Source organism: Salmo salar, chromosome 08, assembly GCF_965601325.2.
Source record: "Salmo salar chromosome 08, fSalSal1, whole genome shotgun sequence".
In the NCBI taxonomy this organism is placed as follows: Eukaryota; Metazoa; Chordata; class Actinopteri; order Salmoniformes; family Salmonidae; genus Salmo; species Salmo salar.
Window position 1 is genome coordinate 28,890,695 of NC_138298.1, and position 71,392 is coordinate 28,962,086.

Here is a 71,392-nt window from a genome sequence, read left to right on the forward strand (position 1 = left end):
TGGGTACACGTGGAGTCTCCATCATTAACCAACCCTGTCATTGTTGTAATCAGAGTTTCTATATTTCAACAATGATGTTGTCACGCCCTGACCGTAGAGAGCCCTTTTATTTCTCTATTTTGGTTAGGTCAGGGTGTGATTTGGGTGGGCATTCTAGATTATGTATTTCTATGATTTTGTATTTCTATGTTGGCCTGATATGGTTCCCAATCAGAGGCAGCTGTCTTTCGTTGTCTCTGATTGGGGATCATATTTAGGCAGCCTTTTCCCACTGGGGTTTTGTGGGATCTTGTTTTTGTATAGCTGTTAGAAGCCTGCAATACTTTAAATATGATGAACCCAACACACGCTGCGCCTTGGTCTACCCTTAACAACGAACGTTACAGATGTTAAGTAAATTGGTAGTTTAATGAGTAAGGCTTTATAAACAAAAACAGAATAATGAAGTGACCTACAGTTGAAGTCGGAAGTTTACATACACCTTAGCCAAATACATTTAAACTCAGTTTTTCACAATTCCTGACATTTAATCCTAGTCCTAAAAATGCCCTGTCTTAGGTCAGTTAGTATCACCACTTTATTTTAAGAATGTGAAATGTCAGAATAATAGTAGAAAGAATGAATTATTTCAGCTTTTATTTCTTTCATCACATTCCCAGTGGGTCAGAAGTTTACATACACTCAATTACTATTTGGTAGCATTGCCTTTAAATTGTTTAACTTGGGTCAAACGTTTCGGGTAGCCTTCCACAAGCTTCCCACAATAAGTTGGGTGAATTTGGCCCATTCCTCCTGACAGAGCTGGTGTAAATGAGTCAGGTTTGTAGTCTTCTTCACAAGGTCCTTTGCTGTTGTTCTGGGATTGATTTGTACTTTTCGCACCAAAGTACGTTCATCTCTAGGAGACAGAATGAGTCTGTCGGTATGACGGCTGCGTGGTCCCATGGTGTTTATACTTGCGTACTATTGTTTGTACAGATGAACGTGGTACCTTCAGGCATTTGTAAATTGCTCCTAAGAATGAACCACACTTGTGGAGGTGTACTTTTTTTTCTGATGTCTTGGCTGATTTCTTTTGATTTTTCCATGATGTCAAGCAAAGAGGCACTGAGTTTGAAGGTAGGCCTTGAAATACAGCCACAGATACACCTCCAATTGACTCAAAGTGTGTCAATTAGCCTATCAGAAGCTTCTAAAGCCATGACATCATTTTCTGGAATTTTCCAAGCTATTTAAAGGCACAGTCAACTTAGTGTATGTAAACTTCTGACCCACTGGAATTGTGTTACAGTGAATTATAAGTGAAATAATCTGTCTGTAAACAATTGTTGGGAAATTTACTTGTGTCATGCACAAAGTACATGTCCTAAACGACTTGCCAAAACTATAGTTTGTTAACAAGAAATTTGTGGAGTGGTTGAAAAATGAGTTTTAATGACTTCAACCTAAGAGTATGTAAACTTCCGACTTCAACCGTATGTGTTTATAGCGAGGTCCAACCAACTTTATGATAAAGGATGCAGTGGTGAGTGTCTGTCAGATGTTATACAATGAAGTGCACTATCATAAATTGTGTCCAAGGGCTTCATAACACTGTTAGCTGCATTCATGTTTATAATATCACCATCATCTATAACAGGAATGAATGTAGACTGAATGATCTGTTTTCTACTATTTAATGAAAGGCAAGCCCTATTCCTACAGAAGAAGCCCAACTTAATTCATAATTTCTTGACTAACTCGTCAACATGCTTTTTAAAAGATACCTTTTCATTAATCCAGATGACCAGATATTTATAGGCGGGGACACGATCAATAAGGGCACCATCTGACGTACTTATGCACAAATCATCAGTTACATTATTACGTGATTAGGAAAACAACATGTACTTGGATTTACCAGCATTTAGTACCAACTTCAGGTCAACTAAGGCTTTCTGCAAGGTAGTAAAAGCAGACTGAAGAGTCAGAGCCTGAGCTGCCGTAGGGGCAGTAGCATATACAACAGTGTCAACAGTGTTAATATTGGGTCTGCAGTTTATGTACACACATAGAGTGTAAACCAGCCAAATAGCTTCTCAAATTGTCCATATTTTGCAAGAAACTTGTGATATAGGCCGGGACTCAAACCAGTCGCGCTTCTAGACAATGCAGCTTTTAAAGGTAATGGTACCACGTTCGCGGAGATGGTATTCAAGGTAAATGCTGCACATGTCAGCGCAATTGGAAATTACCTTTAAATGTCAAGCGTGGTAAAGCATATAATGTATTGGATCCCGGCCATAATGTACTTGTTTGTAAATAGACCTAGTGTCATTCTGTTTAAACTTTAGCGTGATATTTTATTGGCAGAGAGACCGACAATTTAGCTGGTTAATGAAGAAACGTTTGCATGTGTTTCTCTTGAAATTATTATTTTGCTTGAAAGTTACTATTAAGATATCGTTGGGTTGATGAGATTAAATACATACTTAATAATGATCTTCCTGTCTCTCTGTCTTCTTTAAAGAGGATAATTAAAGGATATGTCTGTATATTTGTAATAAATAATAACAATAATTATAATAACAAATACAAGTATGTATATATTATATTTTCCCATGAAATCAATGGTCAGTTCCAGCTATAATGGTGTCATGAAATTTACATTGAATACTTTTGCACTGACCACCATGTTGTGTAACTAGGGCCTGGAGTTTATCCTGACTTTTTGACCTGACCTGGTTTGGACAAACTCAGGGCCTATCCATCCATAACACATTCTTTACAGCACTGCATATTCTCTTCAACCGTATTAAACATCCCTTAGTGTTGTCATAACCAATGGAAAACATTAGCATATCAGGTGTGGTCCATTAAGTGGGGTGATGTGCAGCATCAGTGTACAGACGGGAGCAACATAAGTGACTTGGTGGGGGTGGCTGAGGGTGTGGTTGTAGGGGAGGGAGGGAGGGAGGGAGGGAGAGAGAGAGAGAAGGAGAGAGAGAGGGAGGGAGGGAGGTAGGAAGGAAGGGTCGGACATGTGTCCTCTCTGTTGGGCCAAAAACATGACCTTACTGGATGCAAGATTTTCACCTTTACCTCCATGTTTTTATCATCCACAGAGTCAGTCATTCCAATCCAGTACTCATCATCATAGCTGCAAACTAGAACACATTAAATCTGCCAGGAACCAGCAGCTTCCATCACTTTGTTACACTCTTCAAAAGCCTCATAGGTGCAAAGAGAGTTTGCAGTGGCACAGATTATGCCATTAAGTTTGACATGGTCCTTGGGAAACCCATCTGATTTTCTAGTTTGCCGCTATGATGATGAGTGCTGGATTGGAATTGCCGATGCTGTGGATTATATTAAACATGGACGTAAAGTTGAAATTCATTCTTCCCAATTTATCCAGCAAGATCCTATTTTTGGTCAAAAAGATTGACACATGTTGTGTACCAAAAACAAGCATCATCTGCACCATCAAGGAACCAACCACTGCAACTGGTCGCCAATATGATTCGGGATGTAGCGACATCACCACAACAGAAGATGCAATGAAGAAAGAAAGTGAAAGAATGAAATGAAGAATGAGTAGCCCTCAAAGCAGTTTTTAGTTTTCTTTGGGCAAATACATTGTTCTAATTTTAACTATTCACTCTGCATTTATAATTATTATCATTTGAAGGTTCAGCCTTGAATTAACATTGAGTGGGGGTTCTTCACACTTTTTTCAACTAATAGTAGGAACAGCACCAGAACATGGTAATATTAGGTTGTATGATGGTACATAAACTTAGAAACTTCAATCACTGATTTCTCTGAATCAGGGGAAAATAACCATCACCAAATTCACAGAGGATGCATAAAATAGTATGAAGAAACAATACTACTAGCCACAGCTTTGTACTACTTGTCAGACATAAAGAATGAATCAGGTATACTGGCCATTGGGGTGGGCTTGGTGTGGGGTTTGGGGGTTTCCGTGGGTGGATTTTTACCATTAATTTGGATTCCTCACATTTTAATCATTGTTAAGAAGAGGTTTGGTCCAAATCTGATGTAGGGTACTATGTTTATTGCATATTATAGGAATCCTATAAATTGAAATGGCCAATTTGGGTGCAATCAATCCACTTCATTTGTCTTTCAACAAAACAATGTTGCAGGAATGCTTAGCTTATCTGTTTATAACTACAGCAACTACAGTGCTGTGAAAAACTATTTGCCACCTTTCTGATTTCTTTTTTTTTTCTCACATTTGTCACACTTAAATGTTTCAGATCATCAAACACATTTTTATATTACACAAAGATAACCCAAGTAAACACAAAATGCAGTTTTTAAGTGGTAATTTTATTTATTAAGGGAAAAAAGCTATCTGAACCTTCATGGCCCTATGTGACAAAGTAATTGCTCCCCCCCTTGTTAAATCATGAATTTACTGTGGTTAATCAAAATTTTTTGGGAAAACTGAGTTCAATTACACTAGCCACACCCAGGCCTGATTACTGCCAGACCTGTTGAATCAAGAAATCACTTAAATAGAACCTGTCTGACAAAGTGAAGTAGGCCAAAAGATCTCAAAAAGCAAGACATAATGCCGCGATCCAAAGAAATTCAGGAACAGATGAGAAACAAAGTAATTGACATCTATCAGTCTGGAACGGGTTACAAAGACATTTCTAAATCTTTGGGACTCCAGCGAACCACGGTGAGAACCATTATCCTAAATGAGAAAATTTTGAACAGTGGTGAACCTTCCCAGGAGTGGCCAGCCTACCAAAATTACCCCGAGCGCAGCGACGACTCATCCAAGAGGTCACAAAAGAACCCACAACAACATCTAAAGAACTGCAGGCCTCACTTGCCTCAGTTAAGGTCAGTGTTCATGACTCAACCATAAGAAAGAGACTGGGCAAAAATGGCATCCATGGCAGGGTTTCAAGGCGAAAACCACTGCTGACCAAAAAGAACATAAAGGCTCGTCTCACTTTTGGCAAAAAACATCTTGATGATCCCCAAGACTTTTGGGGAAGTATCCTGTGGACTGACGAGACAAAAGTTGAACTTTTTGCAAGGTGTGCGTCCCGTTACATCTGGCGTGAAAGTAACACAGCATTTCAGAAAAAGAACATCATACCAACAGTCAAATATGGTGGTGGTAGTGTGATGGTCTGGGGCTGCTTTGCTGCTTCAGGACCTGGATGACTTGCTGTGATTGCTTGAACCATGAATTCTGCTCTCTACCAAAAAATCCTGAAGGAGAATGTCCGGCTATCAGCTTGTGACATCAAGCTGAAGCGCACTTGGGTTCTGCAGCAGGACAATGACCCAAAACACACCACCAAGTCCACCTCTGAATGGCTTAAAAAAACAAAATGAAGGTTTTGGAGTGGCATAGTCAAAGTCCGGACTTGAATCCAATTGAGATGCTGTGGCGTGACCTTAAAAAGGCAGTTCATGCTGAAAAACCCTTGAATGTGGCTGAATGAAAACAATTCTGCTTAGAAGAGTGGGCCACAATTCCTCCACAGCAACGTGAAAGACTCATTGCCAGTTATCGCAAACACTTGATTGCAGATGTTGCTGCTAAGGGTGGCACAACCAGTTATTAGGTTTAGGGGGTAATTACTTTTTCACATAGGGCCATGAAGGTTCAAGATAGCTTTTTTTCCTTTAATGAATAAAATTATCACTTAACGGCATTTTGTGTTTACTTGGGTTATCTTTCTGTAATATTTACATTTGTTTGATGATCTGAAACATTTAAGTGTGACAAATGTGCAAAAAAATAAGAAATCAGGAAGGGGTCAAATACTTTTTCACAGCACTATATTTCTTTCTTGTGCTTTTTGAGGTGGAACCCCCTCTATAGGGCAGAAGGTAGCCCAGCGGTTAAGAGCGCTAGGCCAATAACTAAAAGGTTGCTGGTTTGAATCCCCAAGCTGAATAAGTAAAACATTTGTTGTGCCCTTGAGCAAGGCACTTAACCATAGTTGCTTCTTTTTGTCAACTAAAATGTTGTAATTGTTAAAGTATTGGGCTAATCCAGATGATTAGTCTAATTACACTGATAAACAGGCAGCTCAGTTTGTAAGTGGCAGATGACAAAGAACCTTTGCCATGAACCATTGCATGTTTGCGCTAACAGCACCTGTTTTGCATTTCCATAGCCTTGTCAATAGACCGGGTGAGGTGACACTTGAAGAGCCAGGGACAGAGAGGGGACGCAGTAGGCAAATGCAGGTAGTTGCAAATGCTCAGCGGCAGGTAACCATCGGTTGGAAGACGGACAGCAATCAGAGGCTCATTGGTTCAAATCCCAATCTATTCCTGCTGTTATGCCCGGGAAAAAGGCAATTAATGCCTAAATTGCTTCAGTGTGTGTCACAGCCAGGTCTGTGTGTTTGTCAGGGGGCTGGGTTAAAAGAAAAATACATTCCTGTGACCTTAAAAGAAAATACACATGATGTGAATCTTTGTCAATGTTTTCCTAGATTTCTGAAAATTATACATACAGTGTATGAAGTAACCACAATCTCCAACCTTTTTAACCCGTCTCTCCTTTCTGGGGAGGATCCCATTGCTTGGAAGGCAGCCACAGCTCATCCATTATTTAAAGGGGGAGATCAAGCTGATACTAACCGTTATAGGCCTATTTCTATTTTGCCCTATTTATCAAAAGTGTTGGAAAAACTTGTCAATATCAACTGACTGGCTTTTTTGATGTCTATAGTATTCTCTTGGGTATGTAATCTGGTTTCTGCTCAGGTTATGGATATGTCACTGCAACCTTAATTAAAGGTCCTCAATGATGTCACCATTGCCCTTGATTCTAAGCAATATTGTGCTGCTATTTTTATTGACTTGGCCAAAGCTTTTGATATAGTAGACCATTCAATTCTTGTGGGCCAGCTAAGGAGTATTGGTGTCTCTGAGGGGTCTTTGGCTTGGTTTGCTAACTACCTCTCTCAAAGAGTGCAGTGTATAAAGACAGAAAATCTGCTGTCTCAGCCACTGCCTGTCACCAAGGGAGTACCCCAAGGCTCAATCCTAGGGCCCACGCTCTTCTCAATTTACATCAACAACATAGCGCAGGCAGTAGGAAGCTCTCTCGTCCATTTAAATGCAGATGATACAGTCTTATACTCAGCTGGCCCCTCCCCCGATTTTGTGTTAAATGCTCTACAACAACGCTTTCTTAGTGTCCAACAAGGTTTCTCTACCCTTAACCTTGTTCTGAACACCTTCAAATCAAAGGTCATGTGGATTCGTAAGAAGAATGCCCCTCTTCCCACAGGTGTTATTACTACCTCTGAGGGTTTAGAGCTTGGGAGTATGGCTAGATGGTGTCCTTCTCTCAGCACATATCAAAGCTGCAGGCTAAAGTTAAATCTAGACTTGATTTCCTCTACCGTAATCACTCCTCTTTCACCCCAGCTGCCAAACTAACCCTGATTCAGATGACCATCCTACCCATGTGTAACAGATGTGAAATGGCTAGCTAGTTAGCGGGGTGCACGCTAATAGCGTTTCAATCGGTGACGTCACTCGCTCTGAGACCTTGAAGTAGTTGTTCCCCTTGCTCTGCAAGGGCCGCGGCTTTTGTGGAGCGATGGGTAACGATGCTTCGTGGGAGGCAGTTGTAGATGTGTGCAGAGGGTCCCTGGTTCGGGGCGAGGAGAGGGATGGAAGCTATACTGTTACACATGCTAGATTACGGAGACATAATTTATAGATCAGCAGGTAAGGGTGCTCTTGAGCGGCTAGATGTTCTTTACCATTCGGCTATCAGATTTGCCACCAATGCTCTTAAGGCTAGGCGTCCCACCTGTTGACATCTTCCGGTGAAATTGGAGGACGCGCAATTCAAATAAATAATCCGAAAAATGATGGATATTAAACATTTATGAACATACAAGTATCTTATATCGGTTAAAAGCTTAAATTATTGTTAATCTAACTGCATTGTCCGATTTACAATAGGCTTTACAGCGAAAGCATACCATGCGATTGTTTGAGGATGGCGCCCCATATCAACATAATTTTCAACCAGCACAGGCTTCATAAAATCACAAATAGCGATTAAATAATCACTTACTTTTTGAAAATCTTGCGTTTTGTTAGATAAAATCCTTCTTTATATCCCAAAAAAGTCTGTTTAGTTGGCGCCATCAATTTGAGTAATCCACTCGTTCAACATGCAAAGGAATCCAAAAAACTACTGCTAAACTTTGTTAAAACAAGTCAAACTACATTTCTCTTAAATCCTCAGGTACCCAAAAAATGTAATTAAACTATAATATTTAATACGGAAAGATGTATGTTCAATAGAAAAGTAGAATTAGCAAGTGCGCGTCCTCTTCCTCACGCGCCCATAGACTGATTTCCAACTGTGACTCCCAGTACCAAAACTCAAAATTCTTCCTCGTTTGGGAAGAAACAAGCCTGAAACCTTGAACAAAGCCTGTTAACTTCTCTAGGGCCAGTGGGACGAAATCGTCCCACCTACGTAACAGCCAGTGGAATCCTGTGGCGCGTTATTCAAATACCTTAGAAATGCTATTACTTCAATTTCTCAAACATATGACTATTTTACAGCATTTTAAAGACAAGACTCTCGTTAATCTAACCACACTGTCCGATTTCAAAAAGGCTTTACAACGAAAGCAAAACATTAGATTATGTCAGCAGAGTACCCAGCCAGAAATAATCAGACACCCATTTTTCAAGTTAGCATATAATGTCACAAAAACCCAGAAGACAGCTAAATGCAGCATTAACCTTTGATGATCATCAGATGACACACCTAGGACATTATGTTATACAATCCATGCATGTTTTGTTCAATCAAGTTCATATTTATATCAAAAACCAGCTTTTTACATTAGCATGTGACGTTCAGAACTAGCAAACTTCCGGTGAATTTACTAAAAATTTACTAAATTACTCACGATAAACGTTCACAAAAAGCATAACAATTATTTTAAGAATTATAGATACAGAACTCCTCTATGCACTCGATATGTCGGATTTTAAAATAGCTTTTCGGCGAAACAACATTTTGCAATATTCTAAGTAGATAGCCCGGCATCACAGGGCTAGCTATTTAGACACCCAGCAAGTTTAGCACTCACCAAAGTCAGATTTACTATAAGAAAAATGTTATTACCTTTGGTGTTCTTCGTCAGAATGCACTCCCAGGACTTCTACTTCAATAACAAATGTTGGTTTGGTCCCAAATAATCCATTGTTATATCCAAACAGCGGCGTTTTGTTCGTGCGTTCAAGACACTATCCGAAAGGGTAAAGAAGGGTGACGAGCATGGCGCATTTCGTGACAAAAGATTTCTAAATATTCCATTACCGTACTTCGAAGCATGTCAACCGCTGTTTAAAATAAATTTTTATGCCATTTTTCTCGTAAAAAAGCGATAATATTCCGACCGGGAATCTGCGTTTAGGTAAAAAGAGGAAAGAAAATAAAGCACGGGGTCGACTCGTGCACGCGCCTAAGCCCATTGTCCTCTGATCGGCCACTTGCCAAAAGCGTAAATGTGTTTCAGCCTGGGGCTGCCTCGATATCATTCAGCTTTTTCCCGGGCTCTGAGAGCCTATGGGAGCCATAGGAAGTGTCACGTTACAGCAAAGATCCTCAGTCTTCAATAAACAGAGACAAGAACAAGATCTTGTCAGAGAGGGCACTTCCTGTAAGGAATCTTCTCAGGTTTTTGCCTGCCATATGAGTTCTGTTATACTCACAGACACCATTCAAACAGTTTTAGAAACTTTAGGGTGTTTTCTATCCAAAGCCAATAATTATATGCATATTCTAGTTACTGGGCAGGAGATTAAATCAGGTACGTTTTTTATCCGGCCGTGTCAATACTGCCCCCTACCCCCAACAGGTTAACATCTAGTGGAAGCCATAGGAATTGCAATCTGGGAGCTGGAAGTTGGAAGAGCGCGGGATCTCAAAAACAAAAAGTATTTGGTTGGTTTTTCTCCAACCTTATCAATTATGTTGTAGTATCATACATTATTTTAACATTTCTACAAACTGCACAGTGTTTTCTATCCAATGGTACCTATTATATGCATATCCTGGCTTCTGGGCCTGAGTAACAGGCAGTTTACTTTGGGCATGTCAGTCAGGCGGAAATTCAGAAAAAAAGACCCTAGCCTTAAGAGCTAGCTAGCTAGCGGGACACCTGTCGACATCTTTCTGTGAAGTTGGAGATCTATAGGACACATCACTGCACTCTATACTCCTCTGTAAACTGGTCATCTCTGTATACCCGTCACAAGACCTACTGGTTGATACTTATTTATAAAACTCTCTTATGCCTCACTCCCCCCTATCTGAGATATCTACTGCATCCTTCATCTTCCACATACAACACCTGTTCTGCATGTCACATTCTGTTAAAGATCCCCAAAGCACACACATCCCTGGGTTGCTCCTCTTTTCAGTTCGCTGCAGCTAGCGACTGAAACGAGCTGCAACAAACACTCAAACTGGACAGTTTAATCTCAATCTCTTCATTCAAAGACTCAATCATGGACACTCTTACTGACAGTTGTGGCTGCTTTGTGTGATGTATTGTTGTCTCCACCTGCTTGACCTTTGTGCTGTTGACTGTGCCCAATAATGTTTGTACCATGTTTTGTGCTACCATGTTGTGTTGCTACCATTTTGTTGTTATGTTGTGTTGCTACCATGTTGTGTCATGTGTTGCTGCCTTATATGTTGTTTTAGGTCTCTGTTTGTGTAGTGTTGTCTCTCTTGTTGTGATGTGTGGTTTGACCTATATTAATATTGTATTTATTATTATAATTTTTTAATCCCAGGCCCCGTCCCCGCAGGGGCCTTTTGTTAGGCCGTCATTGTAAATAAGAATTTGTTCTTAACTGACTTGCCTAGTTAAATAAAGGTTAAAGAAGAAGAAAAAAATCGCATGCCCATGACATCAACCTCTCAGTTGATGCGCTGAGGTAGGTATATGCCGTCTGATATAGCGGGCTGGGGGAACTCAACGACGAAACGGAAGTCCCCCGTGAGCGTCTTGATGGAATGTAGTGAGTTGGCTAGCTTGATAGCAAATTAGCTGTAAAGTCGACGAATTGCCCTGTCAAACATTGAAGATATATCGGGTGGTCTTTAAATATTTATCCAACGATGCCAGGTAGCTACGTTTTTGTTGCGCTACTGGCTGCTGTGCATTCCAGATACAATTTGACCTGAATCGTGTGTGCATGTCACGCAGTTAGCCTTCGAGCTAAGTTTGGTTTAGCTTGTTTCTACCACTACCAACCTGCTAACAGTTTCATAGCTAGCTATAAAGACAATCCAAGGTAGTAAGAAGGCTTTGCGAGTTACAGATGACGTAACATTCACTCTGTACATCAAAAACACCTTGCTAGTCAAGTTTTTCCATGTGTGATCTAATATGCGTGTTTTTATGTATTTCAAGTTAGCAAGCTCGCTAGCCAAGTACCTTTCTTGCTCGCTAGTAGTATGCCAAAGCCTTTTTCGTAGGGTGATTGCATGATGTTAGTTATCTAGTGAATGCTAACTTAGATAACTCGTTTAATCAGTGACTTGATGGCTACAGTAAATTTACACGAACCTACAACCCTTTTTATCACAAATTATTTTCAGGCTGCTTAAGTTGGCTATCTAGTTAGCTAGTCCGTGCTAGTTTTCTGAGTTCGCTAGCTATCACACTAGCTAGCTACGTAGTTAGCTAACGTTGTCTACTAACTAGCAAACTAACGTTGTTTACCAACTAGTACGCTAGCTACTGTAACTAGCTCACTAGCAAACTGACAATACTCAGAATAGGATTTGTGCTGCGATGAACAGTAATGTTAGCTGTAACTAACGTTACTCCAGTTAGCTAATTGTCTGGCTGGCTTGTTGCAGCTGTGACACGCAGGTAGGCCTCGCTCCATGTGGGGTTTGTCATCACTTTTTTTTTATCATGACATGTGCGTCCTTCAATGCTGACGATACAGGTAACGCGTTAACTAGGTATTGTTGAGTTCTGCCGTTATAACGGTATCAACTGGCTAGTTAGTAGTTGTAGCCACGTCAGCTGTAAGCGCAGCCACTGACTCGCTACTCTTGGTCTATAACTAGTTTGATACTAGTAAATATTATGATAACTAGCCTAGCACTTTCATCTACTAGCTAAGTAGTAAGTCAAATAATGACATCTGCACTTTATTTGCGTTTTGGCAATATCTACTTTTTCATGTGTGGGTAGATAACGGTTTAACGTTCTACTCTTATGTTTTAGGTACGTTTTGTGACATTAATGTTTATTAAACACGTCATTTATTCAGTTTACCCAAACTGAGCTTTACTGTCAATTTGAAAACCATTTGCTTCATTTTAAAGTGGGTTGCCATTTATGTGTGTGTGAAACCGTTAACCCTACAGAGCCTGCGGAGATGAACAGTCCTGAGATGGCGAAAACACCAGGCGGCAGCAGTGCCCCCGGGAAAGAGAATGTGGCCAATGGGCACAAGGAGGGAGAGGTGGGCAACAACAACCCCTTCGCTGACTACATGTGGATGGAGAACGAGGAGGATTACAACAGACAGGTCTGTGATTTAGGACCACTCTTTATGTACATACACACAGAGACACATGGACACAGTGATAAACAGATGGACACCCACACAGATGTACAGACCACACACACACTAAAAGGTGAGGAATGTTGCCCTGGATAGATATTTCCTGGACTTGTACACAGATCTAGAATCAGGTTACCCTACTGTCAGGATCAAGGGGCATGTTCATTCTTCGTTGCAGATTTTTCTCAAGCTCTGTTAAATTAGATGGGGAGTGACAGTCGTGCTTTAAAGCAAAGAAAATAGAACCCATATTACATTGGAGCATTGTGGTTCGCATGGTCCAGCATCCCTGTGGAACGCTTTGGCCACCTTGTAGAGTCCATGCTCTGATGAATTGAGGCTATTCTGAGGGCAAAAGGAGGGGTGCACCTCGATATTAGAAAGGTGTTCGTAATGTTTTGTACACTCCCCTCGAACCTGGGCTGCCCTCCAGTGCTCTTTGAGAAGGAGGCGAGGATCGAGGGATGAGGAAAGGCATATTAAGAAATAATCACCATCTACTGCTGATTGTAATCCAGCCCTATTCTTCTCCTATTGTGTGGTCATCCCAGGTGGAGGAGGAGCTTCTGGAACAGGAGTTCTTAGAACGCTGTTTCCAGGAAATGCTGGAAGAGGAGGATCAGGATTGGTTCATCCCCGCCAGAGACCTCGCCCCGGGGGTGGGGCAGATTCAGCAACAGCTCAACGGGCTATCTGTCTCCAACGGCAACGCAGATGAACTCGCGGTAAGTCCTGTCAGAATGTTTGTCCGTTAGAATGTGTCACAGTCTGTTTACTCTCTACACGAGCAGCATGTCTGATGAGCGTCGTCGACCAAAACGTCACTATATTTATTGGGCCAGTTTCCCAGACACAAATTAAGTCGAATCCTGGACTAAAAAGCATGTTCAATGGAGATTCTTTATTCAGTCCAGGACAAGGATTCATATTTTGTCCTGGAAACCGGCCCTTAGAGTTCACCTGAGAGTTAAAAGGCTGAAAAGTTCAGTATTTGCTGTGGAGTGTCATCCACATTCAGTACCTAGATGCCTTAGGTAGCCCATCTTCTCCAGTTGTTTGATCAGACACCATAACTCTTCTACTCTTAGGGACGGTCTCTCTTCTCCAGTTTTTTGAGCACAGACACGATACCACTCCAACTCTTGGGCCCGGTTTCCTGGAAAAAGATTAAGCCTAGTCCTAGACTGAAGACCATGCTGAAAGGAAATTCTCCATTGAAATAGGTTTTTAGTCTAGGGTTAGGCTTAATCTGTCAGGGAACCGACCATCAGCTGGAGACACTATCCTGTGGTGCGTGTTACAATCCGAACCATCTGTTCGGTGTCTGCTCTTGTCAGTTTTTAATGTTGAGGCCCTGTTATTTTTACCTGTTCTTTCAGGTCTGGGTCCTTTTTATTTGCTCCTATACTAAATCTCTCCTCTCTTTTTACAGCGCAAGAGCAGCTTGAACCCAGAGGCGAAGGAGTTTGTTCCGGGAATGAAATACTAGGGTCCTCCCGCCAGTAGGGGGAACCCTCATAAAGACTCTTTGTGACTGCTGGCTTCCCAGCAGACACCCTTGCACTCGCCTGCTTTTGGGCTGTGTGGGGTACATGGGGTGGGGTTGGAGGGTGGGCTGGGGTATACTCTTCAATAAGCTTTTGGTCGCATTCCCCTGCTCAGACGTTGCATGCATCAACCTATGGTTACGTGCCAAGTCATCTACTGTGCCGTCGGGCACCAGATTGCTATGACGTGGTTAGCTGATAAATAAAATGTCTATCCAGGAGTTGTAAGATCTGGAATGCGTCAGCACCGTCTTAGTAGGGGAACGCAGCCTTTTATTTCCGTTTTGTTCCTATGTGGTTAACTAGGCAAGGGGCAGTGATGGGAGAAGGGTGGGCAGGGGCCATATCAGTATAAAATAATCCTATTGGACAGAAAGGGGGGGGCCATCAGTATAAGATTTTCTTATTGGACAGACGGCAGAACTGGAGGTCAGATCTGCATAGAAAGTTTGGTGTTTATTTTTGTTCTTTCTCCTCGATCTCAAGTGCAGCCGTGTGAGTCTGTCGTTGTGGTGATCGTGGCTGGAGATTTGTCTCTCCCCTGATCATTGTTGCAGTTTCTTTTTTTTCTTTTTTTCTCTTTTCTAGATGTTTTTCTTTTCCTCAGAGGCTGGTTTTAGGGTAGGTAGTGTGTAGGGGCGAAGTAGGCTTGGCGAAAGATGGACAGACTGCAGTGTACAGAAGGATTGGATGGAATCTGGCTGTGGGGGTGGAGCTGACTGAAGGCAACTTGAAACCTGCGAGGGATTTCCGTGGCAACAATTTCGTTTTTTTGTTTGGTTGATATGTAAAAACTTGAGTTGAAATCCTGTCACAGTGTGCGACTTGCATTAACAAATGAGGACAAAGTATGATGGAATAAAGATCAGGTACCCTCTGGGACTTTGGTGTCTTGTTTATTGTTTTATATACAGGTTTGATTCTGTTATTACATGTTCAGTAACCTGTTATTACCTTAGCTAAAAGTCCACTCAAAAGACTACGCTGTGGGTTTTGATAAAAAATGTTCACACAAACAAGTACCTCTGAATTGTCAAAATACCTTTTTTTCTATATTAACCTTTGTCAGGTTGAACATCGAATAGAGACCATGCAGGTCTAATCCTGCAAGATGGTTCAGGTCAGTTGTCTCTGTTCTGTCTGTACGCAGGGCTGGTCTTGGGTCTGGACCGGCCAGGAAAGTTCTGCAGCAAAATCAGAGGAATAACAATGAATTGTATTGTCTTTCCTCCTTTTGCTCAACTGTCTCTTAAATTATTGAAGTTGTAAATTGTTTGGCTGGGTTTATACTGCAAGTGTAACCTGATCCCAGACCTGTTCTCTTGTCAACACCATTGCTGTCATTGTGAACCCAAGCATGGTATGACAGTGAGGTTGCATGATGGTACAAGAAAACTCGCACTACACCAAACCCCTATTCACATCGACGGGAACGCAGTGGAGAAGCTGAAAAGCTTAAAGTTCACTGACAATCTGAAATGGTCCAACCAGTGTGGTGAAGGCGCAACAGTGCCTCTTCAAACTCAGGAGGCTGAAGAAATTTGGCTTGGCCCCTAAGACCATCACAAACTTTTGCAGATGCACAATTGAGAGCATCCTGTTGGGCTGTATCACCGTCTGGTACAGCAACTGCATCGCCCACAACCGCAGGGCTCTCCAGAGGGGGGGTGGTCTGCCCAACGCATCACCGGCGTACACTGCCTGCCCTCCAGGACACCTACAGCACCCAATGTCACAGGAAGGCCAAAAAAATCAAGGACATCAACCACCTGAGCCACAGCTGGGTGAACGGGTAGATAACCTAGCTATCAGTACAGGTGCATCAAAGCTGGGACCGAGAGACTGAAAAACAACTTCTATCTCAAGGCCGTCAGACTGTTAAACAGCCATCACTAACTGGCTACACCCCGGTTACTCAACCCTGCACCTGCTGCCCTATAGACATGGAATTACTGGTCACTTTAACAATGTTTACATACTGTTTTACTCATTTCATATGCATATAATGTATTTTAGTCAATGCCACTCCAACATTGCTCATCCTAATATTTCTTAGTTTCATTATTTTACTTTAAGATGTGTGTGTATTGTGAATTGCAAGATACTACTGCGCTGTTTGAGCTATGAATGCAAGCGTTTCACTACACCCGCGATAACGCCTGCTAAATATGTGTATGTGACCAATATGATTTGAAATGTAAACGTTAATGGGGTAGGGTCGTCCCTTGGATTCCGGATAGCAAGGGCCTATGTAAATGTACAACCTATAGCATGTAAATCTCAATCTCTGCAGAGCCCTCTGTGCACCACGAGGTGAAAGTCACAGCCTCTACAGAGTGTCTAGTGTAGTGGTGTGTAAGTGCAGCCATATGTTTACTCTAATAGGGAGCCTTAACTGGGTCTTCGTCCCCAAATAATTTTCAAAGTGCACCATAAGGCTCTGGTCAAAACTAGTGCACTATGAAGAGAAAATGGTTCCGTTTGGGATATTACCTTCTTGGTGAAGTGGCTCTGATACTCTGAGTGGATCTGTCCTCGGGTCTGGTCTGCGGTGTGGGCACCAGGCTGGTACTCAGCGGTGCAGGGCTCCTTCTCCAGGCCACTAGGGGGCTTCCTCTGCCCAGGGACATAGCGATCAGGGCCCTGGTACTCTGACACCCAGGCCCTCCTGGATGGATGGAGAGGATAGGATGGTGAAGCATATTAAAGTCTGTCATAATTCGGTCCTTCCCCTTGTCCCTAACCTAGCTATGTTGTTTTAGAATTTTTTTAAGGGGGTAGATAATTTAGCTATGTTTTTTATATTTTCTTTAGGGGGTAGACAACCTAGCTATGTTTTTTTTGTTTTTTTTAGGGGGTAGATAACCTAGCTATGTTTTTTATATTTTTTTAAGGGGGTAGATAACATAGCTATGTTTTTATATTTTTTTTAGGGAGTAGATAACCTAGCTATGTTTGCAGATCTGAAGGTCTGGAGGACAGGTATAAGCAGTAGCGGTGGAGCTGCTAAAATTCCACAAAACTCCCCAACTGGGTATATTGTGACATCTCTTTTACCTCTGGCTATAACAGACGCCAGACTATATGATGGACATAACCTCTGCAGCACCACTTGACTGTTAATGGGTTGCTGGGTGAAGGGGATTGCTATGAATCACTGTATGTGTGAATCACTATGTAATCTGCTCTGTTGTAGTCTGCACTTATCTTTTGCAGTGAACAGATTGCAGGAGCTTGAGACAGATGCAAAGAAAACTGGCATGGGGTGGAACGAGCTGGAGGAGACTGTCCAGAACAGAGTGCGAATGAGAGGAGCCGCCCATGGCCTGTGCACCATGGCGTTAGGTAAGTAATTATGAACAGAATCCTCCTTTCAATCCGTGTCAGTATGTGAATGTGATCTACTGTACCAGTTGAGTGTGGCTTCAGGCAGGATGCGCTGCGGGCCTCTCAGTGTGGAGGGGTTGTCCCAGTGTGTGTAACTCTGGCTGTAGGTGGTCACACTGTCAAACGGCAGCCCTACACACACACGTGGATGAGAGTTATCATGAATAATCCCATATACAGCTTCATACTGCACCTACGTCACAAGTTTAACATGTTATTGCCAATGAGGTTTGGCCAGCAGGCTCTCAACAATGTAGGTGGCTCGGCCCGTATTAAAGCGTCTCAGAGTAGGGAGTGCTGATCTAGGATCAGGGTGGATGGTGGTGGCTCGGCCCGTATTAAAGCCTCTCAGAGTAGGGAGTGCTGATCTAGGATCAGAGTGGATGGTGGTGGCTCGGCCCGTATTAAAGTGTCTCAGAGTAGGGAGTGCTGATCTAAGATCATGGTGGACGGTGTTGAGTACTATGTTCCTCCCTACTGGGTGGCTATGGGACCTACCAGGGTACATGAAGGTTGTACATCCCAAATGGCACCCTATTCGCAATATAGTGCACTACTTTTGACCAAAGCCCTATTCCCTATATAGTGCCTATACGGTTCTGGTAAAAAGTAGTGCACTATATATATATATATATATACACACACACTAGTGTCCTATTTGGGACATAAGGCTGGTGGTAGAAAGCCTACCTAGGTGCATGAGGTTAGACTGGGTGGCTATGGGTATAGAACAGTGTTTAAGATATTGTTATGTCTCTATAGGACCTACCTAGGTGCATGAGGTTAGACTGGGTGGCTATGGGTATAGAACAGTGTTTAATATATTGTTTTGTCTCTATAGGACCTACCTAGGTGCATGAGGTTAGACTGGGTGGCTATGGGTATAGAACAGTGTTTAATATATTGTTTTGTCTCTATAGGACCTACCTAGGTGCATGAGGTTAGACTGGGTGGCTATGGGTATAGAACAGTGTTTAATATATTGTTTTGTCTCTATAGGACCTACCTAGGTGCATGAGGTTAGACTGGGTGGCTATGGGTGTAGAACAGTGTTTAATATATTGTTTTGTCTCTATAGGACCTACCTAGGTGCATGAGGTTAGACTGGGTGGCTATGGGTGTAGAACAGTGTTTAATATATTGTTTTGTCTCTATAGGACCTACCTAGGTGCATGAGGTTAGACTGGGTGGCTATGGGTATAGAACAGTGTTTAATATATTGTTTTGTCTCTATAGGACCTACCTAGGTGCATGAGGTTAGACTGGGTGGCTATGGGTGTAGAACAGTGTTTAATATATTGTTTTGTCTCTATAGGACCTACCTAGGTGCATGAGGTTAGACTGGGTGGCTATGCGCTGGTTGATCTGGCCTTCCAGCCTAGATGAGTGGGTCATGTCCCGACGGAACTGCTCCTCCCTTAACCGCTCCACCTGCAGCGGGTGCTCCCCATCACTTCCTGTGACAACAGGAACAGGTAGTACACACACATATGTTATTGGTGCTAGTCTATCATCTTGCACAAAAGGAAACAAAAGCGGATAAAATGTGGAGTTATAAGGCCATTAAAAGCCTCAAATAAAAACATGTTGTCAATACAAAATTAACAGGGTATTCCCTCTCTCACCTTCTCCACTGCCGATGTGAGGCAGCTCCACCATGTCCTTGGGTGTCGTTGTGACCCCTGTTGGGTCCCCTGTTGCCTGCGTCCATGCCTCTTTCCGGGCAGGGCGGGACGGGACGGAGTTACGGACTGAGGTCGAGGGGAGAGACTGACCTTCGTTCCCCAGAGTCGGAGCTCAAACGCTGTGGTGGTATCTGGCTCTGCCCCTTCTCTGGAGGAGCTGTCCTTTCCACTTGGATCATACTGAAATTCTCACTCTCCAATGTAGCTGCCCTCACTGTTCTCCCCTTCTGTAGAGAGACACAGAGAGACAGAGAGAGAGGGAAGAGAGACAGAGAGAGGGTGAGAGGTGGAGAGAGGAGGGGAGAGAGAGGTGGAGAGAAAGAGAGGGGAGAGAGAGAGAGAGGTTTGAGACTGACTAAGATGAGATAATATCAATGCATCTACCATGAAATGCCCCTAAGGTATGCCAGTCAAGGGACAGGTAAGACAAGTAAGTTAGTTCTTGTGGCTGAGGGACTCACCTGAGTGAAGGCAAAGGCGGGGTTCTGTGGGCCGTTGGTAATGGTCTGGAAACACTGTTTGTAGCACTGAGCCCACATATCCGCCAACACGCAGGCAGAAAGACAGACAGACAGACAGATAGGAAGACAGATAGGAAGACAGATAGACAGATAGACAGACAGGTAGGCCAAATCAGGGCAGTGTGAATGTGTACACTGTGTACACTCTAAAAATTAAGAGTTCAACAAAGGTTCTTCTACGATCCTCAAAGTTCTTCGAAGAACCGTAGGGTTCTTGGCACTGAAAATTGCCCCCAAAAGGTTCTTAGAAGAACCCCATAGCAGGTGGGGTTCATCGAGGAACCACCTTAGTTCTTTGGGGTTCTTGCAGGAACCTAACTGCCCAACTGAAAAATTAGGATTTGAATTTGAAAGGACAGCAGGTGCAGGCACTTAACTGAAAAATGTAAAGATCTCCTCAATTTAAGTAAGGTTTGTCCCTTGTATCATCTAAATGTATATTATTTTATGATGATACCATCTATCTTTTCATATTTGTGCAAATCTTTCTAAAACAGAAAATTGACAATTTAATGGATATAAAACCAACAAAGAGGTAAGAGTATGTAGGCTATAAGAATATGTTGAAGGCTAGATGTATTGGGTGCAGATGACTGAACTGATCACCTTTGTGTCTGTCTTCAGGTATACAGAGGAGGAGGCATACAAAGGTATGTCAATTAGTATTGGTATGTTATGCAGATCACATTTACCATCCTCCTTCCTAACCTCTTAAATGAATATCCCATAGGCCTCTACATTATGGACAAGGTATGTGTATGAAAACCATTATCAAAACATTTTTTTTTCATTCACATTCACCACAAAAACCAAGGTATGAATACTGTTGTGTGCATGTTTTGTTAATCATCTGTATAATTACTATTTTTTGGATTCACAGACTTCACCCTCCCTACACCTCTGATGAATGTAACAGGAAACCTGTTCGATCACCATGCACTGCAAAATAACTCTGGCTGTGGATACGGAGAACCTTAACACAGTAATTTAACATCAACAGGCCAGAGGATATACCCATGTGACTTGGAGCTCTGCTGGGAGGTTACCTCATATTGAGGTGAGTTAATTCTGCTTTGCCACTAAAATTATAATAAACACTGACAAGTAAAATATTGTGTTATTGTTATGCTGATTGTTTTTTTTTTTTGTTTTTTTTCTTCTTTAGGGGTGTTATGCTGATTGTTAATAATACATTTAAAAAAAGAGGGGGGGTTATTTTAAAAGGTGTTATTTGAGGATACTTTAAAAGGTGTTATTTGAAGAACCCTTAAAGGTTTCTTCAAAGAACTTGGGTTCCCCCACAGTTTCAGTTTGAAGAATCCCTAAAGGATACTCCAGGAACCTTTTCCTTTTAGAGTGTATGGCATTAGTATACAAGTGGAAAAGTGTTGGTGTGTGTGTGAGAGGGAGAGACAGAGCGAGTTAGTTGTACCTTCTGGTGTGTGGTGCAAGATGGCTCTGCATGGAGGCTGAACAGACTGAGGTGCCGATCACTGGGGGGCTTGTAGTCAGCCCCATAGGTGCTTTGCTGCCCCTCTCTGGCCTGAGGGCCCCGAGACTGGAGGAGAGAAGAGTGGAGAGAGATGGATGAACCCTCACATTTAACCAACCAAGAGCATCAGTGAAAAGTCTTAATTCTCGGTAGCATTATTGTCACGTCCTGACCAGTAATAGGGGTTATTTGTTATTTTAGTTTGGTCAGGACGTGGCAGGGGGTATTTGTTTTATGTGGTTCAGGTTGTGTTTGTGTATGTGTTCATGTAGAGGGGGTATTTGGTTTATATGGTTCGGGGTGGTTGTTTATGTAGAGGGGTATTTGATTTAAGTATTCCGGGGTTTTTGGGTTATCGTTCTATGTTATTTTATTTCTATGTTCTGTCTAGGTGTTTGTATTTCTATGTTTTGGTAATGGGGATTGCGGCCTTCAATTGGAGGCAGCTGTCTATTGTTGCCTGTGATTGAAGGTCCTATATTTAGGAGTGTGTTTTGTCATGGGATTTGTGCCTTACCGGCCTGTTCTTTGTCGTCGTGTTTTTTGTATACGTGTTTGTTTTGGTTTTCCTTCTTTGTCCTTAAATAAAAGAAGATGAGTATACATTTTCCCGCTGTGTTTTGGTCTAAACCCTACGACACCCGTGACAATTATGAGACAATCTCATTGATTACCTATTCTTACAAGTTGAATAGCCTAGTGTTTATGTTATGAAAGTGATCAAATATGGCAATGATAAACCCGTACTAGACATACCTGATTTTGCCTTAAAGAGTGCATTAAATTGCTCTTGTTCCCTGATATTTAAGATGGTCATTCGTCAAGGATAAATCGGGGTCAACGCTAGCGAAACTAAAACAGGCTACATGAGACAGTGGTTAAATGTGTGTTGGAAAACCCATAATAGTCTATGTTCCATAGAACGTTGGAACGTTTGAGTCAAAATAATATACTTTTTATCGATTCCTTTGTTACGCAGCGATATCATGTATGTATATATATATATATATAAATAGGGTGATGTCACAGCATTCCAAAATAATCTGAGTCTTCGTAGCCGTTCTAAAAACAATGGTCATAAATGAAAGAAAAGTGAACAATACAAATATTGTAATAAAATCAACCATGAGTGGGCGGTTTCACTTCCTTCATTCTTCACAATACATGTCTTATTCACTGTATGGTTCTCTGTGTAGGCTATTACTCATTGTATGACATCACAAGGGTTGGTCTTTGTAGGTTCAGGTAGTAAGAGGAATGTGCATTAACGCCCTGGACCAAACGTAGTAGCCTGGGGGCGTGAGAAAGGTGTGGACCAGTCATAATTTCACAGTAGTATTTGCCCCTGACGTAACGAAAGAAAAGCACACCTACATTTGTTAGGGGGAGAGTTTTGCCGTACAAAAATCACAAGTGTAGGATTAGGACACCGTAAACTAACATATATCAAAGTCAAATCCAAGTTATTGGTTAAAGTTCAGTTGTATGCCGAGAGTCTCTTTGAACATAATGGACACTCATGTGAAAGCAGGACAAGTATACCTTCAACACCGAAATGTAGAAAAGGTAAGCACGTAACTATTTAGCTCACTTAATTGTACACATCCTGGTACCTTATCTATCTTGTTTTTGTGGAATGACAATAATAGTCAATAGGAAAATATTGTATTTATTTAGATTTTCAATGCAGCTTTATAACAGTCTTGTAATGTAAGTTTTTATTTTGTTAATTTCGAGTGTTTTGATATTGGCTATTGCTGTTATCATGTAAACTGCCATCCCCTTGTTTATTACATGTACTGTGTATGACAGCAATCTAACCCCTATACCATTCCACTTTACATTTGAATGTATATGATTTCAGTATACGAGGACATTTACTGTAGCCTACATGTTGAAGTCTTACTTGCAGAGACAGGCTAAATTGGTAATGGTGCGTGTGTAAAGGTATGAGGGGAGAACGGATCCTCATATGCGTGCCCAGACACAGTACTGCTCCCAGTTTCCTCATGGCACATTCCAACAAACATGTGTCCCAAATGGCACCCTATTCCCTTTTCAGTGCACTACTTTTGACCAGGACTCACAGGATCTCTGGTCAAAACTAGTGTACTATGTAGGGGATAGGATGCCATTTGGGATGTAAACTGAAACACTGCCAGGCACAAGTAAAACAGAGGGAGGGGCCAAGGCACCTACTGTACCTGAGCACACATACCTCATCTACCACTGCACCTTTATTTAAAAATAGGCAGATGTGCTGGAGAAGGGGGGGAGGGGGGGGGGGGGTGATATTCTGAGTCTGTCATATGACTAATGTGTTGTCAGGGAAATGGGAAAACTAGATACTCACTTTTTTTTCATTCTCTTTCTCCCCACTAATTTTCCTCCCCTTCTCTTGGCCTTTCTCTTTTTCTCCCCATTATTTCTGTCTTCCCTGTCTTCCCTCTCTGCCCTCATCCCCTTTCTTCCCTCCCTCCGCCCTCCCTCCAGAAGTGGAAGCAGCATTGGCTGGCTCTCTACCCCTCCAGCCGCTGCGGTGTAGCCAGGCTAGAGCGAAAGGAGGTGGGGGGAGGAGAGCGGGCCGGTCCCTCTGGGGTCTGGAAGCACCAGGACAAAGTTAAGGAGAAGAGGGTGATCCGCCTGTCAGAGGTAAATCTTACTGCTGTACTTGTCTTTTTTACTAGCACTGACTTTGCTTATAGCTGCTTTATTGAGGATTTTTTTTTTACTGGCACTGACGGTGATACAGTATGTGGTTGTCTTACCTAACTTAGTTGAATGCACTATGATTGGCTCTGGATATGGATAAGGCTAAGGCCCTCCGATAGACTAGCGTCCTGTCTAGAGGACGTACTTGTACATCAAACTGGCTCATGCTACAGAAACAGGAGATAGGCCCCTGCTCCTATGAGCTGTTTGAGCTTGCACAAGCCTTACCCCCAATCTATCTCCTTAATGCTGAGTGCCAAGCAGAGACGCACCAAGTCACATTTTTTACAGTCTCTGGATAAGAGTATCTGCTAATGGAGTAAAATGTAGGTGATCAGGGTCCTGAGGCTGCCCCCGCACGCTGAGGCCTGCCCCAAAGACAACATGGCCGCCTTCTGTGTGGAGACAGACGGCAGGAGGTACGTCTTCGCGGCGGACAAGGACGACTGCGTGGAGTGGGTGGAGAGGATGTGTGACATCGCCTTCCAGGTGAGAAGAGCGGCTTCAGTTACAGATAGAAGTAGAATCAGACTTTATTAGCGTTCAACAGCGCTGATAGGAATTTGTCTCGGTGTTGGTACAAGGCTAACAGCAAACGCCATTGTTCACTGGTCTCTCTATCATTAAACTATTTTCCTCACCAAACAGTTATTATATAGAGGATGTGCACACTCTTAGAAAATAGGTTGTAAAAGGGTTCTTCTGCTGACCCCATAGGAGAACCTTTTTTTGTTCCCTGTATAAACCTCTGTAGAAAGGGTTCTACATGGAAGCCAAAAGGGGTTCTCCTATGGGGACAGCCGAAGAACCCTTTTAAGGTTCTAGATAGCACCTTTTTTTCTAAGAGTGTAGGTATCTGTGAGGATAGTTCTCACGGTCTAATCTAAATACATGTCTTCTCTCCCAGGGAGGCTCCACTGGTCAGCAGCCCCAGATTCAGATGGAGGACAACCAGATCTACGTCTCCAGGGAGGAAGGTGAGAAGCACATCAGATATCCTAGTGGCCACACAAACTATAATGAACAACCATTCTTCTGTCTGTTTATGTCTAATGGGCGTATGATTACTGCTGTCTTGGAACAGGTTCTTCTTTTCAAAGATATTACTACGAATAAAGGAAAGATATACACAAAATAGAAAACTAAAAATAGAAATGAACACCATCCATAGTGCTTCGGTCATGACCACCACTCTCCCTCCTCTCTCCCCTCAGTGAGTGAGTTCAGGGTGGGTGTGAAGCAGACGCATGTAGCAATGCGCTGCGGCCTCCAGGGGGAGTACTATTGGCTGCAAGTGGCCCAGGAGGGGCTGGTCCTTAAGGAGGCGGAGACCAGGAAGAGTTTGCAGGACTGGCCCTATCGGCTGATACGACGCTATGGCAGAGACAAGGTCAGTAGAACCATGGAATTTAGAATCTCATTAAGCCATAGAATTAGATTCCTAATCTGTTATTAGTTTTAATCTAATGCTATTCTCTAGTGTCTAATTTCAAGGCCATCACAGTACGGTACTATGCTGCGCTACAAAGGCAAAACGCAGTAACTACGTAATTTTTTTTACTGCAAATTCTGACTTCAAAGTATTTTTCTGTCTAGACAGACAGCAATTTCTGGTACTTCATGGTATGTTCTAATCAACTGGCTTGTTCTTGTGTCTGGAAACAAATTCCCACATTAATCAGATAATATACCTGGTCATTACAACAGATCAAAGTTACTGTTTTGCCTTTTTAGGGCAGTATGGGTCCAAAACAGGATGTCGAAGGATCATTGTAGGGTCATCAGTGTCCATTCAAGAAGGTTGCAGGTTATAATACGTATGGTGCCCACATTAAATTATGCAATTTTCCAGTGAACACCTGTGGGAATTTTCACAAATCATTGTGTCCTCTTGGTTCTCCCACAGTTGACATTCTCCATCGAGGCGGGCCGGCGCTGTGACTCTGGACCCGGAACCTTCACCTTTGAGACGTGCCAAGCTGACGACATCTTCAGCCTCATCGAGACCGCCATACAGGAACAGAAGGCCGTCGCCGGGGACGAATTTGAGGGCGACACTGTGGTTGCTAACCGTAGCCCTAATATGCCTCGTGCTCGTTCACCACTGCCCAAACTACCAGATAGCGCAGCCATTTTGGAGGGCAGCTACAGTTTTAAGCCAGTATTTTCAAATGCTATTGGCTCAGAGCAGTGTGTGTACTCACAGCCGCCTAATTTGATTAGCTCTGAGGAGTGTCCGTACTCTGAGCCAGCAGACAGCATTAAACCCAAAGCCCCTGGCCTCAACTCCTATCTGACACCCCCAACGGCCACCACCCTCACCCCCTCTATCCCTCTATACCCCCGCAATCACCATGGCAACCGAACGGAACCAGTGTACGCCGACCCAGCAGACATCCTCTCACTCACACCCCCGAGATCTACACCACCACCACCACCGCCCACTTCCTCTTCCTGCTCTTGTCACCACGGCAACAAGCCAGAGCCGCTCTACTCCGAGGTGTACGACCGTGCGAGTCCTCTACCTGACAAGACTCAACAACAGAACCAGGACCAGCGGGGGCAGGAACCTGGCAAAGAGGAACCCATCTATAGTGAGCCTTGTGTGGGGACCTCAGCCAAGGGCCCCAACACTGACCCGTTCGCCCACCTTTACAGCCAGGTCTGCAAGCCAGGCTCTTCATCACCATCCTCATCATCATCATCCCCCTCTTCCTCACTGGCCTCCTCTTCCTCCTCATCATCATCGTTGACCATTACCAGGACCTTGGCCACCAGGAGGCCCACTGCTGGACGCCAGTCACCAGAGGTCATCTATGAAAACATGGGGTTCATTTAGGATACTCTGCTGTGTCTGAAATGGCACCCTATTGCCCTTTAAGGTGCACTACTACTGATCAGTGCCCATAGGGATATATTGAGACTTCCTACTCATTTCACAATGTTATTGTATACTTACTTTATTTATTGAACTTGTTTTCACATACAGAATCATAGTTTTTTCTTATGATGTAATAACTTTTGTATAACCTGTTATGAATATCAATATTGCACACCAGTGTAATGAACATGAGAGAGGGAGAGGGAGAAAAGAGCGACAGAGATCTTCCAGAAGTCTGCCAGTGTTCGATGAAAATATTACAAACAGTGTTAGCCTCCTCCTCTCCCCAACAGAAACAAATGACTTCCGCTCAGTCTCACATCCTTTTTCTAATTTACTTTGTTTTACTGATGTGATTCAATAAAACAATAATGGGTGTGTATACAGTAACTCTCCTTCCACTATTTGTTTTGTGCATTGATTGTTTAAAAAAAATATTGTGCCCCTCAATAAATTAGACTACTGTTCAGTCCAATGCTGTTTACATGGGAATATGTGAATGTTAATAGGCCTACTACTGTATATTTCAGGTTCCTCTGTGGTTGTGGGCGTGTATTGACGTTTGATTTAGTGAGATTTGAACGCTTCCTGGATTATAGTTCTATCACATACTGTACTGTACCTGACCTGTAGGCTAAGTGCCTATTATACCGTGTTAGAAATAGCACCACATCGGACACCGAATAGGTAGGTGAGAATAAAAAATACGCCGTATTTTGATACACTTGAACCGTACTTTTTAGTTTTCTTGGTTTCTGTAAACGTTTCGTTCCCCCCTGTGCATCCTGTATTGACAGAACGCCCCGAGCGCACTTTTAATGATGAGTAACTGACGCTCGGTCATCAACGGACATTCTTCCTGATGTCACTTCTCAACATGCCGACCACCTGTTTTATGGCCGTGATTTTGTGGCTCACAACTGGTTCAACTCGTTGTCAAACTGCAATTCCCAATGTTCACGGAGGTGAGTACAGTACAGTTGGACAAACGGTCTCTCACTACATACAAATGGTATCGCAATTTTAAAATGTATCGCAATTCCTAATGGATACGGTAACGTTAGGTAGGCTACAATCTAATTAGTCATAGCAATGCAAATGATGTTGCCTAGCAAACAAGTACATTTGTAAGAAGTCTATTATCAGCAACCAGTGTGGTTTTGGTAGGCTAATTTATTCATCTGGAAATGGAGATGGTTAATTACTTAATCCAACATTTAACCAGATGGAAAGGACAGAGGCATGGTGGAGAAATGCCCATTAAACAACACTTTTAAAATGACTGAAGACAGGTGTGTCATTTCACTGCTGTTTTCACGAAGAACCCGGAATATAGCAGAGTGAGTATAGACTGGGGTTACAGTGTTATCCTAATTTTGCCTGCTTTCATGGATAGATAGGCCTAGGCTATAGGCTATAGGTCTTAGATTGTAATACAGAGAATGTGGAGGTTTGAGATGCCCCACTCTTTATGGTGTGTGTGTGTTAACACACAAATGCAACAAGGAGCAGTTTACTGGACACATATTAAGCCTATGTCACGGACTAAATAGCAAACGCAAAGGAGAGTTTAGCCCCAAAATTGTCTACCTAAATCAGCATTGAGTAACTGGTGAGTAGGGGTTTATTTATTAGCTGATTCTGTTGCAAAACATTTCTTAAACGGAATGGGGAGGGACCTAACTGAATTTGTCCAATAGAAACCATTTTTTGTTGTTTGGACTAATTATTGCACCCCAGTTACAGCCGACCACAAGAATGTTTCTCAGTAGAGGAAGTGACACAATTACTGATAGAAATGACTTAGAAATGGTTCCGTAAAAGTCCCTGTAAGTCAGTCTCATCCTTCATACATTCATTCAAAGGTCAAAGGCAAATAAATGGGGCAGAGAAGGGGAGTCTATATATTACGGAGCCCTGGTCCAAGGTAGTGCACTGTAGGAAATAGCCATTTGGGGCACAACCCTAATGTTATGTCCTGTTCTCCTCAGGGGTAGGTGCAGTTCTGGGGGTGTCCAACGCCAGCGTCCTCCTGCAAGACCCCAGCTCTGAGACACTCTACGTGGGAGCCAGAGGCTCCATCCTGGCCCTGCACACCTCCAACCTCACCTGGAAACACCCATCAGTGAGAGAGAAAGGGAGGGAGAGACAGAGATAGGGGGGAGGGAGAGACAGAGATAGGGGGGAGAGAGAGAGAGGGAGGGGGGAGGGACAGGGACATAAGAGGACGGAGGGAGGGACAGGGAGATAAGAGGGCGGAGGGAGGGAGGGACAAGGAGATAAGAGGGCGAAGGGATGGACAGGGAGATAAGAGGGCGGAGGGAGGGAGGGACAAGGAGATAAGAGGGCGAAGGGAGGGACAGGGAGATAAGAGAGCGGAGGGAGGGAGGGACGGGAAGATAAGAGGGCGGAGGGAGGGACAGGGAGATAGGAGGGGGAGGGACAGGGAAATGGGAGGGAGGGAAGGAGGGACAGAGAGATAAGAGGGCGGAGGGAGGGACAGGGAGTTAAGAGGGGGGAGGGAGGGACAGGGAGATAAGAGGGGGATGGACAGAGAGATGGGAGGGACAGAGAGATGGGAGGGGGGAGACTTCTTCACTTGACTGTCTGTGTGTGCACGCTTATCTGTGAAACGAGTGTGTATTTGTTTCGGTGTTTTCATGATGGGTGTATTCATGAACACAAAACCATAGAAAAACCTACGTCTTACCTGGGACAAACACACTATGCCAGACATAGGTTAAACCTAGTCCTGGACAACTTTCTCAATAGAGATTCTCCACTGACACTGCTTTTTAGTCCAATACTCGGCTTAACCTGATGTTTAACTGTGTGATGTAACTGTATGCGTTTGTGTGTTCTCTCTTTGACTTCCGTCTCTGTCTCTGCAGATTAAGTGGGAGGCAACAGAAAAGGAGAGGAAGTCCTGTATGGGTAAAGGCAAGAGGGAGGTGAGCAACGTGTGGTGCTCATTGTAATGGCTGGAATGGAATGGATGGAACGGAGTCAAACATGGGATTTCCATATGTTTGATACCTCTCATTAATTCCATTCCAGCCATTACAATGAGCCTGTCCTCCTATAGCTCCTCCCACCGTCCTCCGCTGCTCTGTAGTGTATGTATGTGGTTAAAGGTGTCGGTGAGATGCTATGTTTCACACCCAAAATGTAACACCATGTCATGATGTATGATACTGTTACCATAACAGCTGCTTTACTGACTCTTCAGCTTCCTGTCAACAACACATCACATCCTGTATGTTTGGCTTTCAGATGACTTTTCACTTTTATCTCGTCATCTTCAAAGACTGATAAACAGGCATGACCTACCTTAAATAGTCAGGGAGTTAGAGTTATTGTTATCGCTACCGTTTATTCAATGGGAGTAATATGAAAACCTAGGCCTGTTCACATTGGGTTCCTGGCACCTGAGTTGAGAAACCCTGCATTATACTACTGATTCTAACCATATTTTATTGATCTGTGTAGAGCTAGGTTCTCCTGATCTAGGATCATGTTATCTACCCCAAATCCTAACCTTAGCCATTATGGTGAGGAATGTAAACTGACCTGAGATCTGTCTAGAGGCAACTTTATCCTGCTCTGTTATGGCCCTGTGCTAAGAAGGAGTTGCCAAACGCGCTTCAGCCTAGCTTAAATTAAAAGGCATTCAGGGACTTGAAAATCCCCCAAATATTCCATATCCCAGGGCACTTGAACTGTTTCCGCATAGATCGTAAAGATGTATTTACGAGATACAAACAGGCTTACGTTTTCCCCCTCTGCTAATCTCGAATGGCACCCTAGTCCCCTATTCAGTGCACCACTTTTGACCAGGGCCTACAGGGGAGAATAGGATGCTGTTTGAGACATGGCTCTTTGTCTCCCTCTACAGGATGACTGTTATAACTACATCTGTCTGCTGGAGGTTCTGAAGGATGGAAGGATCTACGTCTGTGGCTCCTACGCCTACGATCCCCAGTGTGCTTTCATAGTCAGTCACGTTCTCTCTCCTCTGTCTCTTCTCATACTCTACACCTATATTATCATTATTATTATTATTGTTATTATACTCTACACCTGTAATATTATTATTATTATTATTATACTCTACACCTACAATATTATTATTATAATTATTATTATTATACTCTACACCTATATTATTATTATTATTATACTCTACTCCTATATTATTATTATTATACTCTACTCTTATATTATTATAATTATTATACTCAACACCTATATTATTATTATTATACTTTACTCCTATATTATTATTATTATACTCTACTCCTATATTATTATTATACGCTCCACCTATATTATTATTATTATACTCTACACCTATATTATTATTATTATACTCTACTCCTATATTATTATTATACTCTACACCTATATTATTATTATTATTATTATACTCTACTCCTATATTATTATAATAATAATTATTATTATACTCTACACCTATATTATTATTATTATACTTTACTCCTATATTATTATTATACGCTACACCTATATTATTATTATTATTATACTCTACACCTATATTATTAATATTATACTCTACTCCTATATTATTATTATTAATATACTCTACTCTTATATTATTATTATTGTTATTATTATACTCTACACCTATATTATTATTATTATTATACTCTACTCCTATATTATTATTATTATTGTACTCTACACCTATATTATTGTTATTATTATTATTATACTCTACTCCTATATTATTATAACAATAATAATTATTATACTCTACACCTATATTATTATTATTATTATTATACTTTACTCCTATATTATTATTATTATACGCTACACCTATATTATTATTATTATTATTATACTCTACACCTATATTATTAATATTATACTCTACTCCTATATTATTATTATTAATATACTCTACTCTTATATTATTATTATTGTTATTATTATACTCTACACCTATATTATTATTATTATTATACTCTACTCCTATATTATTATTATTATTGTACTCTACACCTATATTATTGTTATTATTATTATACTCTACTCCTATATTATTATTATTTTACTCTCCACCTATATTATTATTATTATACTCTACTCCTATATTATTATTATTATACTCTACACCATTATTATTGTTATTATTATACTCTACTCCTATATTCTTCTTCTTCTTATTATTATACTCTACTCCTATATTATTATTATTATACTCTACACCTATATTATTATTATTAATTGTATTATTATTACACTCTACACCTATATTATTAATATTATTTTGAATACTTAACTCTACTCCTATATTCTTCTTCTTATTATTATAGTCTACTTCTATATTATTATTATTATACTCTACACTTATATTATTATTATTAATTTTATTATTATACTCTACACCTATATTATTATTATACTCTACACCTATAATATTATTATTATTTTTATTATTATACTCTACACCTATATTATTATTATTAATTGTATTATTATTATACTCTACACCTATATTATTATTATTATACTCTACACCTATATTATTATTATTATTATGATACACCTGCTAGATGCTCTTTTACTGTTGTGGTCAAATACATGTTATTCTTTCAATTAATGTATTTAGTTGATAGGCTTACACACATGATGTTCACGTCACAGGAGGTGGGACCTTAATTGGGGAGAACAGGCTCATGGTAATGGCTGGAGCGGAATCAGTGGAACCATATCAAATACGTCAAACTTATGGTTTCCATGTGTTTGATGCCGTTCCATTCGCGCCGTTCCAGCCATTATTATGAGCCATCCTACTGGGGCGGCAGGCAGCCTAGTGGTTTGAGTGTTGGGTCAGTAACCGAAATCCCCGAGCTGACAAGGTAAAACTCTGTTGTTCTGCCCATGAACAAGGCACCACTGTTCCCCGGTAGGCCGTCATTGTAAATAAGAATTTGTTCTTAACTGACTTGCCTGGTTAAATGCAAATATATATATTACATTTAAAATACCCTCAACAGCCTCCACTGGTTCACATACTAAATATAGACTGTGTGTGTGTTCAGGACCCAGTGACGTTTGCCCTAGTGAAGGAAGAAGGTGACGAAGTGAAGATGGAGAATGGGAAGGGGAAATGTCCTTATGATCCCAGACAACCTCACACTGCTGTTACTGCAGGTTAGACACACACACATGCTCACACTCTCTCACACTCACACACACACACACACACACACACACACACACACACACACACACACACACACACACACACACACACACACACACACACACACACACACACACACACACTCTATCACATCCTGTCTATATGTGTACTGTAGATGGAGTGCTGTACACCGCCTCCCCTTCTATCTTCCTGGGCACGGAGTTTGACATCACCAGGGCAACAGGTCAACAGGTGCGCGTGCATCAGTCCATCAACTGGCTCAGTGGTGAGACCCATCTGTCAATCACATACACTCCCAATGCATGATGGGAAAGATTATAAAATACTTCTACTGTCCAAACTTCTGTAACACCAAACAACAACAGAATGTGTCCAATGAAGAGTTTAACTCAGGATGTGGTTTAGCAGTGTTGTGTTACTTACCTAATGAGTTTGTTCTTTGATGATGGTCTATATCTATAACCATCCACATGTTTTATGCCAGTAAAGTTATACTGTATAAAATAAAAATCACGACAGCTCTGATGGAAACAGGATGTTTTGGTACAATTTTATAAATGCCAACAGATAACGTGTCCGTTCGACATGGTGGGATCTTTTTGTGGCGGTAGAATGAATTATGTGAGAAGTGGCAATGGAAACGTCTTTATGTGTTAGTATTAATATGGAAGTAAACTTGGAGTCATGTGATGGCATGTTGTGTGGTCCTCCCACTATGACTCGGGAAATCATGCAGTTTATTAGGCTACAGATGAAATAACTGAAAGTGCAAGGTGATTTTGACGCTCTTTTCCAATGAATATCGAGGGTCTTATTCTGGTGACATGATGATCGATGCTTGACTGCAGTTTGACAAATACAAATATTCTTGCTCTTATCCATAGTAATCTCATCATGTAGACTAGCCTTCCCACACTGTATCTGTGAGCTGTTGGCTAGAGCGCTCGTGCCAAGACCAGAATATGCACATTTGCTATTTAACCTAACAGTTTTTAGGACATAACTATCGGTACAGTTGAAAATGGAAAAACAATGAATTTTACATTTTTATTCGGTACATGAAAACTTAAGCGAAAAATGTTTTGTGTGTCTACGTCATCACACATTGATTTTTATCCACAAAAAGACAGTTTAGTGGAAACACCACTGATGAGAAAATGTGCAAGTTTGTCTGGGGCTACAACGAAAATGTGAACCGTCGGGGGTGTTGAGGACTGGAGATGGGAAGCACTACATACAATATGTCATTCATATGTAATTCTCTGATGAGTCCAGATCCAGAGTTTGTGAGTTCGGCCCTGGTCAGGGAGAGTCCTGGAGACGATGATAAAATCTACTTCTTCTTCACGGAGAACGCCATAGAGTACAACCTTTATACCAAGGTCAGGGTCACACGGGTGGCCAGAGTCTGCAAGGTGAGATACATCTCTCTCTCTCTTTTTTCTCTCTCTCTCCCTCTATTTTGCTCATGTGTGCTTTGTCTTGTGCTCTCTCTCTATACTTCTCATCCCCCTCTCCCCCATCCCTCTCTCCCTATCTGCCAGGGAGACGTGGGTGGCTCTAAGACCCTGCAGAAGCGCTGGACCAGTTTCCTGAAGGCTCAGCTGGTGTGTCGGGACCGGGACAGTGGCCAGCACTACACCGTCCTGACCCATGTCTACCCCCTGGAACACCGCCTGGGAGACCCCAGCAGCACACACTTCTACACGCTCTTCACCTCCCAGTGGTATGGGGGTGGAGGGGGGGACAGGGGAAGAGAGAGAGGGGGGGATAGAGATGGGGAGAGGGAGGTAGAGGAGGAGTAGAGATGGGGAATGGGGTGGAGAGAGAATGAGAGAGAGGACAGATTGCGAGGGAAAGAGAGAGGAGAATCACTAAATATGATTATCATGTTACAATGACTCATACAGACGGCATTACTGTAATGAACATGGTAATGTGTGTGTGTGTGTGTGTGTGTGTGTGTGTGTGTGTGTGTGTGTGTGTGTGTGTGTGTGTGTGTGTGTGTGTGTGTGTGTGTGTGTGTGTGTGTGTGTGTTTAGGAAAGGAGAGCGTGTGTCAGCAGTGTGTGTGTACAGCCTGGCTGACATCACCAAGGTGTTTGCGACGGGAGGCTTCAGAGATATGAAGAGGAACTGTGTGAACAGTGGGAGCTCTGAGTCTGTACCCGACCCCCGTCCTGGACAGGTATTCACCAGACTCACCTGGGTTGTATTTATTAGGGCATGCAATGGAAAGCATTTTAAAAACGTTTTGCAGCGGATAGCGAAAGTTAGTGCTTCTTTCGAAAATGAGTGTTTCTTTGTTATTGGACGAATCCAGGTAGTCATTTTCCATTTAAGGGTTATTATCATATAGTGTCCTAGTATGTCCATCATCGTCATAACATGCTGAATTGTTCTCTGTCCCCCTCAGTGTATCAACGATGACCTGAGAGCCCAGGGTTATAACTCCTCCTTCGATATGCCCGACCGCGTGCTGCAGTTTGCCAAGGAACATCCTCTGTTGACGGACACTGTGGACGCAGCGCCCCTTCTGGTGAGGAGGGGAACCACATACACCAGGATCACAGCCACCAACATCTCCAACAGTGATGCTGCCCTACTACATCTGGGAACAGGTGAGAGAGAGAAACATCAAGTAATCAATAGACCAGGCAGTTAATTGACTATGCTGAACATATCAGAAAATATTCTCATTTTGTGGTTGATTATGTTCTGTGGTGTGAATTGATGTGTGTTTTCACACAGATCAGGGGGAGTTACACAGTGTGTGTATCGTTGGTCGTACTGCTACTCTGCTGCAGGAGATCCCTCTGACAACCTCAGTAGAGCCCGTCAACAACATCCTCATACACCAGGTATCAGACACGCACTCACACACACACACACGCACGCACGCACGTACACACGCACGCACGCACGCATGTACACACACACACACACACACACACACACACACACACACACACACACACACACACACACACACACACACACACACACACATACACAGACAGACACACTCAGACAGACACACAGACATCTTTAACCCTTTGCTCCCTCCCAGGGCCATGTGGTGGTAGGCTCCCCCTCCTCTCTGTCCCGTGTGCCAGTAGAGGAGTGCAGGGTGTACTCCAGCTGTCAGGTGTGTGCCCGGGCAGCAGGACTAGGTTGTGTGTGGGACGTCAACAAGAGAGCCTGTGTTGCGGAGTGAGTCTACATAGCATTCTCTTTGTGAGGGTTTGAGTCCCTCTCTTTCTCTCTCTCTCTCTCTGAATTCAATTCAAGGGCTTTATTGGCATGGGAAACATATGTTAAGGCCCTCCTTGGTAGACCTCTCTCTCGGTCTCTATTTCTGTCTCTGTCGCTGACTCTCTATGTCTGTCTCTGTCTCCCACTCTCTGTCTCTGTCAATTCAATTTCAATTTAAGGGGCTTTATTGGCATGGGAAACATATGTTTACATGGCCAAAGGAAGTCAAATAGATAATAAACAAAAGTGAAATAAACAATAAAAAGTTTACATTTAACAGTACACTCCAAAAGAAAAAAGACATTTTAAGTGTCATATTATGTCTAAATATACAGTGTTGTAATGATATGCATAAAGGAAAATAAATCAACATAAATATTGGTTGTATCTCTCTCTGTCTCTCTCTTTCTCCTGCTGTCCAAAACATTGCTTTATCTTCCTTCCTTTCAAACTAGTTGTTTCACTCTCACCATCTCTCTTTCTTCTCTCTCTGTTCTCAGCTCTCCAGTGCAGAGGGAGTCAGAGGACCCTTTGAAGGTGTGTGGCACTGGAGAGGGTGAGTATGAACAATATTCCACTATTAAACAGGTTGATTTTAATTGTAGTGCTAGAGGCGTACTACAGACCCTTGTTTGATTCCAGGCTGTATCACAACCGGCCGTGATTGGGAGTCCCATAGGGCGACGCACATTTAGCCCAGTGTCGTCCGGTTTAGGGTTTGGCCGGGGTAGGCTGTTATTGTCAATAAGAATTTGTTCTTAACTGACTTGTCTAGTTGAATAAAGGTTTAAAAAAAGATATATAATAATTGTATTTTATAATTATATCAATTATATTCCACTATTACCCATGCATAAGGTTCTTATATCACATCTAGTCCACTATTAAACATGAATAAGGTTATTATATCACATCTATTCCACTCTTAAAAACATATAAAGCCCTTATCACATTTTCCACTATTAAACATGCATACAGCCCTCATACCACATCTATTCCACTATTAAGCACATCCACCAAATCTACTACATTTCCAAACAGAATTAGGACGATCTCTCTCTCTCTCTCTTCCTCTCATCTTGTAACTCCCTAACTCCCTACCTCTTCTGTCTCTCCCTTTCTATCTCTTTTATTCTCCATCCTTCCTTCTCACTCCTCCTCTTTCTATCTCTGCTTCTGCCTCTCTCTGTCCTCCCTCCCACCCCCTTCGCATCTCAGGTCGTTGTTCCCCTGTGGTGAAGGAGCTGCGTGTGAAGAAGGGCCTGGTGGTCCTCCTCCCCTGTGACCACCCCCATCTATCCCCTCTCCCCTGCGTCTGGGAGCACCCCCAGGGCCGCCACACCCAGCAGCACCACTCCCACCTGGAGGTCACCATCTCCGGATCCAGCCTGGGCCTCTACTCCTGCCGCTGCTCAGCCCAGGATGATTATTCCTGGGGTAGCGAACCCTGCCTCACAGCCTCCTACCAGCTCACCATGGAGGACCTCAGTGTCGAAGGCAGGGTGGACCCGGGGCTGCGGAGGTCACCGGTATGGGTGTACATCTCCTGTGTCCTGCTGGGGGTGCTGGTTGGAGCTTTAGGAGCCACTGTGTTCCTGAAGAGGATGTGCTGGAGAGCAGCCCAGCACACCCCATTAGAGGACAGAAATGGGAGGGGAGCCAATCAAGGACAGCAGGGGCGGGGCCCCACCTGCTATGAGAATAAGCTGGTGATGAGTGACACGCCAGTCGGCCAATTGGGAGAGGGCGTTTTATGACGAGATGTCCAGAATTGACTTAATTGAAGGGAGTGTTTTGCCAGGTACCGCTTACAGACTACTCTCTCTGACGCGTTCTTTCTTTCTGTGTGTCTGTCTCTCTCTTTGTGTGTCTCTCTCTGTCTCTCTCTCTCTCTCTGTCTCTCTGTGTCGCTCTCTCTGTCTCTCTCTGTGTCTCTCTCTCTTTCTCTGTGTCTCTTTCTTGTCTCTCGCTCTGTGTCTCTCTGCTTCTCTGTAACCAGGTTTCCATCCAACCTATTTATGCGAGTAAAACATGTCACGACAGGCCTGATGGAAACAGCATATTTTTGGGTAAACTTTCCAAATGTCGACAAAACAAAATACACTAGACAAGGTGAGATCGTTTTGTGTTGGTAAAATTAATTATGTGAGAAATGGAGGTGGAAACACCTCCTTTATAGGCAAGTATTGATATGATAACCATCATATCGATGCGATGACATGTTGTGTGGTCCTCACACTACGACTCGGGAAAGCATGCAGTTTATTAGGCTATAGATGAAATAAGTTATGATGAACGTCACAGGGAGGTGAAAGTGCACAGTGATGAGCTTGATGCTCCTTTCCAATAAATATCAGGGGTCTTATTCTGGTGACATGATCGATGCTTGGCTGCCGTTTGACAAATAAAAAGAATCTTGCTCTTATCCATAATATTGTCATGTAGGCAAGCCTACCCGCACTGTATCTGCCAGCTGCTGGCTAGAGCGTACATGCAAAGACCACATTTGCTATTTATCGCAACACAGTTGAAAATGCGATGGAAACCCGTCCTCACCCACTGTTTCCGCCAAGTCAGTTTGGCGGAAACACAGCACTGGTGGGAAAATGTGCATATTTTCCTTATTAATATTTTAGAATATTCACATGAAAATCTGTCGCCAATTGGATTGAAACCAAGCTAGTGACATCACAGGGTAGGATTAAAATAAAAAATGATAGTGATTTCCAAACCTGGAACCAGTTTCTAGCCAGCGGTAGGGTATATACTTGCTCCCCACGTCACTGCAAATCTCAGTGTTTGATGAAAATCCCTGATTTTACTTTTAATGTCATTGGCTAGAACGTTTTCACATGTTTAGACACTGGCATTGTGCTGGCGATAATGAACATGAGGATGAGAAGTGGTAGGATTTCCCTTTAAGTTGTCTTTTGTGCATGTACATTTGACTTGCTTTTTTTTAACATGATTTTGCATCTTTTTGTAATATTTGAGAATGTTTTGTAGTTGTTGTTATCCATTGTTTGCCATTTCTGAACAAAGCGTATTTTAGTAAATATTCCTACAGTACCAATTGGATGTTTTCCTGTATAATTTTATTGAACCATTTAACTGTGTTAATTCAGTATGTCATATAATATGAAATCTTAACTATAATCAGTGGGCCATGTAATATTATAATTCAGAAGAGGGAGGTGAACACATGTTCTACTTAACTATGTAATATTAGATTTTGAAGATATAGGTCATTCAAAAGGTTAGTACAACAGAAGTTCAAAAAATGCATGAGACTTTTACTAAATCAGGGATGGACCACAAAAAAATCTGAACTCAACATGACGGGCTGCAGTTACCCCCTCCCCACACCTATTGCAAGTAAAACATTTAGTGGTGTCACGGTTGTCGAAAGGAGCGGACCAAAGTGCAGCGTGTGTTTCGTTCCACATATGTATTTACTCTGTGAAACTATGCAATACATCAAATAACTGAAATAGACAAAACAACAAACCGTGATGCAGAGGAGAAACAAACACTACTCACAAATAATCACCCACAAAAACCAGGAAGAAAAACCTACTTAAGTATGATCTCCAATTAGAGACAATGAGGACCAGCTGCCTCTAATTGGAGATCATCCCAAACAAACCAACAAAGAAATACAAAAACTAGAACCTAAGAACATAGATAGAACACATAGAATAAACCCCCCCTGTCACGCCCTGACCTACTCTACCATAGAAAATAACATTTTACCATGGTCAGGATGTGACAAGTGGCCCCACTCTTGACAGCAGATATGTTTTTTATGTTTTAGCGTTAATTTTGTGCAATTCTACACATTTTGCCTTGGGATGTAGAGAACATTTTGCAGTTTTCTAACTAACTAATGCAATTCTACTCATTTTGCCATGGGGCGGAGAGGAAAATTTGCTGTTTTACAGGTCATTTCCTGTAATTCTACACATTTTGCCATGGGACGGAGAATAAAATGTGCTGTTTTACAGCTCACTTCCTGTAATTCTGCACATTTTGCCATGGGGTGTAGAGAAGGAATTGCCCGTGGGCCGCCCGTTGCCCATCCCTGTACTAAATATTCCCACGTCTCCGGCTTCCTTGCAACACTTCATGACACAACACCACCAGACCACTTTTTTTTTTTTTTTATAAATGTTTACGTTACACCCAATTTTGTTACAGCTTGGCCATAGTGGGAAACAACAACTTGCCATAGACATTTAGGGGTGTTTTCCCAGACACAGATTAAGACTAGTCCTGGACTAAAAAGCAAACTTATTGAAGACTCTCTGTGTCTGGGAAACCGCTCCCCATATACTTACAAATTAATTTAAGGATGCTGCTACTGGGTTTTCTCAAGACTATGACCACTTCCTTCATCACAAGGCACACCAATCTTCACACAGCGTGGGGAGCACAAGACTGACCCAAAATCCTGGTACTTAGCAGCCATGTCCAGCCCTTGATCGCAATAAGCTGCACCTGGAAACACACATGAACCTGGGAAAAAGATGGGTGGTGTTCCTGCCTGACTACATTGCAGACGCCTGCCAGATCTCACAACGATTGGGTAGGTGTTGAACGTATCAGCTAAGCAGATTATATGTTATAGCAATCGGATGCCCGACTGTGCAGTCGATGAAGTGGGACCAACCATTGGTTGATGAAATGCAACGTCTGCAAGGAAGTGGGCCTGGAACTCGACCAAGACATTCAACATGTCACGTGTTACATGGTGTTACAGGTTTTGTTATTTTTTGTCATTATCGACAATATGGCAATTCAAGTCACTTTTGGTTGTTTTTGTGCTCTCTAGTTCATAGACAATCTCACATTCACTCGTATCATCTTTGTCCTTATCTTCCAATACTTTATTCTTGGATACCTCAGCAATTTTGCAAACCTCATATGGGGAAATCAACACCTCTTCTTCATTGTTCAATTGAGAGAAACCTGCCAGGGACGCACCACAACAGACAGTGATCTTAAAACATGTCTTCCAATCTGCAAACATTTTAGCCACATGCTCGTAGGTAGATGATGAAGCAAATTGGCCAAATCGCATTGTCATCTTTTTTTCCTTCGTAAGCTAACCGGGTTCCACGGAAGGTTTCTTCATACTGTTTTTCCGGGTCTTTATTAAGAATACGTAAGGCATCAGACAACAGGAAAAGCAAGGAGTGATACTTATAAACGGTCTTGTAGCGCTTCCCTATGGTAGTGGCCTCATTGAATGGCTCGAAAATCATCTCTGTTGGATTCACATATACATGAATTGCCCTTAAATGGTAATTAGACAGTTCAATGTTATGTTTATGGGTGTCATAAAATTCCATAGCTTCCCACCAAGCGCATTGACATTTTCTGTACTTTTTTTTCTCCTTTGGTAGGATACTGTTTGTCACCTCACAGAGCATATTCTCCCTGCAGCCCTCATAGGAGTCATCAATAGAGTCAGGGGCCATGTCAAGGGGTGTTGTGTTGGGATTGCGACGATTCAGTCGGGGATGAATCTTCAGAATAGGGAAGAGACAATGGTAACACTTTAATGACAGTGGTGAAATGTATTATTCATATAGCCTTTATATGCATGACATAAAGAGTCATGAAGCCTTTATATGCATGACATTGTCATAAATCCCTATTATCACACACTCTTTATAAGCTTACATAGTTTTAAGTAGTCTTATGCAGTAATGAGATAAACATTATAACACCCACTCCGCATGAACTGTTATAAGCAAGCTACATTGTCTCTGCCAAATGTCTCTGTTACACATATATGTATGTTATGAAGCCTTTATGTGTACACAAATTTATACATGTGTTGGGTACAATCAGGGAAGACATTAGCGTTTACAAGCCCTAGTAAATGATTCATAAATTATTTTCCACCACGATTGGTAAAGTGGCACACTCTTTGGATGTTATAACACATTCATAGGAATTTAAACTTATTCATGAATACTTTTTCATGACTTACTGAAAATTATTAAGTTGCATAGTGACATTTTAGCCTTACTCAGTCCTCTTTAAAGACTACAGTCTGCAGGTGCTACAAAGTAATAATTGGTGTAATTTGAAGCTTTAATAGCGTGCTCTGTAAAATGAGTAGTATTTCGATAACAGTTTTCTTGCGTTAGTTAATGAACCATGGAGGTACCCTGCTCTACGGGTGGTAACTCATTGGATCTGATTCATTTGATTAAATGCAATTACATGTTTTAGAGTTGCAACCATAGAAATACAATGTATTTATTCTACTAAAAAGCTATTGTCAACTTAATGTCTATGGTTATTTTGTTCACTGCTCACTGTGAGCCTATTTGTGCAACTATTATTGAATTTGCATAGAAAAGTAATTTGGTTGCAAATGCAACTGTGGCCATGCAAATCCTTTTTAGGCTACTGATTCCACCAGTGGCACCTTGTATGACCATACAAGTCTATTATGCGACCGAGCACAGTAAAATAATTTGGTTGCAAAGTCACTGCCCTGCCCTACCTCTGCCCCACAAGGAACATTAACACAAGGCTTATAGTCCTGCCTGGACAGGAACATTAACACAAGGCTTATAGTTCTGCCTGGACAGGAGCATTAACACAAGGCTTATAGTTCTGCCTGGACATGACCCTTAACACAAGGCTTATAGTTCTGCCTGGACAGGAACATTAACACAAGGCTTATAGTTCTGCCTGGACAGGAGCATTAACACAAGGCTTATAGTTCTGCCTGGACAGGACCACTAACACAAGGCTTATAGTTCTGCCTGGACAGGAACATTAACACAAGGCTTATAGTTCTGCCTGGACAGGAACATTAACACAAGGCTTATAGTTCTGCCTGGACAGGACCCTTAACACAAGGCTTATAGTTCTGCCTGGACAGGACCATTAACACAAGGCTTATAGTTCTGCCTGGACAGGACCATTAACACAAGGCTTATAGTTCTGCCTGGACAGGAGCATTAACACAAGGCTTATAGTTCTGCCTGGACAGGACCATTAACACAAGGCTTATAGTTCTGCCTGGACAGGAACATTAACACAAGGCTTATAGTTCTGCCTGGACAGGAGCATTAACACAAGGCTTATAGTTCTGCCTGGACAGGACCATTAACACAAGGCTTATAGTTCTGCCTGGACAGGACCATTAACACAAGGCTTATTGTTCTGCCTGGACAGGACCATTAACACAAGGCTAGTTCTGTATCTTTACCTGATAACGTACTGCAGGATAGAGCCATTCCCATACAGCACTGTGAATTAGTAACATGCTGTTGAGTTGTTCTAAATATTCAGAAGTCTGGACATGTCTACTGTCCCTCTTACTGAACATCCCCATCCTCCCAAGTCAATACCACCCTCATCCACCCTCTGTTCTTAAATGCCAAAGACAATAAGTCATGTTGAGACAGTGGCTTCAACAAATGTAAAAAGTCTACTTAATGAATGTCCCTAGCCAGTGGGTTTGAGTAGAGTGTCTCCTTTCTCACTATTGGCTATTATATCATTCAGTGTTGTTTTAAATGTCAGAGCCTTGTCTGCTACACGTTCCTGCACCATTACACTGTTTTCTGTCTGCTTGGCCTTTATAACAATCAATCTGACAATAGCTACAGCTAACCAGTCAGTTGCTGAAAATATCCTATAACATGTAAATATACCTGGCTCTGTCCATACTGGTCTTTATTCTGTCCCTTTGAATAAACCTCAAGCACAACATTACATAATACTGTCATGTGTTCAATAGTGCCTCTAACAATTTCTGCCTTGAGATCATGTAAATTCTGCCATAAGATAATGTAAATTATACCTTGAGATCATTTGAATTATACCTTGAGGTTTTAGGCTATTGTTCCAGCACTAAAATACCTCATACAACTAGTTAAAGCCACTGTCTGCAAGGTGTCCAGTAATTTCACAAAAAATCTCTCTCTGTTTGTAAATGCTACAGTTAATATAGTTACAGTAAATGCTAAAGTACATATAGTTACTGTACATGCTACAGTACATGTAGTTACAGTAAACGCTACAGTTCATATAGTTACAGTAAATGCTACAGTAAATATAGTTACAGTAAATTTAGTTATAGTAAATGCTACAGTACATATAGTTACAGTACGTGCTACAGTACATGTAGTTACAGTAAATGCTACAGTTCATATAGTTACAGTAAATGCTACAGTAAATATAGTTACAGTAAATTTAACTATAGTAAATGCTACAGTACATACAGTTACAGTAAATGCTATATATGACCAGGCCTGGGTTCAAATACTATTTGAAATCTTTCAAATACTTTCAGTGTTTTCTTTAATCTGCCTGGAGTGCCAGGTGGGCAGGATTTGCACTTTTGGGACTTTTCTTTTTATTCCATTGCAACAAGCATGCTCAATCAAGCACAGCTAAGGTATTTGAACCCAGGTCTGTATGCAATCTATGGTGAAGTTGTTGGTACTGTAGCAGTTGTTTCGCATTGGGTTTCTCCCAGTGTGGGCATTACAGTATGGAGCCTCCATCATATTTGTAGAAACAAAAGAAAGAAAGGTGGGGAACTTCCAGTGATGTGTTCCTATGGGAATACTGGAAAACAAATTGGAACATGAATTGCTTCATTCAAGTCACGAGAGTATCCCAAAGTTGAAGGGTTTATTGTTCCCGTCGCCACTCTCTAGAAGTAACCCTCTGAGTTTCGTCAGCAACACGTGACAACAGAGGGCTCACTGAGCGAATTGGTAGGGGCAAGGAGTGGTTTGGGATTCACAATCTCTCTCTGTCTGTTTGTCTTTCTGTCTCTGTCTGTCTCTCAGATTCTCTCTTTGTCTGTCGATCTCTCTCTCTCTATTTCTATCTCTCTCGGTCAGTAACTCTAGCCAGTGTTCCAGGCATCTGATTTGAACGGTTAATCTGATTTAAGATGTAACGTAGTTTGCGCACTGTGGAGCAAGACAGTCCTTATTTGGCCAATGGTGAAAGGTCATGTGACACCCAAAAGTATTTATATTACATTATTATTATTATTATTATTATTATATGTCATGTTGCCTTATGTTGCATGTTTACCTATTTGTTTACATGATTCTAAACGTTTTTACATGACTTTGAATGTTTGAAAAAAGTTATTTTGTATTTTCCATTTCTACACAAAGCAGGAAAAACAGTAAAAGTTCCTTCAGTGCCAACTGGTAGTTTCCAGTATCGCTTTACTGAACAACTAATTCATTAATTGAGTCATTCATTCGTTAATCGTGTGTCATGGCCTAAGTCACTCAAAAGTGGAGAAGGCTTCAGTGGAAGTTTAACAAAGACATGAGAATGTAATAATGCTGAATGTTTTTCTTTATTAATGTTGGCAGAAGCTGCATGCATCCCCAATGGAGTCTGTTACACAGGGTAGTGCAAGTCTAGTGACTGTAACATCTTAATGTCTGTGTCCTGATGACAGAATGTAACAATAACAGTGGACCACTAACTCATTAAAATATAACTAACAGACATTGAAAATATATTTGTATCACAAAATATATTTGTATTTTTTTTTTTTTTTAAGAAAGCGGAAATAGACTTGTTTGATTAAAACATCTTGACGGAAAATGAAAATGAATGTATGTCTCAAAAAGATATTGTAACGGTCGTCGTATATAGTGGACCAAGGCGCAGCGGGTTGAGTGCTCATTATAATGTTTATTAGAACACTTACAAAACAAAACAAGAAAACGAACGACCGCACAGTATTACAGGCTAAACACAGCAGTTCAAAAACAACTTCCCACAAAGGACAGGTGAAAACAGGGCTACCTAAGTATGACTCCCAATCAGCAACAACGATGTACAGCTGTTCCTGATTGAGAGCCATACCAGGCCAACACAAAGAAATACACAACATAGACAGAGCATAGAAATACAAAACATAGAACATAACCAAAAACCCCGGAATACTCTAAACAAACACCCCTCTACATAAACACATATCCCAACAAACCCCGAACCACATAAAACAAACATCCCCCTGCCACATCCTGACCAAACTACAATAACAAATAACCCCTTTACTGGTCAGGACGTGACAGATATGGACCACGAAATTGACTCAATAGTTTGCTGTATTCACAAAATATAAGTTTACCCTGGATGTACAATTTAGAGTTGAATTAACTTGTATACTAATATGAGGTTATGTTAACAAAATGTCCCGTGTTGACATAACTTACAATTTTAAGGCAGTGGGTTATAACACTTTACAGTGTTGGTATTGATAGAAGCTGTAGACAGAGGCACCATCTAGATGACAGATTTCAGTAAATGCAAGATGTCATATTAAGAACTTAAATCTCAATGCAAATAGGTACGGATATTGCTCATATGTTTCTCCACATATGGCAAAGTAGTAGAATCATTATCTGATTCCTACTCGGCTTGATCTGTATTTACACTAAAGCACAGTTCAGATCACTTAAATATGTTGCACTTTTCAGTTTGAAAACAACTTTGCACCACAGGTCTTTGACTGTTTCTCTCTTTTTCACTTCCTCAATTTTTAATTTCTCATAAGGGGGATCAAAACCTCTGCCTCAAGTGGCCCCACGATCGTATATTTTTCCACAGAGGCACCATAGCATGTTTCAATTTCAAAACAATTTTCAGTTCCAAATTCTGCAGCAAGAGTCTGAGAAGTAGAGGTTGAGAGGAATTTGCCAAATCTAATTTCTTGATTTAACTGACCCTTGTAAACACATTTGGTTCCACGGTATACGGTTTTCAAACATTCATTGGGATTCTTTTTTTCTTTCAGAATACGTATGGCATCAGACAGCAGAAAAAGCCATGCATAGAACTCAAATGTTTTTGCTTTATATTTATCTTTTCCCACACGAACTGCATCATTGAGGGTTTTGTACAAAACACCAGAGTACAACTTGATTGCAAGAATATGTTCAACTGTAAATTCCCCATCAGACTCTTTGTTGTCAAGAGCATCATAATGGTCTGTCCAACGAGTTCCGAAGTCGTTCGTATTGGCTGTAATCTCTTCTTTCAGGTACACTTTCACCTGGTCAACATAGCTGGAACACAGCCCTTGTATGCATCGTCGACAGATGAAAGTGCCATGTCCAGAACTGTGTCATGCCTCACCTTGGAGAGGAGAAAAAGGATTTAGCTATTTCACCTTTTTAGGATTTAAAATTCATTTTAAACATTCAGTTAGGGTATGTGACACATGCACACACACAAACATACCATTCCATTCACCATGCTGAAGGTCAATGAGAAAACAGCCAACACTGCAAACTTCACCATCTTCACTGCAATCTAGAGTATACTCAAAGATGATCCTAGTTATTATCAGGTTACAGCTCTCTGGTGCTTGTGGCTGTGATGTTACCAAGTTGCCTTCACTTTGGTGCGCCTCCCTACATCCGGACAGTAATTTATCCTGTATCTGCAATTTGCATAGCTAAAATGCCACTTCAGTACAGGTCTCATTCATACAATACAAACTCGCGTGCCAGTCTCCCATTGGCAGTTTTGAATCTATGTTGGTCTTATTCCTCTACCCTTTTTTGGAAATTGAGCATTGCCCAAGGAAGATGAAAACGGACATTTACATGTCACTTGACATCATGTTTACTCCATAACTCTGTACTGAGTAGGACCAGTTTGATACTGTATTTTAGCTGAGCTTCTACTGTTGTCAGTACTCAATGTTTGTTTTAGCTCGTTGCCTCTAAATGAATAAAACAGCATAACATATCTTTTAAATCTAGCTTTTGAATGCTGACACAAATTAATCTGATGTTTTAACTTACATTGCTTCTAGACGCCCGCCTATGCCCAATTACAAAAAGTAATGTATGAACCGCTAATTGTAACTCTAATGTCCCTAGGCGTTGTTTAACTGGGCTATCTTCTCTCTATCTCACTCGTGACCATGATCCCCTTCACACCACTTGAACAATTTCAGGCTTATTCACTGTTTGTTCAGAGCTTAATCAGGTGCAGTCCAGGACCAGGGTTGTGGACCAATGACCTGCCGGCCAATTTGCATTTACAACTAACGGGCCACTTCAGTTTAAGTCTCGTTCATACCCACAAACTCTTGTGCCTGTCTAGTTACTAGTTTGTTTTAGAATAATGTAATACGTTGGGCTCATTCCTCTCTCCTTTTCTGGACATCAGAGGCTGACTTCTCCTTCTGCCTGGACAGGTGTATTGACACAAGGCGTATGGCTCATCTTGATAACGTACTATAGGATAGAGTCATTACCATATTGCTCTTCACATGAGCCATTGCTGTTGAGTGGTTGTAAGTCTACCCTGGCCAACGCTTCTAGGCTCCCCCTTACATCCTCCCAATACAATACCACAAACAGCAGGCCTTGGGTCTATTTAAGACACTCCTGATGTAATGGAATGTCATTCCTTGAGCACTACAGATACTGTCATGTCCCTAGTGCTATTTACATCTTTAAATCTCATATGTATTTACTCTATTGTAACTGGTATACACATTTAAAGAAGACTGTGGCTTTAAGGCCTTTGATGATGAGTTGATGAAATGTTGAATTGAGTGTTTTTATTGCTGGGCTGGAATAATTGCCTGCATCTGTAGCTCTCCAGGACTAGAGGTGGTTACCACTGATGTAGAGAAGAGAGGTAGCTGAAAATAGTCGGTCTGTTTTATGCATGAAATGCTGCTCCCCTCTGGTAGTTGTGGAGAATGCACAATGTAATCACTTGTTGCCGGTGGTCTTTGAATCCCATTGAACTGCTTTAATTGTGCTCAGTCATGCTTTATTGATGCTTCAGGGCAAGTGCTCAAAATATATGATAGAAACATAATTAAATATAAATTACACCACATTAGTGAATACATGTTTCTATATTGACACAGTTACAGTAAATGCTACAATACATATAGTTACAGTAAATGCTACAGTACATATAGTCACAGTAAATACTACAGTAAATATAGTTACATTAAATGCTACAGTAATTACAGTTACAGTAAAGTATACAGTAAATAGAGTTACAATAAATGCTACAGTACAAATTGTTACAGTAAATGCTACAGTACATGTAGTTACAGTAAATGCTACAGCAAATATAGTTACAGTTAATGCTACAGTAAATATAGTTACAGTAAATGCTATGTATGACCAGACCTGGGTTCAAATACTATTTTAAATCTTTCAAATACTTTGAGCGTTTTATTTAACCTGCCTGGAGTGCCAGATGGGCAGCATTTGTACTTTGGGGACTGTTCTATTGGTTCCATTGCAATAGGCAAGCCATATTAAACGCAGCTAAACTATTTGAAAATGTTTCAAATAGTATTTGAACCCAGGTGTGTAGATACTGTAACCTATGATGAAGTTGCTGGGAGCAGGATTTCTATATTAGATTTAACCCTGTGTGGGCATTACATTATGGAGCTAAGGACCTGGCAGAAGAAGAACAATGTGAATATACAGTATATAACACAGGTCTACAGTGATGGGGGAATCCACAGGGAACAACCATGCATAAGCAACCCAGCTTGTTTCGTTTCACTCTCTGAATGAGAGAGAGCTTCATTGACTAACATACAGTTCGACTGCTGTATTTTCCTAAACAGCTTTACAATTCAGATTGTACTGGAACCCTACACTCTCCAGTTTGAAGAGAGATTTACAGTTAAGAACATTCTGGCCTTTTTCCTTTTTGGTAATTTTGAACATCTCAAAAGGTGGTATCAACACCTCCTTCTCCTGTTCTCCCAACACTGGGTAGGACTTGAGATAAGCTCCTGCACATGTCTTTATCTCAAAGCAGGACTTCTCTCCAAATGATTGACTAATTCCCTTGTCAAGAGAGCTCGAGGCAAAGAAGCCGAATCTGATTAGTTGGTTAACTTTACCGCCAAACTCCATGTTGGTTCTCCGGTATGTGGTGTGACAGCCCTGTTGGTTTTCTTTCAGGAGGCGGAGAGCATCAGTCAGCAGGAAATGCAGGGAGTGGAACTGGAAGGAGGTTGTGTACTCTGTTCTATTGGTCCGGACTGCTTGGTTGAACACTGGGTATATCTTAGTTTGACCTCCTGAGTAAGCACAGATAGCCTTGATATGATCATGTGTAAGTTTGTCTTTAGAATTGTACTTGGATTTGTCCTTTTGGAATCGTTGCTTCACATTTTTTGCACATCCTTCTGCCTTCATCCAGGCTTGTTTGAAGAACCCTACATTTCTAATTTCATGTTCCAGATATTCCTTCTGCACCTTGTTGTGCATTTGTTCAGTGCAGCCATTATACATGTCGTCAACACAGTAAGGGACCATGTCTAAGGGTTTGAGGGAATTGAGACCAGGCTGACGGAGATGAACCTTCAGAGAATAAGGAGGGGAAAAACAGCCCAAAAAACAAGAGGAATGGTTTATGAAAACGTTTAACTGTAGCGATCTTGTTCACAGATGAACTATAGCACGACCATATGCTGGTAATACCCTTTCATAACAAGGTTCTCATCTCAAAATCCTATAGTTCTACAGAACAAACAAACAGAACAATCAACTATCCAGTTGATGCTGGATAGTGAGCAATGCTGAAAAGGCCTATGTGCTAAAACACTTCCAGAAGTAATCTTCTATTTCTATGTTCCAGATTGAGAGATCATCTTACCATCTTGGAGTCCACACCCAGAGACCAAGCATGGAGGACACACAGCACAGCAAAGGTTAGGATGTTGTCTCTCCCCATGACTTTAACAGCACCTGTACTAAAACAACATGTATGGAGACCATACCAATCATCATAATAATACCAAACATGATACAACATAGCTTTGATATTATTCACTTTTAATAAATAGAAAAATGGGATTAATTGCAATAGCACCATATAGGAGCTGATAAACAAACATACTGGAAATCATTATATTCATTATACAAATAGCTTATAATGATCTGGTAGTTGAACTTACCAGACTGGAGCACGACAGAGGTAGTTTTGTATTGTTCAGCTTCAGGACTTGTGTTTTGCAGACTCTCTGATAAGATCTACTTATACCAGGTGAGAGAAATTACTTTGCAAGCAGACATAACCACAAACCCTATTCCCACACTGAAGCACCAAGATAATACGTGAACAAAGTCATGCAGACCCTGTGTGGTCAGTCAGTTGTCATCAGTCTCTCAGGTTGTGTGACTGGTTATGACCTCACTGGATGAGTTCCAGGATTTTTCAGTAGCATGTAGGAGTTGGCAAGACAGCATAAACATATCTGGAACTCATCCATTGATGTCATTACCAGCCACACAACCTGAGAGACTGTGACCATGACAACTGACTGACCACATGGTGCAGGGGTTGACTAGCTGTTTTCCTCTAACAGGTATCTTTTCTCAGAACCCACATTAAAGTTTGAGGACCTCTTGAAGGTGCGAAACCGTCACTATCAGCCTGAGTTTGGTGCAAACCACAACCACAATGCAAACAACCTGACAAAGATAAATGTCATTCAGACTCCCAGATGTAACTATGCAGGTGTCAACATTACTGTATAAGATACTTATTATATTTTCCATCTCTTAGAGATATGTTTTATTGTAGTGTCAAAACAACAGTTAGTGTCAAAGCAACCTGTGGATAGACAGTAGATGTTATGACAGTTAACCTGTGGATAGACAGTAGACGTTATGAAAGTTAGCTGTGGATAGACAGTAGATGTTTTGACAGTTACCTGTGGATAGACAGTAGATGTTTTGACAGTTACCTGTGGATAGACAATAGATGTTATGACAGTTACCTGTGGATAGACAGTAGATGTTATGACAGTTAACCTGTGGATAGACAATATGATGCCTATTTGTTGCTGCGTGCAACTCAACTGCAATACAGTCGGCCTGGAACGAGACATCTCTCTCCTCGTTGTGGTTGATAGATTGAGCACTACTGAGCTCTGACCTCACAGATACAGGAAACTACTAACCCTGCTGCTGCTCTCCCTCCCATCTCACTCTGACCTCACAGATACAGGAAACTACTAACCCTGCTGCTGCTCTCCCTCCCATCTCACTCTGACCTCACAGATACAGGAAACTATTAACCCTGCTACTGTTCTCCCTCCCATCTCACTCTGACCTCACAGATACAGGAAACTACTAACCCTGCTACTGTTCTCCCTCCCATCTCACTCTGACCTCACAGATACAGGAAACTACTAACCCTGCTGCTGCTCTCCTTCCCATCTCACTCTGACCTCACAGACACAGGAAACTACTAACCCTGCTGCTGCTCTCCCTCCCATCTCACTCTGACAGAATCAGTTTTCCAGTCTACTTGTTAATGTTTGGCCTCAAGTCTATTTCAAAGCCATGACTAAGTGTTACTTCTCTGTAAAACTATGTCTGTAACTATGACTCATTTTAAAGTCAACAATAGGTTTTTCTATATGTCCTACCTGCATGTACAGTGTTGACAGTGTTGATCAGATGAGCCACTTTAGCTTCCTATTTGAGGTGCAAGTTGCTAGGGGGTGCTGCTGCTGCTTACCATTTTAAACCAATCAGAGAACAACTTGAGAACTAGTGGAGTTGCTTTAAGTGCGATGTAATATATATTCTGTAGGTTTATACCAGATTTACACATAGTGGATAAAGAGGACAGAAGATATAATATTGCTCAATGCTTTTCTTTGCTGGTTTTATTAAGTTCTTGTGCACATGACAACAAATCAGAACATATGACCAGAGACATCATGCCCATATGGGAAACAGGGGCACGTTTTAAAAGGTCTGAATACTTATGTCAATGTGATATTTCAGTTGTTATTTTTTATATATATTTGCAAAAACTTCAAAAACCCATTTTTGGTTTGTCCTTATGGGTTATTGTGTGTAGATTGACGAGGAATTTATATCCATTTTAGAGTAAGGCTGTAATGTAACATAATGTTGAAAAAGTCAAGGGGTCTGAATACTTTCCAAATGTACTGTATGTATTTTTTTTACAGGGCAAATGTGAGGTGACACGTGCCCCTGGATAGACAGTAGATGTTATGACAGTTAACCTGTCGATAGACAGTAGATTTTATGACAGTTAACCTGTGGATAGACAGTAGATTTTATGACAATTAACCTGTGGATAGACAGTAGATGTTATGACATTTAACCTGTGGATAGACAGATGTTATGACATTTAACCTGTGGATAGACAGTAGATGTTATGACAGTTAACCTGTGGATAGACAGATGTTATGACATTTAACCTGTCGATAGACAGTAGATGTTATGACATTTAACCTGTGGATAGACAGTAGATGATATCACAGTTAACCTGTGGATAGACAGTAGATGTTATGACATTTAACCTGTGGACAGACAGTAGATGTTATGACAGTTAACCTGTGGATAGACAGTAGATGATATGACAGTTAACCTGTGGATAGACAGTAGATGTTATGCCATTTAAAATCTACTGTCTATCCACAGGTTAACTGTTAACTGTCATAACCTGTGGATAGACAGTAGATAACCTGTGAAAAGACAGTAGATGTTATGACAGTTAACCTGTGAATAGACAGCAGATGTTTGACAGTTCACTGCCACTCTATGGCCTCTGTTGTCTCTGCCAGTCAACAAGATGGCTGCTGAAAGCTTCCTTCATAACCAAGTCCGGCCCCCTCTCTCCTCCAACACCACTCATGAAGTTGGCCACGTTCCAGACTGACTACATTGAAGTCGCCTGCCAGATCTCACAACTACTGGATGAGTGTTTAACATATCAGTTAACCACATCATATGATATAGCGATCTGATGCTCATTTGTCGCTGCGTCAAACTCAACAGCAATATAGCTGGCCTGGAACGAGACATCTCTCTCCTCGTTGTGGTTGATAGATTGAGCTGTACTGTGCTCTGACATCAGACACAGGAAACTACTAACCCTGACAGTGTTGATCAGATTAGCAATAGAGCTTTTAGCTTCCTATTTGACGTGTTAGTTGCTAAGGGGTGCTACTGCTGCTGCTTACAATTTTAAACCAATCAGAGAACAACCTGAGAACAAGTGGCATTGTTTTTAATGAGATGAAATATTATCTTCTGAAGATTTACAACGGATTTACACATGGTGGGTAAAGAGGACAGGAGATGTAAAATTACTCAATGCATTTCTTTATTTTTTATATTTTTTTACACACATTCTAGTGCACATGACAACAAAACAGAACGTACCATCAGAAACGTCATGGGGCACGTGCACCCTCACATTTGTCCTGTAAAAAAATATAGATATACAGGACCAGTCAAAAGTTTGGGTACACCTACTCATTCAAGGGTTTTTCTTAATTTTTTTTACTATTTTCTACATTGTAGAATAATGGTGAAGACATCAACACTATGAAATAACACGTAATCATGTACATGTAGTAACCAAAAAAGTGTTTAATCAAAATATATATTATATTTGAGATTCTTCAAAGAAGCCAACCTTTGCCTTGATGACAGCTTTACACTCTCTTGTGTGTATGTATGGTCAAAAGACTATACATTACCCGCGTCTAGCTAGGACTCCCTCCCACCCGAAGGCCCAACTTCCTGCCTTTATCCCATCACTAACACACTTACCACAGTACGATGAATGGGCAACAGGGGGAGCCAAAAACTTAGGTAGAGGTTGTTACAGGTGCACTGATAACAAGGGAATATATCTCAATCAGGTAAATATAAATCATTGAGGTACGTACCTAATATTTCATCACACATATATATATATACACACACACACACATACATGGAGCTCTGAATGTTCTGTCTTTTATACAAATATGTCTAAAACAGCTTTAACATAGACTCTACTAAACATACATTCTACCAAACTAGTATCTCCCTACACTACTTCAGACAAACTATGATTTGCATATGTAAGTAGCCTTGTCTGAGCCAGAACAGCAAGAGGCTATCTTCTGTAGCATGAAGAAGCTTGATGTACAGTACAATTACGCCCCCTGGACAGGATGCTAGTGCTTAAGGCCTTATCCCCTGTTAGAGCCAAATAGCCAATTTGTATACAATAACCAGAGCGTTATTAGTTGTATTATTAGTGTGAAGCCATTATTGGAGATGAATACCCCCCTTGCGGCCGGTGCGGTGGCTACAGGAGGAGGAAAGGTTGTTTGAGGGAGGAAGTCAGGCCTACAAGGAGGAGTCTTGGTTAGACGGGGGAGCAGTATAGTTTTTTGACCGCACTTACTCACATGATTTCTTGAATTTACTGCACACAATAGCCTTCATTTATTGCCTTTTAAGTTATTAGAAAGTCTGAAAGTCCCAAACTCTCCCCTTGCACTGTGTGGTCACTGGTCAGTCATGATTACGGTCACTTAGGTTGTAACAAAGTTATGGATGACCACTGGTTGCTATTTGTCAAATTTCCAGGAAAAGGTGTGTTTAGTTTAGGCGGAACCACATTTGTGAATATGTTTGCAGCTCTTTGAGGATGTGTGACCATCATCTTCTTGATTAAATGACAGTGAACTTACCAGAACTGGAGCCCGGTAGAGGTTGTTTTGTAGAAGACTTGTCACGATCGTTATATAAATAATCAGACCAAGGCGCACTGGACTGGGCACCGGCGCCGAGGAAGGCTCCGGCCATGGAGCGGGACTGGACGCCGTGCCTGGACTGGGCACTGGCGCAGAGGAATGCTCCGACCATGGAGCGGGACTGGACGCCGTGCCTGGACTGGGCACTGGCGCAGAGGAAGGCTCCGACCATGGAGCGGGACTGGACGCCGTGCCTGGACAGGGCACTGGCGCAGAGGAAGGCTCCGGCCATGGAGCGGGACTGGACACCGTGCCTGGACTGGGCATCGGCGCAGTGGAAGGCTCCGGCCATGGCACCGGCGCAGGAAGCTCCGGGCCGTGGACCGGCGCAGGAAGCTCCGGGCCGTGGACCGTCACTGGAAGCTCTGGACCGTGGACCATCACTGGAGGCTCTGAACTGTGAACTGTCACTGGAAGCTCTGAACTGTGAACCGTCGCTGGATGTACCGGGCTGGGAAGGCGCACTGGAGGCCTGATGCGTGGAGCCGGCACAGGTTTCACCGGACTGATGACACGCTCTTCAGGGCGAGTGCGGGGAGCCGGCACAGGACGTACCGGGCTGGGAAGGCGCACTGGAGGCGTGGTGCGTGGAGCCGGCACAGGTTTCACTGGACTGATGACACGCTCTTCAGGGCGAGTGTGCTGCAGAATACACCTAACCAACATCTCTCTACGATCTCCCTCCTCCAATTGCTCCATCGACTCCCAGACGGTCTCTGGCTCTGTCCTCGGCTCGGCCGACCGCCCCAAGGGCCCCCCCCAAAAAATTATCTTGGGGTTGCCCTTGGGCTGTTTGTGGCCGCTGACCCCGGCGTCGTCGCTGTCCTCTTTTACTCCTCGGCGACTCCCGCCAAGGAAGGGTCTCGCATCCACCCATTATCTCTTCCCAGGTCCAACTCTCCTTTACCTCCTGGGCACGCTGCTTGGTCCTGACATGGTGGGATATTCTGTCACGATCGTTATATAAATAATCGGACCAAGGCGCAGCGTGAGTGGAATTCCACATTTTATTGATTGTGAAACTTCAAAATAAAAGAAAAAAGAAATAAGGATGTGAAGTACGTAGCGCACACATAAGAAACAAAACAATATCCCACATCGCAGGTTGGAAAAGGAACACAGTAAGTATGATCCCCAATTAGAGGCAACAATTATCAGCCGCCTCCAATTGGAAACCATACACATACACCAACATAGAAACACTTAGAACCCCCCTAGTCACGCCCTGACCTAAAACACCATAGAGAACCCCGAGGGCTCTCTATGGTCAGGGCGTGACAAGACTTCAGGTTTCCTGTCTGCAGACTGTCTGAAAAGGTCTACTGATTTTATTATTATTATTATTTTGTAACTTTATTTAACTAGGCAAGTCAGTTAAGAACAAATTCTTATTTACAATGACGGCCTACCCCGGCCAAACCAGGACAACGCTGGCCCAATTGTGTGCTGCCCTATAGGACTCCCAATCACGGCCAGATGTGATGCAGCCTGTATGCTTGGTCAGAGAGCTGGCTCTATAGGTTAATACCAGATTTACAGGCAGTGTATAAAGATGACATGAGATTTAATCATTCTCAATGGGTTTTTTTATTGGTTTCAACAAAAGCTGCAGGGCACATTTTAAAGCTCCTTTATTTCAATATTTTAAAACCAAAACGAAATGACAATGTCAGGAAAGAAAATCATACAAGCACAGAGAGTTGTTCTTTACAGGATCATTACAACTGTGATATGGAAATTGGTTAAGATTCCTCATTGTATCATTGTATCATTGTTTCAGGGCAGAATGATCAGTGAAATACAATAATTATCAACATAGTAAAGAGCATTATGTAGTCTGTATCCGATGCTCTGATGAATGTATAAAAGCTGCTTCTCAGATTTGATTCTGCTCCATTGTAAACCCATCTGCAGTTCATGTTGCTCTTCGATATTCCGGTGCTATTTAGTGTGTAGACGACATCACACCACGTGTTTGTCTGGACAGCAGTGATTCTAAAGACCTCATAGGATGGGATTAAAACCTCACTCTCATTGATATAGGCAAAGTAATATGTCAGGTTAGCATCGAAACATGTGTTGATCTCAAAGCAGGACGTGTTGCCAAACATATGTAATGACTTATTTAAAGAACTGGAGGCAAAGAATCCGAAACGGATCTCTTTGTTTAGAACATTTCGATCAAAATACACATTGGTTCTACGGTAGGTGGTCCTACATGTTTGACTTTGTTTGAGAATCTGAATGACGTCAGTTAGATAGAAGTGCAGGGAATGGTACTGGAATGATCTTCCATACCCATATCTGCCTTCTCTAACTGCTTCGTTGAAGTCTAGGTAGATGGATTCGGATGGAGGTTGGGGTTTGTTATTTGTGTACGAATACATAGAGACGGAATGCAATTTTTGCAGACCATCTTTTGGAATGGATGCATGTTTCTCTGCTATGTCCCAGGCTCTTATGAAGTTAGTGGTGGTGTTTTTCTCATGTGGGAGGTAGTAGCCATCCACCCTCTTAAAGGCTTCGTCTCTGCAGCCATCGTATTTGTCATCAATAGAATTTGGTGCCATGTCCAGCGGGAAAGTCGTCTCCTTCTGTAACAGTGATGTCTTAATTACTGTAGATACTCCTTATACAGACTTAATGGGTGACTGTGTACCGCCTTGATAAAATGTCTTCCAATCCCTTTGCTTTAAGGATACTCTAAAATTGTAAAATTGTAAAGAAATTGACTAATTACACATGACTAAGACCATTTCATCTGAACAAATTTCAAAAACAGAGTAGAAAATAATTCTCATAAAAAACGTACTTTGTGGCTACAGCCCCAAAAGAGAATGTAGAATGTTAACAGATCAATCATTGTGGGTTACCCCAGAGAGTCACTTGACATGCATCCATCTAATTAACGTAATAAAAACATCCACATCAAAAATCCGCCTGTTTAAGCCAGAGATATCTGTTTTTGCAGGGGCTGTGTCTCAATCCATCGCATCCGCCTATATCGGTCTTCCGCATCTGCAGTGGAAAGTGGCTGAGCTACAGCAGTGTTTGTCAGACCATGAACCTTCCCGAAAATCGGTCTTCTCATGAAAACGTCTGTACCGTCCAAATGGTTTGGCCTACAAACCCGTATGACCACTATGAAAAGGTGAGACTCACAAGCGTCAAGGGAGTTGTCTGAAAGTTAAAAAAAATGTATGGATGTAGTTTTGTGTCTTAGATATGGTTAAGACACTTCAAAACCTTATTCCATATGATAAATTTTTTTGGCTGTGTGTTTTGCCATTTATGAATGTTATTCAGTGCATTTCTATGGGCTATAGAAGAAGCCAGGGACAAAATGTATGCACAGCGACGTGAGAGACTGATCAACAACTACAGGAAGCGTTTGGTTGGAGTCATTGCAGCTAAAGGTGGCACAACCAGTCATTGAGTGCAAGTGGGCAATTTGTTTTTCACACAGGGGCATTGGGTGTTGCATAACTTTGTTTATGAAATAAATGAAATAAGTATGGAATTGTTGTGTTATTTGTTCAATCAGGTTCCATTTATATTTTATTTTTTACCTTTATTTAACTAGGAAGGGCTCATTGAGATTTGAAATCTCTTTCTCAAGAGCGTCCTGGCCAAGAAAGGCAGCACCAAGTCATTATACAATTTCAGACAGACAACATGAACAACTACAGGTAACTCTGCAGCCCTTGGTCTAATATTAGGTTTTGGTTGAAGATCTGATAACATTCAGTATCAAAAATATGCAAAAAGTAGAGAAAATATGAAAGGGGGCAAATACTTTTTCACAGCATTGTATTACTCCCTGGGAAAAGTAATTAGTTACTGGTTATTGTACTTTATATTATCCCAAAATGTTGGGCAACCTCACTCAGTGTAAACAATGTCAACGTTACATTACCTAGCCTATGCACCAGCACAAGAAGCCTAATAATAACAGCCCCAAAATCTACTACAAACACTCAGCTACAAGCTTGTTCGGCTCCCTGGGTTGCAGCCTGTTCTCCTGAACGATTCGAATCAAGCATTGGTTGTTTGGATGAGTTAGGCCTACAGTCACCCTCAGCAGCAGTGGTCAAATCTCGGTAGGGGGAGTCTGTCACTATGGGTTTCGTGTTGGTGACATTACAAGTACTGGAGGAGATTGGAAGTCGTGTTTCTAGCAGTGGAGAGGTGTTTCTCGCCTGGGCGTAGTTTACATTTTACTGTTATATTCTTGCCATTTTGTCCAACCAAATCAAAGTAATGGGAGTACTTCCACGCTGAGAAAGTCAAGGTTTTAGACACTTCTGTCATTTTTTATCTTCCTCACTAAAGCAGTTAGTTGTAGTGCGTGTGTAAACAGGAACTTGGTGAGAGGATGAAACCAATTAGAATCTGGGGCAGGGGGATTTAAAATACTGCGCCAATAGAGAGGGAATAATCACCACAAATATTGATTTGGATCAATAGCTGTAATGTTATTACTCAAATTGGAACAGTGCTCTGTTATATTGCTCCTTACCGCAAAATGTTATATTATTACTGTAGCGCATTACCCCCAACACTGTTCATTGTACATTGGTGGAGGGGAAGGATCAGTAATATACAGTGAATAATAACATAATATAGAGTATTATGTAGCCTGTATCTGATGCTCTGATGAATGCACAAAAAACTGCTTCTCAGAATAATTTTTCCATCATTTCGCACCAGTTTGCAGTTCAGGTTGCTCTTAGGTTCTCCAGTGCTCACTACTGTGTAGACTACTTCACAATCACCTAATGGCGCTAATGGTGAGTTTGTCTTGATGTTGGTGACCTTGAATATCTCATAGGGGGGATTAAAACCTCACAACGATGGCAGAGTAGTTAGCCACATCTGCATTGAGGTAATATGTACATTTAGGTAGAGTTATTAAAGTGAATATTCATAGATAATAACAGAGAGTAGCAGCAGCACAGAAGGGGGGGGCAATGCAAATAGTCTGGGTAGCCATTTGACTAGATGTTCAGGAGTCTTATGGCTTGGGGGTAGAAGCTGTTTAGAAGCCTCTTGGACCTAGACTTGGCGCCCTGGTACCGCTTGCATGCGCTAGAAGAGAGAACAGTCTATGACTAGGGTAGCTGGAGTCTGACAATTTTTAGGGCCTTCCTCTGACACCGCCTTGTATAGAGGTCCTGGATGGCAGGAGGCTTGGCCACGGTGATGTACTAGGCCGCACGCACTACCCTCTGTAGTGCCTTGCGGTCAGAGGCCGAGCATTTGCCAGACCAGGCAGTGATGCAACCGGTCAGTATGCTCTCGATGGTGCAACTGTAAAACCTTTTGAGGATCTGAGGACCCATGCCAAATCTTCTCAGTCTTCTGAGGGGGAATAGGTTTTGTCGTGCCCCCTTCACGACTGTCTTGGTGTGCTTGGACCATTTTAGTTTGTTGGTGATGTGGACTCCAAGGAACTTGAAGCTCTCAACCTGCTCCACTACAGCCCCTTGATGAGAATTGGGAATTGAACACCCTAACACCCTAGCAAGCGTCCCACCCCTGGTACATCCTATCAACAGCAGGTGAAATATCAAGGGCGCCAAATTTGAAAACAATTAAATGTCATAATTCAAATTTCTCAAACATACAACTATCTTACACCTTTTGAAAGATAAACATCTCCTTAATCTAACCACGTTGTCCAATTTCAAAAAGGCTTTTCGGCGAAAGCATAAAGTTAGATTATGTTAGGACAGTACATTGAAAATAGCTGTGTGTAATGTTTTGTCAATGCAAAGACAGTCGTCACCAAAAGCAGAAAACCAGCTAAAATGATGCACTAACCTTTGACAATCTTCATCAGATGACACTCCTAGGACATTATGTTAGACAATACATGCATTTTTTGTTCTATCAAGTTCATATTTATATCGAAAAACAGCATTTTACTATGGCGTTGATGTTGAGGAAATATTTTCCCTCCAATACCGCCAGTCAATCAACACAACAAATTAAATAATTACTATTCGAAAACATTGGTAAAATGTTATATTGTAATTCAAAGAATTATAGATTAACATCTCGTGAACGCAACCGCATTGCCAGATTTAAAAAGAACTTTACTGGGAAATCACACTTTGCAATAATCTGAGTACTGCGCCCAGAAAAATACGCTTTGCGATACAGACTAGGCGCCATGTTGGAGAGATCTAAAATACTATGTAAATATTCCCTTACCTTTGATTATCTTCATCAGAAGGCACTTCCAGGTATCCCAGGTCCATAACCTCTTATGGCTAGGGGGCAGTATTTTCACGGCTGGATAAAAAACGTACCCGATTTAATCTGGTTACTAATCCTACCCAGTAACTAGAATATGCATATACTTATTATATATGGATAGAAAACACCCTAAAGTTTCTAAAACTGTTTGAATGGTGTCTGTGAGTATAACAGAACTCAAATGGCAGGTCAAAACCTGAGAGATTCCTTTACAGGAAGTGCCCTGTCTGACCATTTCTGGAACTTCTTTGCCATCTCTATCTTTTACTAAGGATCTCTGCTCTAACGTGACACTTCCTACGTCGTCCATATGCGCTCAGAGCCCGGGAAAAACCTGAATGTCGTCATCCCAGCCCCAGGCTGAAACACATTATCGCCTTTCTCAAGTGGCCGATCAAGGGACTGTGGGCTTAGGCGCGTGACCTGGCCGCCCCCGTCTTTGTGATTTTTTTCCTCTGTTTGCCGAAAAGGAGATTCCCGGTCGGAATATTATCGCTTTTCTACGAGAAAAATGGCATAAAAATTGATTTTAAACAGCGGTTGACATGCTTCGAAGTACGGTAATGGAATATTTAGAATTTTTTTGTCACGAATTGCGCCATGCGCGCGACCCTTCTTTACCATTTCAGATAGTTTCTGGGACGCATGAACAAAACGTCGCTATTCGGATATAACGATGGATTATTTTGGACCAACCCAACATTTGTTATTGAAGTGGCAGTCCTGGGAGTGCATTCTGACGAAGACAACAAAAGGTAATCAAACTTTTATAATAGTAAATGTGATATTGGTGAGTGCTAAACTTGCCGGGTGTCTAAATAGCTAGCCCGTGATGGCTGGGCTATGTACTTAGAATATTGCAAAATGTGCTTTCACCAAAAAGCTATTTTAAAATCGGACATATCGAGTGCATAGAGGAGTTCTGTATCTATAATTCTTAAAATAATTGTTATGCTTTTTGTGAACGTTTTATCGTGAGTAATTTAGTAAATTGTTAGCAAATTCCTCCGGAAGTTTGCGGGGGGTATGCTAGTTCTGAACGTCACATGCTAATGTAAAAAGCTGTTTTTTTATATAAATATGAACTTGATTGAACAAAACATGCATGTATTGTATAACATAATGTCCTAGGTGTGTCATCTGATGAAGATCATCAAAGGTTAGTGCTGCATTTAGCTGTCTTCTGGGTTTTTGTGACATTATATGCTAGCTTGAAAAATGGGTGTCTGATTATTTCTGGCTTGGTACTCTGCTGACATAATCTAATGTTTTGCTTTCGCTGTAAAGCCTTTTTGAAATCGGACAGTGTGGTTAGATAAAGGAGAGTCTTGTCTTTAAAATGCTGTGAAATAGTCATATGTTTGAAAAATTGAAGTTTTTGTATTTTTGAGGAATTTGTAATTCGCGCCACGCCTATCATTGGATATTGGAGCAGGTGTTCCGCTAGCGGAACATCTAGATGTAAGAGGATAACAAATGTAGTTTTGTTCGAAAAAGCTCATAATTTATGTCCAAAAAGCTCCGTGTTGTTAGCGCGTCCTGTAGGCTACTCAAAAACATGAACGACGCCCGCAGGATTTGTCTTCACCAAAGAGGGAAAAAAAAATATTTCCGTTCGTTCAAACATGTCAAACGTTGTATAGCATAAATAATTAGGGCCTTTTTCAATCAGAACTTCAATAATATTCAAGGCGGACGATTGCATTCTCTTTTAAAATGTATTGGAACGAGAGTACCCAAACATGCACTCGCTCGCCAGAGTAGCATCGGCCATCCGCTTATGACCAACGTTCCAAGTCTCTTGTTCGGTCAGTTTTCACAGTAGAAGACTCAAACCACTTTGTAAAGACTGGTGACATCTAGTGGATGGCGTAGGAAGTGCTCAATGATTAATAAGTCCCTGTGTGTTTCAATGGCATAGGCTTAAAAGTAATTCAACACATCAGATATACACTTCCTGTTAGAAATTGTCTCAGGGTTTTGACTGCCATATGAGTTCTGTTATACTTACAGACACTATTCAAACAGTTTTAGAAAATTCAGAGTGTTTTCTATCCAAATCTGTTAATAATATGCATATCCTAGCTTCTGAGTTGGTGTAGGAGGCAGTTAAAAATGGGCACATATTTTTTTCAAAATTCTCAATACTGCCCCCTAGCCCCAACAGGTTATTAAGGGCACTACGGTGTGGAACTCTGAGCTGTAGTCAATGAATAGCATTCTCACACAGGTGTTCCTTTTGTCCAGGTGTGAAAGGGCAGTGTGGAGTGCAATAGAGATTGCATCATCTGTGGATCTGTTGGTGTGGTTTGTACATTGGAGTGGGTTTGGATTTCTGGGATAATGGTGTTGATGTGAGCCATGACCAGCATTTCAAAGTATTTCATGGCTATAAATTTGAGTGCTACGGGTCAGTAGTCATTTAGGCAGCTTACCTTAGTGTTCTTGGGCACAGGGACTAGGGTGGTCTGCTTGAAACATGTTGGTATTACAGACTCAGACAGGGAGAGTTTGAAAATGTCAGTGAGGACACTTGCCAGTTGGTCAGCGCATGCTTGGAGTACATGTCCTGGTAACCCGTCTGGCCCTGCAGCCTTGTGAATGTTGACCTGTTTAAAGGTCTTACTCACATCGGCTGCGGAGAGAGTGATCACACAGTCATCCGAAACAACTAATGCTCTCATGCAAGTTTCAGTGTTACTTGCCTCGAAGCGAGCATAGAAGTTATTTAGCTCGTCTGGTAGGCTCCTGTCACTGGGCAGTTCTCAGCTGTGCTTCCCTTTGTTGTCTGTAATAGTTTGCAAGCCCTGCCACATCTGACGAGTGTCGGAGCCGGTGTAGTACGATCCGATCTTAGTCCTGTATTGACACTGTGCCTGTTTGATGGTTCGTCGGAGGGCAATGCAGGATTTCTTATCAGCTTCCGGGTTAGAGTCCTGCTCCTTGAAAGCGGCAGCTCTACCCTTTAGCTCAGTGCGAATGTTGCCTGCAATCCATGGCTTCTTGTTGGCGTATGAACGTAAGGTCACTGTGGGGATGACGTCCTCAATGCACTTAGGTACAATACATTACTTTCTAAGACCTACCAGTTCCCTGTGTACTACTTATTAATTAGAACAACATTTTCTTATTCCTATGTGCATTAGTTTGATGCATATTCTCTCATATCACATATTCTCAATAGATTGCAGAGGAACTTGAGCTTCTAATGATAATCTCAATCAGACCTGGGTTTTGAGATATTTTATATGTGCCTTATTTTTTTGTTTGCCTGGCTTAATAAACCAAAATAAAAGTCCCCAAATTGCAAACCCCACCTATCTGACACTGCAGGCAGACTCAAGCAAACACTCAAAGTCTTTGAAATGATTTAAACCCAGGTCTGATTTATATAGATGATCGAACTATGAGACTTTACATTTCAAATAATACATAATACTGTATATATACTGTATATCTCACCAGTCCAAAGTTTTTTATTTTTTATTTTTTATTTCACCTTTATTTAACCAGGTAGGCCAGTTGAGAACAAGTTCTCATTTACAACTGCGACCATGCCAAGATAAAGCAAAGCAGTCTGACAAAACAACAACACAGAGTTACACTTGGGGTAAACAAACATACAGTCAATAACACAATAGAACAATCTGTATACAGTGTGTGCAAATGAAGTAAGGAGGTAAGGCAATAAATAGGCCATAGTGGCACAATAATTACAATTTAGCAATTAACACTGGAGTGATAGATTTGCAGATGAGGATGTGCAAGCAGAAATACTGGTGTGCAAAAGAGCAGAAAAGCAAAAACAAATATGGGGATGAGGTAGGTAGTTGGTTGGATGGGCTATGTACAGATAGGCTGTGTACTGCTGCAGCGATCAGTAAGCTTCTCTGACAGCTGATGCTTAAAGTTAGTGAGGGAGATATAAGTCTCCAACTTCAGTGATTTTTGCAATTCGTTCCAGTCATTGGCAGCAGAGAACTGGAAGGAAAGGTGGCCAAAGCAGGTGTTGGCTTTGGGGATGACCAGTGAAATATATCTGCTGGAGCGCGTGCTACGGGTGGGTGTTGCTATGATGACCAGTGAGCTGAGATAAGGCGGAGCTTTACCTAGCCAAGACTTATTGTCACGACTTCCGCCGGAGTCGGTCCCTCTCCTTGTTTGAGCGGCGCTCGGCGGTCGACGTCACCGGCCTTCTAGCCATCGCCGATCCACGTTTCATTTTCCATTTGTTTTGTCTTTGTTTTCTACACACCTGGTTTCAATTCCCCCATTACATGTTCATTATTTAACCCTCTGGTTACCCCCATGTTTGTGTGCGTGTTTGTTCTATTGTTCAGGCTGTTACTGACGGCTGGTATTTTGTTGCTGGGTTTGTCAAGTCCTGACCAGCAGAGGGAGTATTTGTATTAGTTTTGGTCAGGACATGGCCGAGGGTTTGAGTTGTGTATGTTCTAGGGTAGTTTTCTATGTGTAGGTTGGGTGCTGGAATCTCAATTGGAGGCAGGTGTTTCTAGTTGCCTCTGATTGGGAGTCCTATAAATAGGTGTGTGTTTTTGTTTGTCACTTGTGGGTGGTTGTTTGAGAGCACTGCTTTTGTTGAGCCTGGTTCGCTGTTCCTGTCGTTAGTTTGTTTATTGTTTTCCCGTGGTGGTCTCATTTTATTTAATAAATATGTTGAGCACGCAACCCGCTGCGCCTTGGTCCCATTCTCTCTTCCACGACCGCTGTGACAGGGTTTTGTTATTACGCCCTTTTATTTCGTGGTACCGGTATTTTTCCCGCACCGTAGTATTGTGTTTATACTGGTGTTATCTTGTATTAAATACCTTGTCCACGCATCTCAGCTCTCCTGTGCCTGACTTCTTTCACCAGTTACCCACAGCCTTGACACTTATAGATGACCTGGAGCCAGTGGGTTTGATGACAAACATGTAGCGAGGACTAGCCAACGAGAGCATACAGGTCGCATGGACAAAAGTTGGCTTAAAACATTAGCTATTATTTTTGCTTCAATCCAACTACATCTGAATCAAACGATGAAACCATCGGCCAAACGACTGAATATTTATATTCAGACCTTTTTTCAGTGCATTCTGAGTTGTATTTGTCAGTATGGCAATGTAACTATATTGATCTGTCAGTTTCCCTAGCTAATTCCCAACTTTTCACACGGACACACAGTGTTACGTTCCCCAGTTTCTGTGTTGTGGTTTTGTATGTGTGTGATTCAGGATGGCTTCCTGAAATTCCCCCCAAGCAGCTGATTGGTTGGCCCCATTGCTAATTGGAGAGCTGACCCCGCCCCCTCGTCAGGATACAGCTGTATCCCATTAGACTCCTTCTCCAGCTATATAAGCCAGTGTTCTGTTGCTCAGATAGAGCTAAGGGTTATATCATATGTTGGTTGTTTCTCAGAAAGAGCTTTGGTATGTACTATGTTAGTTGTTGCTGAGAGAGATGAGTGTGTCCTGTCTTGGTTGTGGCTGAGAGACAGGTTTTGTTAAGTATTTTTGTAGCTGCTGATTTGAGGTATGCGTGTGCCAATAGAACTGTGTTTTTGATTCTTGAAATTGCTTAATTATGTTTGTATTATTCTGTTTCATTTGTTCCCGGGGGGAAGAGGAAGGCACCTAGGAAGTGCTTAGGTAAGAGGCCCGCGGGCATACAAAACCTGTAGTATTCACTGTCTATGTACACTAGGTAAGCCCTGGGTGGACCACCCCCTGTATTTTTGTTAGCGCAGCAGGTGGTGCGAAGTTAGGTAAGTAGTGGGTAGGCACGTAAGGTAGGAGAGGGGGCTTTGACATTCCGTTCAGCCCCTTTTCCCCAAATTTACCGTATGAAGAAATAAATTCCCTGTAAACGGTAGATTCTCTGCCTTTGTCATCCTTACTCGCACCTACAGTCCCTTACCGCTTTCACTCCACGGGAGTTGAGTTGTAGCAGGGTGTTGCGTTCCCTCTTCCTAGAGGCGTACGTAACACTCAGTAATAAACAGCTCTAACATTACAGGCTTCACTGTTATGGTTCACAGTAGAGGTCTGCACAGGACCGATTTCTTCATCCAGCTCCCGCCCACACCAGCTGGCTTTCTGTCCGACTCCCACCCACAAGAACTGGTTCCAAACCCAACCGCAGTCCCGCAATGTTATTTTAGGTGTATGTGACGCAGCTCACTTGCCAGCCATGGTCGCAGTAATTTTGCACCCTATAGGCAATATCAAATGAAATATAAAAGTTAAGAAATATGTGATATTACCAGAGATTCTCACATGGCCCTTACTTTGTATAACTGGGCTATATCAGCCAATATGCTAGATCTAGTTTGAAGAGAGCAGAGTAGGAGAGACTTTCTCTTGAGATATTTTTCTAGAAGAAGATTGGTAGATTCCCAGCAGGGTCAGACAGCCAGGTAAGACCAGTCTATGGAGCTCAGATGAATTTTGCAGTATATTCAGTGAATGATACAAAGTTCCAACTTGAATTGATGGGTAGACCTACAGTAGCTTAATGACAACAGCTTAATCGTAAAGCTACAGTCTGGGATCTGGGAATAATGGTCATTTCTGTTATTAAACCACTTATTTTCTTGGATAGTGTCATGGATAAATGTACTCAAGTAATTCTTTGTCATGCCTCATTTTAAGAGGATCGACTGGTGACGGGTCTCAGCAGGGTCAGGCAGCCGGGTAAGACAAGTCTGTGACAGAGGTGAGGTGAATTATTGCAGATATAACACTTCATTCTCTCTGTCCAGCAAACACTGGACAAGCTAGACGCTAATTTAAGGCAGTCTGACAAACCTCTAAAGTTGATTTCCATACTGTATCAAGGGATGATAGAGGCTTTTCCCGATGACACAAAAAATGTGAGGAAGACCTGGTAGACGCTATTGATGATGGCGAATGGATACAGATATGTATGAATGCCCAGTCATGTTCATATATCAGACATAAATTACTGCAGTTTAAGACCATCTGTAGAACGTACTATATGCCAGTTAAACTGAATATCATGCACTCAGAAATTTTATTATTCTGCTGGAGGTGTAAAGCACACAAGGGGACATGTTTGCATATGTTGTGGTCTTGTGAAGGCTGGCTAAATTCCAGCAGAGTCTTCTTTGATCTCACATCCATAAGCTATGGATGCTTTATATGGAATACTGTACGACTAAAGGAGTCTGTATTGAAACTTTAGGCAATCCCTAGTTGCTGGGCTTCTCAGTCCTGGCCCTGGGGGTCTGCTGTTGTAATGTTGTCACTCTGGCCTTGGCCTAACACACCTGAAACCAATAATGAATGTTTCACTAAGATCCTAAAGCTGAGTGGGGTGTGTTGGGTTGGTGCGCAACAGGGCCGTGGACCCCTAGGGGCAGGACAGGGCGACCCAGCTATATTGTGTGCAAGTAAAAAGAGCTACAGTACTATTAGGCCTATGATTTAAATTATATGAAGGCTGTACTGTTTCTGTGTGTTAATGTGTAGGTGTATGTGTGTTTTCATTCAACTTTTAATTATGAAACCTATCCCTTGAGACAAAAACAAATATGGGAAGGAAACTGTTGGGGAGAGTTGAGTTATTGACTAGACTGGTGGGGGTCAGGCGTGTAGGCGGCTTGGGTTGGCTGGGCGGTCTGGCTGAAATTTGATATAGAGAATGTCTTAAAGACAATCAAAGTTAAGTCTTTGTACTTTATGTGTAAGAGTTGTTCATTTTTGAGGCAATTGGTTACAGGTGCAACACAATATTGAATTATCATTGATATAGTTCAGTCTTATCAATCACTTAAACATATTAAATAATCTCTCACCTAGCTTGATGACTGTGGGCATTTTTTGCTTACTTTTTGTTCTTAATAGAGATGGCAAGAAGGGCCATGGGTCATATTAGATTGTGTAGAAATGCAGGAAATGTGATTTAGATGCCCTCAGAAATGGGAGGAACTCCAGACCCCCTTGCAAGTTATGTCCTCCTCTGCAAATAGCACTGCTGGGTGATTTAAAAAGTCAGTCAATCGATCGATAATATAATAATACTCATTTTTAATTTACAATATGTAGAATCTATGAGAATAGAAAGGTTCAGAACGTTTGTGAAACATCACAGCACAGTTGAAAAATATATGGCAAATAGAAATCAAAACTAGATGATGTTCAGAGATGGGAGGGGTTGAATGGAGCTAAAGGATGGGACTAAAAACAAACAAAAGATAACTATTGTAAAATATACTGTTTATGTATAAGCTGGAAGTAGAAGCCTAAGTGTTGTCCATTTTACTCCAATTAGGGGAGGGCTAGTAGGAAAAGGAAAATATATTGAAAATATATAAGTGTACACTGTGTTATGTATGTGTGTGTGTGTGTATATATATTTATTTCCAATCCCCATATATGTTTTTGTGTGTATATATGTATATAATATATATATATATATATATATATATATATATATATATATATATATATACAAAAACATATATGTGGGTTGGAAATGAGGCAGACAATTACATTGGTGGAAGCCACAATCTATCTGCAACATTAAAGCTGATCTACCCCCATAACAATATATGTATATATATGTCCCCCCAAGTCTAAAACCAAAGTTGCGACCCTGTGGCAGAGGGGGCTTGGGGAGGGGTGTACTGTAGACTGCATATTATGTTTTACTGACTGTAGAAAAGCAGACGTGCTGGGTTGATTTCACCCTCTGGAACGACCATTTTTCAATCCAGGTCATTCTGTGTTTTGGTGCTTTGTCGTTTGTACACAGTACGTCAGTAACTTTAAAAACCTCACAGGGCGGAATCCACACCTTCTCCTTTTCTTCCATCACTGGGTAGGACTTGAGCCAAAACGTGTCTTTATCTCAAAGAGCTGGAAAAAAATAAGCCAAAACGGATTTCCTTGTTCACTTCACCTGCAAACTCCTTGTTGGTTCTTCTGTGTGTGGTGTAACAATCCTGTTGGTCTGGATTTTGTTTCAGGAGGAGAATAGCTTCAGTCAGCAGGAAATGCAGGGAGTGGAACTTGACGGAGGACGTGTAGACTTTCCTATTGGTCCGGACTGCTTTGTTAAAATCTTTGTATATTTCGGGCTGACTTGAACTGTAAGCACAGATAGCCTGGATATGCTCCAGTTTAAAGGAGAAGTTAGCTTTTTTTACAACCAAATCTCTAATTTTGATGGCATGTTATAGAAGTATCCAGACATTTTTGTTGTTGTT

General features: G+C 41.7%; 5 protein-coding genes, 1 long non-coding RNA gene and 1 pseudogene across 8 annotated transcripts; 3 read left to right on the plus strand and 4 right to left on the minus strand.

The window, feature by feature from the left end:
• Window positions 1-10,956: 10,956 nt before the first annotated feature.
• LOC106610435 (polyadenylate-binding protein-interacting protein 2B) lies at window positions 10,957-14,498 on the plus strand. Of its 2 annotated transcripts, none has more exons than XM_014209804.3 (4): window positions 10,957-11,064; window positions 12,431-12,594; window positions 13,182-13,355; window positions 14,063-14,498. In XM_014209804.3, exons 1-4 carry the CDS (start codon window positions 10,989-10,991, stop codon window positions 14,117-14,119), a joined length of 471 nt encoding a protein of 156 aa, XP_014065279.1. In that variant the 5' UTR covers window positions 10,957-10,988; the 3' UTR covers window positions 14,120-14,498. The 2 variants fall into 2 exon arrangements, with proteins under 2 accessions (XP_014065279.1, XP_014065280.1); XM_014209805.3 differs by having other exon boundaries at window positions 10,989-11,171.
• An 8,127-nt stretch (window positions 14,499-22,625) lies between these two features.
• Window positions 22,626-27,339, plus strand: LOC123744213 (docking protein 1). Its single transcript, XM_045722979.2, has 6 exons — window positions 22,626-22,828; window positions 23,756-23,914; window positions 24,305-24,463; window positions 24,882-24,951; window positions 25,189-25,364; window positions 25,881-27,339. Exons 1-6 carry the CDS (start codon window positions 22,748-22,750, stop codon window positions 26,811-26,813), a joined length of 1,578 nt encoding a protein of 525 aa, XP_045578935.1. The 5' UTR covers window positions 22,626-22,747; the 3' UTR covers window positions 26,814-27,339.
• Window positions 27,340-27,385: 46 nt separating this feature from the next.
• LOC106610434 (semaphorin-4F) lies at window positions 27,386-39,378 on the plus strand. 2 transcript variants are annotated; one of them, XM_045722977.2, is made up of 15 exons: window positions 27,386-27,542; window positions 27,653-27,820; window positions 28,847-28,980; window positions 29,747-29,806; window positions 30,751-30,849; window positions 32,927-33,038; window positions 33,206-33,316; window positions 34,327-34,466; window positions 34,596-34,777; window positions 35,094-35,238; window positions 35,467-35,671; window positions 35,802-35,911; window positions 36,121-36,263; window positions 36,806-36,861; window positions 37,524-39,378. In XM_045722977.2, the coding sequence occupies exons 2-15, from the start codon at window positions 27,718-27,720 to the stop codon at window positions 38,060-38,062; spliced, it is 2,139 nt and encodes a 712-aa protein (XP_045578933.1). In that variant the 5' UTR covers window positions 27,386-27,542; window positions 27,653-27,717; the 3' UTR covers window positions 38,063-39,378. The 2 variants fall into 2 exon arrangements, with proteins under 2 accessions (XP_045578933.1, XP_045578934.1); XM_045722978.2 differs by having other exon boundaries at window positions 27,442-27,546.
• A 1,692-nt stretch (window positions 39,379-41,070) lies between these two features.
• Window positions 41,071-41,569, minus strand: LOC123744170 (erythroblast NAD(P)(+)--arginine ADP-ribosyltransferase-like; annotated as a pseudogene).
• A 4,418-nt stretch (window positions 41,570-45,987) lies between these two features.
• LOC123744289 (uncharacterized) lies at window positions 45,988-47,720 on the minus strand. Its single transcript, XR_006770873.2, has 2 exons — window positions 47,562-47,720; window positions 45,988-47,456 (listed from the first exon to the last, which is right to left on the minus strand). It is a non-coding gene; the product is annotated as an uncharacterized LOC123744289 (long non-coding RNA).
• Window positions 47,721-49,706: 1,986 nt separating this feature from the next.
• On the minus strand, window positions 49,707-50,676 carry LOC123744290 (erythroblast NAD(P)(+)--arginine ADP-ribosyltransferase-like). The gene has a single exon (XM_045723224.2). It carries the CDS (start codon window positions 50,636-50,638, stop codon window positions 49,931-49,933), a length of 708 nt encoding a protein of 235 aa, XP_045579180.1. The 5' UTR covers window positions 50,639-50,676; the 3' UTR covers window positions 49,707-49,930.
• A 3,120-nt stretch (window positions 50,677-53,796) lies between these two features.
• On the minus strand, window positions 53,797-68,354 carry LOC123744172 (T-cell ecto-ADP-ribosyltransferase 1-like). The gene is made up of 4 exons (XM_045722621.2): window positions 68,344-68,354; window positions 68,080-68,131; window positions 57,807-58,496; window positions 53,797-53,832 (listed from the first exon to the last, which is right to left on the minus strand). Exons 1-4 carry the CDS (start codon window positions 68,352-68,354, stop codon window positions 53,797-53,799), a joined length of 789 nt encoding a protein of 262 aa, XP_045578577.2.
• Between the last annotated feature and the right edge of the window lie 3,038 nt (window positions 68,355-71,392).

Excerpts from the sequence above, each read along its gene's own strand:
- LOC123744213 (XM_045722979.2), top strand. The coding sequence starts at position 22,748 with ATGCCGAGAGTCTCTTTGAACATAATGGACACTCATGTGAAAGCAGGA. Across the intron at positions 24,464-24,881 it reads TGTGTGACATCGCCTTCCAG|GGAGGCTCCACTGGTCAGCA; the intron begins GTGAGAAGAGCG and ends CTTCTCTCCCAG. Across the intron at positions 25,365-25,880 it reads GACGCTATGGCAGAGACAAG|TTGACATTCTCCATCGAGGC; the intron begins GTCAGTAGAACC and ends GTTCTCCCACAG.
- LOC106610434 (XM_045722977.2), top strand. The coding sequence starts at position 27,718 with ATGTCACTTCTCAACATGCCGACCACCTGTTTTATGGCCGTGATTTTG. Across the intron at positions 34,778-35,093 it reads ACGCTCTTCACCTCCCAGTG|GAAAGGAGAGCGTGTGTCAG; the intron begins GTATGGGGGTGG and ends GTGTGTGTTTAG. Across the intron at positions 35,912-36,120 it reads ACAACATCCTCATACACCAG|GGCCATGTGGTGGTAGGCTC; the intron begins GTATCAGACACG and ends GCTCCCTCCCAG.
- LOC106610435 (XM_014209804.3), top strand. The coding sequence starts at position 10,989 with ATGCCGTCTGATATAGCGGGCTGGGGGAACTCAACGACGAAACGGAAG. Across the intron at positions 11,065-12,430 it reads GAGCGTCTTGATGGAATGTA|AGCCTGCGGAGATGAACAGT; the intron begins GTGAGTTGGCTA and ends TTAACCCTACAG. Across the intron at positions 13,356-14,062 it reads GCAACGCAGATGAACTCGCG|CGCAAGAGCAGCTTGAACCC; the intron begins GTAAGTCCTGTC and ends CTCTTTTTACAG.
- LOC123744172 (XM_045722621.2), bottom strand. Across the intron at positions 58,497-68,079 it reads ACTCCCGTGGAGTGAAAGCG|AAGGAGACGACTTTCCCGCT; the intron begins GTAAGGGACTGT and ends TCACTGTTACAG. Across the intron at positions 53,833-57,806 it reads GCAACATGAACTGCAGATGG|GTTATCTACTGTCTATCCAC; the intron begins GTTTACAATGGA and ends GTCTTTTCACAG.
- LOC123744290 (XM_045723224.2), bottom strand. The coding sequence starts at position 50,638 with ATGGTCCCTTACTGTGTTGACGACATGTATAATGGCTGCACTGAACAA.